At 41.5% G+C, this 72089-nt stretch overlaps 1 long non-coding RNA gene across 1 annotated transcript; it reads right to left on the reverse strand.

Moving 5' to 3' along the window:
• Positions 1-638: 638 nt before the first annotated feature.
• Positions 639-32977, reverse strand: LOC133485232 (uncharacterized). The gene is made up of 4 exons (XR_009790637.1): positions 32868-32977; positions 13894-13959; positions 12470-12703; positions 639-897 (listed from the first exon to the last, which is right to left on the reverse strand). It is a non-coding gene; the product is annotated as an uncharacterized LOC133485232 (long non-coding RNA).
• Between the last annotated feature and the right edge of the window lie 39112 nt (positions 32978-72089).

Below are 72089 nucleotides of genomic sequence, written 5' to 3' on the forward strand. Positions count from 1 at the left end.
TCCAGACTTTCTGTCACCAACTTTTGCAAGTCCCCTCAGTTTTTTCCCCGAGTTACTCACCGGAGCGGCGTCCGCGGTTTTCGGCGCATGTAGACGGAAGCGGCGCCACAGAGGGAAGCGTGGCGGCAATCAGGTGAAACTCCGCAAGAGAGGACACAGATTGGCGTTACCGTCGATCCACCTCGCGAATGTACGCTCCCTACCCAACAAAATGGACGAGCTTCATCTTCTGTTAAAGACCAGTAAAGACTTCGGACGTTCAGCGGCCATGTGCTTCACAGAGACCTGGCTTTGCGACGCTGGACCCGATGGCGCCGTCATGCTTCCCGGCTTCCACATTCATCGAGCGGACCGCGACATGGAATCATCGGGGAAAACAAAGGGCGCCGAGATATGCCTCTAAATCAACGAAAAATGGTGGACGGTCGTCACGGAGCTCAGCACACACTGCAGCCCGCATTTGGAGTCGCTGTTTTTGAACTTAAAGGAACCTGTGTTTTAAAATCTCCTAACTTCCGTGGTTCCAAGCGTGTTCGTTTTCGTGAAAGAACTTCGTTCACAACAATGTATCTGTTGGATTTATCTTACCCAACATTATAAAAAATAGACACAAAAGGAATGAAGACACTGGTTTATTTTTCTCATGAGGAGGGCGTATGAGAGATTGTTCAGATCACAGTCTCTCAACACGCTCTAAACAATCTCTCCCGTCGCTCCTGCATTTATTTGAAAATAGGGAGGTTTCTAAGTTTACAAGACATAACGTACTAAGCTACAAGACACAACACAAAACATTGGACCAACACCTGTCAAGTCCCCGACCACATCCGATCACGTCCTTGGTCCAGGTGCCCTTCCATCGGATGATGCTGAGTCATCTTTTTGAAGGCGAGACATCTAAAATCGTCCATAATACAAATGCAAGCTAAGCAAATAAATGATAACTTCTACAATTTATTTAACATTTCCCTCCTGTTTATCATGTATTTGCACAAATTCTCATATCATTTTACAGTCACTTCATTTCAATTTTTAACTGTAGAATCATTTTTATGAAATAAATACATTTACACTCAGAGACACTTGTCATACAAGAATGTTGTAGTTTAAACATCGTAATCATCTGCATCAGGAAACAAATCAGTTAAAGCAAAATCATCATTATCATCATTATCATCATACAGTAATGGATACATCAGCTCCATACGGTTCTTCATGTGGGTTATGGCTGTGGTGATTAATTTACTGATTAATGCCCGAATGCATGGGATACAACAACATCCACACGATGTCAGAATGGCTGCAAAAACAGCAATTGATATCAATATTGTTGAAATTAGGGTTTTATATTTACCAAAAACGTCCATTCAGCTGTCCCACAAGGAGTGTTGATTGAGGGTCCGTAGACCATCGATGGCTCTGGTCAAGCTGCCATCTGAAGCAGAATTGTTTGTTCTCATAACATACCGCAAACACCTCCCTCTCTTGCGAGGAGCATGTCGACAGCTATGCGGCCTTGGAACGTCCTTGAGCTGCTCGTGCACAGCTTCCAACCCACTCTGAGTCCAATTTCCTAATCTCTGTACATTGAAGTGGATATAGTTTATCCCATCAACATTTTATTAATCGTACACCACCAGCATATGAAGTATTCAAATCCTCCTGCAACTTGGTCAGCTAATTTGTATTGATTAGGAACCCCACGAGGAACACCTATGGCGTCGATGTATGTTGGATTATTTTGCCCCTGCCAGGACAAATCTCTTTTTTGTCTATGTTCTAGATTGGACAAAAACATTGGTGCCCTTTCCATTAAATCTTGAACAGGCATAGGGTATACTGACACATGCAATATCAAAGTGATAATAGCGCATAATCCAGATATATCTTTAAGTAATCTATCAAACAGTCTATCATCTCCGCACCACCACCAGATGTCGCTCCGTGACACTGGCACAAAATTTGGTCCGACTTTTAAGATTACTTTACACTGTGTGTCGTTCAGTGGTCCTAATTTTTTGCCTTTACTAATCATGTTTATACAAGTGAAATTATTTGGTGCTACAAAAGTAGAAAACATCGGTTTGTGTTTATCTGCTTCTGTTACGGGATATATAGGATCCCATGATTTACACCTCTTAGTTGGTACAGTAGCGTTCATTAATGGAATAATACAATCTTGTGATAATTGTGCCGGTACTATGCGCAACAAAGGCCTGGGACCCATGCAAACTACACAATCTTTTCTCGTTACATTTGCTGCTTGTTCCACCAATAGTAACCAATTGTTATTTTGTCCTGAAACTCCTGTGACAACAAGGAACCAATCATCAGTAGTTATGTTGTTAACCATTAAAATGTATCCACCTTTATTTGAAGTTTTTAATCGCATTTTTGGTTTAACACGGTTCCCATAACACAATGCTACTTGGAAGTGGGGATCTTTTCCGCCAGTATATGCCCACAAGCTCACCATCAAACACATTGGGTGACTTGATTCGTATTTCAATATTAAACTATGGGCCGTTTTGCTTAGGTTAAATTTCTTTCTATGTTCTTTTGCTGTTCTTTTTGACCAACTGGACCAATCATAACCTGTTTCACCAATGAGGTGTTCCCATCCAAAGCCTATAGTTGCATACTAGTCATATCCAAATCCCCAATTCTGCCCATTCTTTTGAGGATCATTGGTGAGAGCCGCATATGGAATTATGATTAAAGCAGCTTGATTTTGGGGGGCACAAAATATTAAACCGTTTTGCCGCATTTGGAGGCCATGCCCACAATTTTGATCATCAGCTGTATTCCTTTTGATACGAGTTAATGATTCAAAATATTTTTTATTATTGGGTTCGTCATATTGGTCCAGTTGGTAGGTGATTTTCTATCTAAAAAATGGGTTTTGTCATTGAGGGTGGGACGTCCCATGTACCACAAAAACAAAACCAACACCATAGTAGCCAAAGTTGCTACGTAACAACTTATCGAATCTCATAACCAACGTGGGTGTGCCTTTCTGCTGAGTTCTCACTAAACAGGTTGGTGTCTTTTTTCTTCACTGACCAGCAAGCGTTTTCAGAATCTACACATCTGCTCCCGCTCCGTTATCAGACTTTTGCTCACCTTCCCTATTTGAGTACCCAGCTGAAATGACTCTTTTACAGTGTGTTAAATGAACCCACGTGTTTATTTCTGCTATTTTTTAGGGCTGTAAAGTGTCAATCTATCTGTGCCACCATCCCTCCGGTCGAGACGTGACACAGCATGGCTCAATATAGCAGCCCATTTGAATAGGTTTTTTTTTTTTTTTTTTTTTTTTTCTCTGTGCTAATGTAAATTTCATTTTGTAGTTTTTCACTTTATTTTTCCCAATAATTACGTTCTTGTTGTGGAAAAATATTGGCTATCAGTATAGATTGTACCATCTTTATTTATCATTAGTTTGCATGCCTCGGTTAATGCTACTAATTCAGCAGCTTGTTCAGCCAATTCCTGTCAATCATGCTGCGTGCCTTCATCAAGTAAGGGTATTAGTGTGGCTGGATTTAAGGTTGTGCATCGCTCAACATTCAAATGTGGTTGTGACAGCAAGATGGCAATGCAAGATAAATGTCTTGCAGGTGATAAAAACGCCATATTGGTTTGCAATAGGAGAGCAGACACTGTATGTGGGACCTTAAGGATGAACTGCTCTCTACTGCCGTCAAGGCTGCCACATCTGCTCTGACACAATGTGGTAATGCACACGTTACGTTGTCCAATTTAGTTGAAAAATGAGCTATTGGTCTTAGCTTATCACCGTATTGTTGTGTAAGTATGGAGGTCATGCAATAGCTTTTACAATCTACCATTTGAATGAATGTTTTATCATTAAATTTGGAAGGCCTAGCGCAGCACTGGACACCAAATGTTGTTTAATGTCACAGAAGGCCTTTTCTGCCTCTGTACTCCATTAAACAGATGATGTCATTTTAAGGTTGTCTTCATACATTAATTTTGACAATGGTGCAACAATTTCTGCATAGTTTGTCCTGTAAATTGAAATCCACCTCCTCATTCTCTGTAATGTTTACACAAGAGGATTTGTTGAGTTGGGAAGCAGGCTGGCTTAGTCATGCGGTAGTTTGTCCGTATTCTCTTTTATTTTTTTTATTTTTTTTAGAGCAGTCACGTGCAATGTGGCCTTTGTTTCCACAGCACCAACAGATGGTATTATCATAATAATTTTGATTTCTACCATATTTTACTCTCCCACGGTCTCTGCCGCATCCTCTAAATTATCTCTCTCTCTGCCTTGATAGTATATTTCTGCTTCTTCGTCGAGGAAGACATCTATCTTCTCTTTTTTTTTTTTTGTCTTACACTCTTTCTGCGTGGAGGGCATGATTAACATATTCCTCCAGAGGGCCAGTTGCTAGGTTTATCCAATGTTTATCTACCCATCTGTTAATGTGTTCTTTCGAATTCGCATGTAAAGCATTTTTTAACTGTTGTTGATAAGGTGTGATGCCGGCTACGGCATTCCAGTCCCCAAGAAACCTGCAATCTTGGGTCTGAATGACTACAGGCCTGTCGCTTTGACATCTGTGGTCATGAAGTCCTTTGAACGTCTCGTGCTGGACCACCTCAAGAGTGTCACAGGTCCCCTGCTGGACCCCCTGCAGTTTTTCTACCAAGCGAACAGATCTGCTGATGATGCAGTCAACATGGGACTGCACTTCATCCTAGAACACCTCGACAGTGCAGGGACCTACGTGAGGATCCTGTTCGTGGACTTCAGCTCAGCGTTCAACACCATCATCCCTGAACTCCTTTCATCCAAGCTTCTACAGCTCAGCGGCTCACCTGCCATCTGCCAGTGAATTTACAGCTTTCTGACGGGCAAGACACAGCAGGTCAGGCTGGGGGAGGCCACCTCATCCACACGCAGCATCAGCACTGGGGCGCCCCAAGGTTGTGTCCTCTCTCCGCTGTTCTTCTTTCTCTACACGAACAACTGCACCTCAGCGAACCAGACTGTCAAACTCCTGAAGTTTGCAGATGACACCACTGTCATCGGCCTCATCAAGGACGTGACGAGTCTGCATATCGACAGGAAGCGGAGCAGCTGGAGCTGTGGTGCGGCTGACACAACCTGGAGCTGAACACACTCAAGACTGTAGAGATGATCGTGGACTTCAGGAGGCATCCTTTGCCACAGCTGCCCCTCACGTTGTCCAGCTGCCTTGTGTCAACCGTCGAGACCTTCAAGTTCCTGGGAATTACAGTCTCTCAGGACCTGAAGTGGACGACCAACATCAACTCCGTCCTCAAAAAGGCCCAGCAGAGGATGTACTTCCTGCGGGTTCTGAGAAAGCACGGCCTGCCACCGGAGCTGCTGAGACAGTTCTACACAGCAGTCATCGAATCAGTCCTGTTTTCTTCCATCACAGTCTGGTTTGGTGCTGCTACAAAAAAGGACAAACTCCGACCGCAACGGACAATCAAAACTGCTGAAAGGATTGTCGATACCCCCCTACCCACCATTGAGGACTTGCACGCTGCCAGAACTAAGACAAGGGCGTGCAAAATCCTCTCGGACCCTCCGCACCCCGGTCACCAGCTGTTCCAGCTCCTTCCCTGAGGTAGGCGCTACCGATCAATGCAAACTAGAACTAGTAGACATTCCAACAGCTTCTTCCCTCTTGCGATCAACTTCTTAAACACCTAACCTACAATTCCATTACAACATGCTGGCAATTTTTTGACTTGAGTTCGTTGTCACATTTCTGTGGGGCCAATTATGTATTACTCGTGCACTCACTGTAGTTGTCTCGCCATGCTGCACTATTTGCATATACTGGCCAGAGTAGCATCTGCTCCATTTGCACACTGATTGAGGACTATCTGTAACATTTGCACAACCAACTTTGTCCCAGATTATCGCACTACTTGTCACTTTAAACCGCATACACTCCTTGAAGTCTCAGCGCCCTTTGCACAATGGTCATTGCACCGGACTATTGCAATATTAGTCATTTGAACTGCTCTAAGTGCTAGAGGACTCTGCATCTTTTTGCACAATTGTCAAAAAAAAAAAAAAAAAAAAAAAAAAAAAAAAAAATGTACCGGCATTACCAGATAACTAGCAACCCTTTACTGCTCAGTGACTGTTTTTTTTTTTTTGTCAATGTCTTTCTGTCTCCAAAGTGTTCTGTAAATTGACTGTCTGTTGTCGTACTAGAGCGGCTCCAACTACCGGAGACAAATTACTTGTGTGTTTTTTGGACATACTTGGCAAATAAAGATGATTCTGATTCTGATTCTGATGCCATCTAATGCTGGGTAATTCATCCATGAATGTGTAGGAAGCAAGCTTTTAGTGAAGCATGAGTACTAATTACATATTCCATTGATTTTTGTTTCACTGAGTATACTTGGCACACATTTTGTTCAGTACACCCGCAACCCTAAACTACTTAAATACTTTGAACTTTTGTGATTCACAGTGTGCACTAATGAAAGCATACTGTACTTGCACACTTTGGCAGAATATATACAGTATGCAGTAGTTTATTGAATATCTTTGCCTTATATCTTTTAAAAGTAATTGCATCAGGGAACGTTTTAGGTGACGTTGTTTCAACCCTTTATCAAAACCACTCAGGTTTTGATATTTATTGAGAAAAGGTCTGAGACCTCAGATAAGCGGTAGAAAATGGATGGCTGGATGGATAGTCTGAGACCTTCTGCACTAACATTTTGTGCCTTAAATGAGACAAATGATGCATTTTGTTTAAACTTTAAAATTGCTCCCATATGTCTTTATAATGTACAGTAATCCCTTGAAAATAGCGAATCTGACCAAAAATAAGAGTGTACTTCATGCCCCCTAAATTAAAAATAAAAATTGTCTATATTAAACGCTTGAACCAGAAATATACCACAAAAGTATCACACGTCACGAGGACTTACACACAGTCACTGGTGTTATGCATAAATACGATTTAGGCCCAAATAAAATAAATCAGCCAGACCTTTCACAATTGATTAGGAGATTATAATTCTCCCCAGTGTACTGTGTAAATAAATGTATTACCTAGGTGTTGTTTGTTTCTATTTCTTTATACTTGTATGGTTCTGAAGCATAATTTTAAGATTCAGGAAAGTCTGTGAAAGAATGTGTCACAGTCTTAGCATCGTTGAGCAGGTTCAACAATACATATTCTGTGGTCCAGATCCACATCAGCTATTTGGTGCAGTTGACAGGGTACTATCAGAGTATTTTTCCTCTTAGCTTTTGTTCTGTTACAGAAACTGAGTCCATCTGCCTCACTTTCTCCTATTTTAAAAGGCTCATGTCAGTGATGATGTTTGAATGAATAACAAAGAAGAAAAAAGTCAACAAACAACAAGCCCTCTGTTTGCTGTTGATTAAATTTGATGCTATCACTGGAGAGCTCTTTTATTTTAACACTGCGACAAAAGGTGTTTGTGTGTATTGGGGGAGCACCTTTTAATAGGTACCGTATTTTTGTATACTTGGATCAAAACAACAAACTGAGTGTTCTATAAAAAAATCAGCAATTTATACAATTCAGCACTCTATATAATTTAGCACTCAATCAGTCTGAGCTTTATGTGTTATCTGTTTGTCCACCAACCCAACAAAAACTTTAATTGTATCACAAAACTGTCCTGTAAATACAATATTTAAGTGACTACAATATAAACCACATTTCATCCACCCATCCTTCCCTTGTCGTCCGCTTATCTGGTGTCTGCTCACGGGAAGCAGCAGGGAAGCCCAGACTTCCCTCTTCCCAGCCACTTTGTCCAATTTTACGGGGGTATCCCGAGGTGTTCCCAGGCCAGCTGGGAGACAGTCTGGCCACTGTCTTAACCTCATCATGGATGAGGTTATGGATTGTCCTTATGTTCAAGCGTAAGGGTGTCCACACTTGCACTTGACACCAGGACACCCTCGGTCGCAGTTCGATGATCGACTTTTTAGTCGTGTCATCGGAATTGCGGCCGTATGTCTTAGACTTTCGGGTGAAGAGAGGGGCGGAGCTGTTAACTGATCACCACCTGGTGGTGAGTTGGCTCTGATGGTGAGGGAAGATGCCGGTCCAACCTGGCAGGCCCAAACGTATTGTGAGGGTCTACTGGGAACGTTTGGCAGAATTCCCGGTCAGAAGTAGTTTCATCTCCCAGGGACATTGAGTCTGAATGGACCATGTTCCGCGGCTCAATTGCTGAAGCGACCGACTGGAGCTCTGGTCGTAAGGTGGTCGGTGCCTGTCATGGCGGCAATCCCCGAACACGTTGGCGGACACCAGTGAGGGATCCCGTCAAGCTGAAGAAGGAGTCCTAATGAGGTTTTCTGGCCTGTGGGACTCCTATGGCAGCTGATGGGTACCGGCTGGCTAAGTGGAATACAGCTTTGGTGGTCGCTGAAGCAAAAACTCGGCATGGGAGGAGTTCGGTGTTAAAATCTAAGAATCTACCAGCCAATCCAGCTGTCTGACTGGGAGACTTAAGGTTGTGCCAGGCTGTCCTGTGCGCCATTGCCTATGTTGTCGTTTTCAATAGACACCACGTGACTGAAATAACAGAACATAACAAATGTGTTCAGAGCAGGTGATTTGGCATGCGCCACACTAAGTGGATTCATCTGATTTTTGAAATTGTTATGTTATGGCTACCAAAGGTTTAAAATTTGTAAAAATCAGATACGCATTGTGTTGGTTACAGGATGATAATCAGTAAAGCTGTGTGTCTGCTTTAAAGCTCAGTCAGGTTGTTCTGGTGTTGTGGGGTCCAGTCAAGGATTTTGCCATCTGACAAATACACTTGTCAGGTTTACAGTGTTTGTGGTGGTGTGGTGTAAAATCATTTAAATTGTTGACACAAATGATGCCTTTTAACCTTTATCATGTGAAAATAGCGTCATAAATTATATGTATCCTTACTGTGTGATAATCAAAGAATCTACCAACCACTCCAGATGTCTGACTAGGAGAATTTATCCTGTGCCAGGCTGTCCTGTGCGCCATTGCCCAAGTGGTTTTCAATAGACACCACTTGACTTAAATAACAGTGAGAACAGAAAAAAATTGACCAGAGCAGGTGATTTGGCACGGGCCATACTAAGTGGATTGATCTGATTTATGAAATGGATGTTATGGCTGCCAAAGGTTTAAATTTTGTAAAAATCAGATAAATATTGTGTTGGTTAATCCAATAATTTAATTCTCAACTTGAATATCAGGATGGAGGCCAATCGACTGTGACTGAATCTTTTGAGGTTGAGCGCTCCAAGACCACCGTGCAGCCTCCAAGAGGATCTACAGACTCAGAGATGGAGGTACACATTCCATATGATCATCCTGTCTGGTTTTCAGGTGTTGAAGCTGCAGTTTCATAGACCTGTGCTGACTTGGTAGGTCGTATGATAGTCAGTTAAGATGTGTGTCTGCATTAAGGCTCAAACAGATTGCTCTGGTGTTATGGGGTCCAGTCAACTATTTTTCCATCTGACAAACACACTTTACAGTGTTTGTGGGAGCCCCGTAAAGTAATTTAAATTGTTAACAAAAATTATGGCTTATAACCTTTTTCCTCTTTTTCATGTGAAAATAGCATCCTAAATTGTATATGTCCTTACTGTGTGATGATCTAAGAATCTACCAGCCAATCCAGCTGTCTGACTGGGAGACTTAAGGCTGTGCCATGTCTGTCCTGTGCGCCATTGCCCATGTTATGGTTTTCAATAGACATCACGGGACTGAAATAGCAGTCACAACAGAACAAATGTTTTCAGAGGATACACAACGTGGATTCATCTGATTTATGAAATTGTTATTTTATCGGTGCCAAAGGTTTAAAATTTCTAAAAATCAGATACACATTGTGTTGGGTATCCATCCATCAATCCATTTTCTTTTACCGCTTATCCTCACTAGGGTCGCAGGCTGCTGGAGCCTATCCCAGCAATCTTCGGGTGGGAGGCGGGGTACACCTTGAACCGGTCGCCAGCCAATCGCAGGGCACATAGAAACAAACAACCATTCGCACTCACATTCACACCTACCGGCAATTTAGAGTCTTTAATCAACCTACCACGCATGTTTTTAGGATGTCGAAGGGAGCCGGAGTGCCTAGAGAAAACCCACCCAGGCATGGGCAGAACATGCAAACTCCACACAGGCGTGGCCGGGATTTGAACCCTGGTCCCCAGAACTACAGAGCTACAGACTCAGAGATGGCAATACGCATCTTATGAGACCACCCTGTCTGGTTTTAAGGTGATGAAGCTGCAGTTTCATAGACCTGTGCTGATTAGTCAGATCTTAAGAATATATCTTGTGTTACAGGATGTTAGTTAGTAAAGCTGTGTGTCTGCTTTAAGGCTCTATCAGGTTGTTCCTCGTGTTGGGGGGGTCCAGTAAAGTATTTTTGCATCTGACAAACACACTTATGAGGTTTACATTGTTTGTGGTGTCCCCGTGAAGTCATTTAAATTGTTGAAAAAAAATTATAGCTTATAACCTTTTTCCTATTTATCATTTGAAAATACCATTATAAGTTGTATATGTCCTTACTGTGTTATTATCTATCTAGCTGTCTGAATGGGAAACTTCAGGCTGTGCCAGGCTATCCTGTGCTCCCTTGCCCACGTGGTTTTCAGTAGACACCATGTGACTAAAGTAGCAGTCAGAACAGAACAAATGTGTCCAGAGCAAGTGATTTGGGCACGGGCTACACAAAGTGGATTCATCCTATTTATGAATCGGTGATGTTATGGCTGCCAAAGGTTTAAAATTTTTACAAATCAGATACATATTGTGTTGGTTAATCTAATAAATTAATTCTCAACTTGTATATCAGGACGTAGGAAAATTGACTGACTGAATCTTCTGAGGTTGAGACTTCCAGAACCACTGAGCAGCCTCCTCGGGGATCTAAAGATTCAGAAATGGATGTGCAAATCCCACGTGCTCATCCTTTACTGGTCTTGAGGTGTTGAAGGTGCAGTTTCATAGACCTGCCTATATTAGTCCAGTCTTTAGAATGTACTGTATCTGTTATTTCAATATGTCTGTCAGTAAAGGTGTGTGTCTGCTTTAAAGCTCAGTCAGGTTGTTATGGTGTTGTGGGGTCCAGTCAGGTATTCTATACTCTAAATTGCCCGTAGGTGTGAATGTGAGTGCGAATGGTTGTTTGTTTGTATGTGCCCTGCAATTGGCTGGCAACCAGTTCAGGGTGTACCCCGCCTCCTGCCCGATGATAGCTGGGATAGGCTCCAGCAGGCCCGCGACCCTTGTGAGGATAAGCGGCTCAGAAAATGGATGGATGGATGGGTGTCCAGTCAGGTTGTTATTTTGGCCATCTGACATATTACACATTTGTTAGACTTACCTTGTTTGTGGGATCCCTGTAAAATAAATTACTTTGTTGACATTAATGAGAGCTAATAACCTTTTCCCTGGTTATATGAAAACACCATCACGAGTGGTATACTGTATGTCCTTACTGAGTTATTCTAAGATTCTATTCATCACTACATCTGTCTGACTGGAAAACTTTAGGTTTTGCCAGTCTTTCCAGTCTTTTCTGTGATTCATTTCAGGTTCTCAAATCTGCAATACCCATTCTTTTTACTTTTGTCTGACTCGATTATCACTGTTTTTTATTGCATATTTTTATTTGTTTCTTTCCTCCCCTCAGCTAGCCAAGACAAATTATTATTTGGTATATTTGGTATTCAGAAGTGTATTTATATTGAGGTGTTTTTTTGGATATCTATACTTGGCAATTTTTACTACAAGTCAAACTCTCTCTGTTGTCACAGTACATTTTATCTGAAGTGAAGTGGCAACTCTGGTTAATTTTGAAATATATTTGAGTATAGGCTTTTTGTCTATGTGACATGTTTTAGTAATTCATGGGTTGTTTATATTCTCCGGGACTCTGATGCAAACCATCCTCTTCCCTCAGACAAAAAATATGGGCTGAATCTGCCTTTGGTTGACTACACAGATTCTGATGAACCCCAGGATCCATTGTCAAATCCTGTCCCTGACCTTTGCCTCTCAGACCCAGAGCACGTGACTATCCCAAGGCTCAGGAGGACGAAAGGTATGCAGGTAAACAACACACATAGATATCAGGGAATGTTTCATAAGTAAATTACAGATATTTCTTCGGTCTTCTGCCTTCTGTCCTTCATATTTTTGTTGTTGTTGTTGTTTAAAAAAAAAAAAATCAGATTCACTTTCATATAAATGCGCGTTTTTACTCCACCTCAGATGACAGTGGAGATGAATACATTCCGGCAACAAGTGAGGACTCTGATGGTTCAGAAATGAAGTTTTGGAAACTGTCGACCCTCTCTTTAAGTATAAGGATACCATAAGAGATTTTTCTTCCTTACCACGTATATCAAAAGCCTCCTCAAAGCATGTTGTGAATAAAGGGCGTTCACCTGTTAGGAGGAGAAGTAGCTCTGGTCCGGTGCGTAAAAGGTGATGTTTGACAAGTGTGCTTCATCATTCAACACAAGCCAGGCAAGGTGACTCATCTAACCAGGCTGCGGTAGGACACACTGCTTCCTCTTTCAAAACCTCAGTGCTAGATTTAGACCAGGACCAAAGTCTTCCTGATAGTTCCTCTTCCCTGCTTACAAATGAAGAAGATTCTGTTGGTCGACTTTCTATACCTGCTGTCAGCAAAAAAAAAAAAAAAAAGAAGAATGGGTCAAGACTTTACAACAAGAAACAGTAGTGTTTGTTCTGCAAGTTGGGTGTTGCAAATTGCAAGACATTTAGAGCAAAAACATGGGGATGAGTCAGAGATTGTACAGGCTTTGCTTTCAACAAAGGCTCCGATACGCATGGTAAGAAGTGTAGCTTATTCGCTTCCATGAAGGCAATGATCAGTGACTTACAATGTGTTGAAACCAGACCCAAAGACCACTTTCACCTCAGCAGCTTGGCAACCAGGGGGCGTAGTAAAATAGTGTGCAACAAGCAGCTGTTCAATGTGGACGTGTCAGTAATGTCAGACGCAGGATTTTTTCCCCAATATCGGGAACAATCAGTGTTATGGCTGTCATCCGTAACATTTGACAGCTCTATGGTTGAAGAAGGACCGCATATTTGCTTGTATTCGGACAGGTGTTGCCATCTTGTTTTCCAACTTGATAAATGTAATGCTGGTAACTCGGCAGTGATGTTATTCCCAGCTGTGACTTCCCACTTCCGAGGTAAATGGAACATACCATTACTGTACTGTATCTGGCTTGAAATCAGTTTAGGTATGAGTTGTATGTTTACAGCTTTGATGACATTTAAATGTGCCAGAAATATACAGTACTTTGAAATGTGCAGTCTAATAATGCAAAGGGAACATTCTCATTTCGCTTAAGATGCGTCGTAATATGATTGAAGAAGTCTCTTTCCGTAGATGAAGCCTCCACATCCACATGCATGACAAGAAAACACAGTAAATTATGTTCGTCTCTGATCTACTTGAGTGGAATGAACCATACTCTGGTGAATAATTAGAGCATTCCATGTTTTGAATTAGCATGGGCAGCTTTAATAAGTCCAGTGGTAATGGGTGGTTGTTTGAGTCTGTAGTAATGACTAAGAAGTTCACACCGACTTGAAGTTAATTCTGAACAAGCCTTACACTGCCACAGACCGCAAAAAAGAGAACAAGTGATATCACAATATTTACCAGAATGTGCCATTGTAAACAGTATGTGAGTTTCAAGTCACAGTGTGAATGTTTAGTGAAGTATTTTCAATTGATGGCAAATCAGTTAAGGGAAAAAGGGCAAGTGCAGTGCCGAATTTCAGGAACAAGTTGAGGCTATTCTACTGTGTATGTGTAGCAGCCACTCACCATTACTAGAGTCTTAGCGTAGCCTTGACCATTCAGACCAAAGCTAGTGGCAGGAAAGGGGTCAGGCTAGCACACAGGAAAGGCAGTAGTTATAAGAATTCACAGACTCAAATTAAATAATTCATTACTGAGTTTTGATTGACTCACGGATAAAGTTAATGAGCCTCATACATAAATAATTGCATAGAAATATTCTCACTACGTACAAAAGCTAGGCATATACGCATAATAACCAATTAATGCCTGGTAAACATGTAATATAATGATGTTTTTGCCAGTAGCACTGCTGTCAGTGTCAGCCGAGTATAAAGTGGAGAGCAGAGGTGGGACCAAGTCATTACTTTCCAAGTCACAAGTAAGTCTCAAGTCTTTGCCCTCAAGTCCTGAGTCAAGTCCCAAGTCGAGACGGGCAAGTCCTGAATCAAGTCGCATGTCCTACACCTTTTGAATCATTTTAAAAACAAAATAAAATATATTGGAATATATATATAGTATGATAGGCTCCAGCGTCCCGCGACCCTAACCAGGATAAGCGGTGTTGAAAATGGATGGATGGATATATAGTATGTATATATTTCATTAATATGTACATATTATATGAAATCAGTTTAGGTATGATTTGTATGTTTACAGCTTTTGTGTACTGCACTAACCGTGAGTTTCATTGACAATTTATGCATTTTTTGGGAGCGCAGACATCAAAGACCAACGCAAAACTCACTCTGTACTAGCCTAAATGCCCTGTTAGGTGTGACAGACAGGATGAAGGCTATTGTCAATATTGGAATCCAACGCACACCATGCCAAGATCTTCATCCCATCCCCCCTCGCCTGAAACCAACTTCCACTAAGATTCGAAGGGCCCCTCTTCAACCCATGAAGAATCTTATTTGCAAATCTGACAGATATCTGCGGGGTGTTTTCCAGAATAACTCAGACCCCTATGGAGATCAGGCATTTTTCATCCCTGTAATTACAAGGGACAGAAAGTTGGTCGAAGAAATATGGCACAAAAAAAGTAGAATGACAAATTTAGTGCGGATCAAATGTGCATCTATCAAACCATTGTCTCCATTTATCTAGCGAGACTAGCTCTTTTCAATTATTAATGACATCATTACAACCTATGATCTGGTCTTTTTGCTACTAAATGAAACATGGTTAACAGAAAGTAGCTGTAATACCATTTTAAATGAGGCAACACCAGAAATTTTTATATTATGAACAAGTGTCAAACGGAAAAAAGGCGGTGGTATTGCTATTATTTTAAAGTCATTATTTTTAGTCTATAGAAATTATACTGGGTGATTTTAGTTGTTCAGTTGACATTAAAGAAATGGCTATTTATGACCATTTTTGTGTGTTCTTTGAATTTCAGATTCTTCAAAAAGTTCAGACAACCTCGATGTCTACTAAGAAAAGGTACATAAATGGGAATACCGCCACTAAGTTTATGGAGACCATAGCTGTGACACAAACTTTTAATGTTGAGACAGTTGATGAACCTTTGGATAATTTCACCTGGAAAACCTCTAATGTCATGAATGCTGTCGCTCCTATTAAAACTGAGACAATCTTGTGGCAACCTATAACATAACACTGTGGAGGAGCACAATGATGGTGAAGACCTCTAAATCAAAGTGTAGGAAAATCAGGTTAAATATCAGCACAAATCAGCAAAATGATAAAATGATACATCTAAAGTCACCAGGAAAAGCTCTATCACCATGTTAGAATTTGATACAGTTGACCCAAAAAAAACTGGAGAGAAAACGGTTCAGCAGCTGAAACCATCAACGAGCTGTCTTGACTTAATACCCTCTGACTTTTTCAAAGCTATTGCGAAGTCTGTGCTTGCTGATTTGCAGCAATTAATCACTTGCTCACTTCAGTCAGGAGTGTTTCCTAAAGCTCTTAAAGTAGCTGCCATTAAGCCTCTGCTAAAAAAATAGAACGCTGGACGGTTCCATGTTAGTTAGCTATAGACCCATCTCAAATCTCCCTTTCAAAGCCAAGATTGTTGTTGTTGTTGAAGTTATTTTTAATCAACAATTACTTGAACTTAAATGGAAGTTTTGACAAATTTCAATCAGATTTCCGAACACATGACAGTACAGAATCTGCTCTTATAAAAGTGCTAAATGATATATATATAGGTTGAATACTGACTCGGCAAAGGTGTCAATTCTGGTCTTGTTGGATCTCAGTGCTGCTTTTGATAAGGTAGATCATAATATACTCCTGAACAGGTTGGAAACGTGGGTAGGACTAAATGGAACAGTCCTTAAATGGTTACCTGGAGGTAATTTTGTTATTTTGTAACCATTGGAAGTGTTCAATCTCATCAAATGACAATGACCTATGGGGTCCCTCAAGGGTCAGTTCTTGGACCCCTCCTGTTCAGCCTGTATTTGCTACCCTTGGGTCAAATTCTTCATAACTTTAATTTTGACTTTCATAGCTATGCAGAGGACACATATATTATTATTATATTACGTTATATCTAGCAGTGTCTCCAGATGACTGTAGTTCTATTGAGGTGTTGTGTCACTGTCTAAAACAGATAAATAACTGGATGAGCCAAAATTTGCTTCAATTAAACCACAACAAAACTGAGATAATTGTTTTTTGCAATGAAGAGGATTGCTGTTAGTAAATACTTGGAGTCACGCTCTTTAAAAACCAAAGACCAAGTCCGAAACCTTGGTGTACTGATAGATTCCGACCTGACTTTCAACAGTCATATGAAATCAATGACTAAAACTGCCTTCTACCATCTGAAGAACATATCCAGAGTGAAGGCTTGCATGTGCCAAGCAGACCAGGAGAAGCTCATCCATGCTTTTATCGCAAGTAGACTTGACTATGGTAATGGTATTCTGATTGGACTCACCCAAAAGAGCATTAAGCAGCTGCAGCTCATTCAGAATGCTGCAGTTCGGGGTCTGACCAGAACAAAGAGGTCAGAGCATATTACTCCAATTCTAAAGTTTTTACACTGGCTCCCAGTCAGCTTTAGAATAGATTGTAAATTTCTACTCCTGGTCTCTAAATTTCTAAATGGTTTAGGTCCTGAATACAAGAAAACATAATGGAACATAAACCCAGGAGGGCTCTGAGATCGACAGACTCAGGTCAAATAGTGGAGCACAGAGTCCAATGCAAACATGGTGAAGCAGCATTTAGCTATTATGCTGCACACAAATGGAATAAGTTGCAAACAGGGATGTCAGCTCCAAGTGTGAATGTTTTTAAGTCCAGGTTAAAAACTCTTCTTTTGTCTCATGCTTTTCAGAGCATTTCCACTTTTAAATTATATTTCTTGCACTGTATGCTGTTTTAATTGTACTTTTATTTTTTTTATCTTACTTTTAAATGTTTATACCCCTCCTTGACCCGTCACCTTATCATGGTGGAGGGGTTTGTGTTTCCCAATGATCCTAGGAGCTAAGTTGTCTGGGGCTTCACACCCCTGGTAGGGTCACCCATGGCAAACAGGTCCTAGGTGAGGGACCAGATAAAGCAAGGCTCAAAGACCCCTTATGAAGATGACAAATTATGGACTCAGGTTTCCCTTGCCCGGACGCGGGTCACCGGGGCCCCCTCTGGAGCCAGGCCTGGAGGTGGGGCTCGAAGGAGAGCGCCTGGTGGCCGGGCCTGCACCCATGGGGCCCGGCCGGGTATCTTGGGGTCTTGTTCAGGAGTGAGGGAAGAATGGAACGGGAGATCGACAGGCGGATCAGTGCAGCGTCTGCAGTGATGCGGCATTTTATCGATCCATTGTGGTAAAGAAGGAGCTAAGCCAGAAGGCGAAGCTCTCGATTTACCGGTCGATCTACGTTCCTACCCTCACCTATGGTCATGAGCTGTGGGGAGGATCTCAGAGTAGAGCCGTTGCTCCTCCACATCGACAGAAGCCAGATGAGGTGGCTGGGGCATCTGATTCGGATGCCTCCCGGACGCCTCCCTGGTGAGGTGTTCCGGGCACGTCCTAGCGGGAGGAGACCCCGGGGACGACCCAGGACACGCTGGAGAGACTACATCCTTCGGCTGGCCTGGGAACGACTCGGGATCCCCCCGGAAGTCTGGGCGTCCCTGCTAAAGCTACTGCCCCCGCGACCGGACCTCGGATAAGCGGTAGAAAATGGATGGATGGATAAATCTTTATAAGCGGTTATTTTTTTCGTTGTTTTCAAATGCTTTTAATCATGTAAAGCACATTGAGTTACCTTGTGTATGAAATGTGCTATATAAATAAACGTGCTTTGTTTTGCTTTGGAGCGTTTTCAGTACAATGAGTGCATATGTTTGTTTTTGAATAACCCATTTTATGCATAGTATATTGCGTAATGTGTGATATTGAGTACTCTGAGCTGGATTAGCTGTAAATTGTTGTTTTGTTTTGTTTTGTAATGGAAAATGTATTTCTGCAGATTTGCGCCCAGTAACCATTGTCAGTAGACACTGAGAGGTCTTTTTTCCCATTTTTCGATTGATAAGTGTATTGAATTAGTACTTGAGATTAATTTGTATACTTTTGAAAGGAGTTTTTTGTTTTGTGGGAGTAGTTCTACTATTTTCTGAACCAAAACGGGTAGTTCTAAAGTAATCACGTGTGTTGAGAATCTTTTTAGGATTGCTGTTCTTACTTTATAGTTTTGAAGGAATTTACCACCTCTAATTTGAAATTCTTGAAATAAACTTTCACATGACAAGAATGCATCATTTTTTTAATAAGTGATGTACGCGGTCAATACCACTTTGTTCCCATGTGCTGCAGCAAAGGGGTATTGTGTTAATCTCAAAATCGGGACTGCCAGATTGTGGTGGAATGATATGGGGCTGACTGAGATTGTATGGTTTCTAAACAGTTCCACCAAGTTGATTAAGTGGCTGCAATAATCGGATTCTTAAAACAGTTGTGGTGTTTGAGACTTGTGCTGATAAATGGGAGGTCAGAAAGTTCGGTGCTATTGTAGTCTGTTCTAGTTCCAGCCAAGATTGTTGTTCAACATTCGGCTGTAACCATTTCATGAGGTACTGTATTTGGCTAGTTAAGCAATAGTGTTTGAAGTTGGGTGTTTCAAGTCCCCATTCTGTTTTACCTTTCTGAAGAGTAGATAGGCTAATTGAATTTTTCTTAGTTTTAGTGTAAAAATTTTAAATGGCAGAGTCTAGGATTTGGAACCATTTTAATGTGGGTTTGAATAGGATCATTGAAAATAAATGGTTAATTTGAGGTAACGTTTTATTTTTTACTGTAGCTGTACGCCCTAAAAGAGAGATAGGAAGGCTGTTTAAAATCAACAATTTTTTTCCAGTAGAGGTACGTGATTTGCATTATTTAACTTTTTTGCTGACATATTAATGCCTAGATATTTGATATTCCCTGTCGGAATAGGAACGTTTGAATTTTGGTCCATAGGATCCCATGAGTTAGTCATTATAGGGAGTGTTGTTGATTTTGACAAATTGATAGCATATTCTGATGATTGCGAAAATGACTTCATGAGGTTAAAAACTGTTTGAAGAGATGACTTGGGTTCTTGTAAATAAAGAAGGATATTATCTGCGTAAAGATTGATTTTGTGTTCTGACACAGGAGTGCAGATACCTTTAATACTACTGTTCTGCCATATCACTATTACCGGTGGTTCGATAAATAGTGATGAGAGTGGGCATCCTTGTCTAGTTCCTGTTTGCAAAGTAAAACTGTGATGTGACCCCATTTGAGGTGACAGTTGCTTTGGGTGAGTTGTATAATGTTGCCAGCCAGTGAACATATGAATCACCAAAGCCAAACTTGTGAACGACTGCAAACAGAAAAAACAGTTAACTTTTTTTAAAAAGCTTTTTCTGTGTCTAGTGAAAGGCAGTTGTTTTTAGATTAATATGCTGAGATATACTTATTAGGTTTATCAGTTGCATAATATTGTTGGTGGATAAAACTTGTTTGGTCACAATGTATTATTGACGGGAGAATTTCGTTCTAGTCTATTGGCTAAAGCCTTGGAAAGGATTTTCGATAATTAGCTGGATGAGTTGAGTCTTTCCCTGGTTTCAGTAGTTGTTTTATTGCGGCTGTGTTCATATGGCTTATACTGTAATTAGGCCTTTATCTTTTATGTCTGTCACCATTCTGAAAAATAGCAGTTCGAGTATAGAAATTTTTATAAAACTCTGGAAAATCCATCATTGCCATAACCACTACCTGGTGGCATATCGTTTAAGGCCTTATGCAATTCTGCTAGGGTTACTTTCTGAAGTTAATTGAGTGGTGTTTAGGTTATTGATAAAAGTTTGAATGTCATTTTTATTTGGCTTATTGTGGGATGAATATAAGCTACTGTAGTAATTGTAGAATATATTATTAATATCCTTTGGCGATTAAGTAAGTTTTCCATTTGAATGTATGGTTGTAATTCGTGTTTTTTCTTTGTTGCATTGAAGTTGGTTTGCAAGAAAAGAAACTTGGTTCCTACAAAAACAAAGCGCCAAGACTGAAGAAACACTGCATAAATTGTTAAAATTCATAGTAAGGAATAAATATAACACAGCAAAGAGGCATTTTCAGTTCATGAAATTAGCATCAGAAGCGAAACAAAATATCTGAGCATGTGTGTGAATAGATAAATTTAGATCACATTTGCACATGCAGAATCACAGAAAAATAAATAAATCAGATTATTGCAGGGATTAGAAAGAAAACTGAAGCCTTGCTTGAAACTAGGAAATGCGAGCGGCTGATCGCACTTCCTGCTTGCTCAGTGATAACAGGAACACATACAGTAAATGCACAGGAATGATGGTAAAAGTGATGAGAAATGTCCTTTTCTTTGTTATTTAGGACAGTCATCCCATTAGCAAATTCCTGGTTTGCGGTATCTGTAAAGTTGTTATTATTGTTTTTATAAATGATTGTAGTTCCGATACATTGGGCATCTTGGGTAAAAGATGTGTGTTTCACAGTTTTCGAATGCTGACCCTACATTATTTGTGTGTACGCATGGCCTGAGGAGGTTCTAAATTTATTTGCAGAGTACAAACAAAAACAAGTACGAACGTATTAATGAATGACAGATTTGTGCATCAAGAATGCATACGCACAAGTTAAGCACAAATTTGTGTGTATACACGGTCAGTGAATGAAGCCCATTGTGTTTATACTGTTTTTGAAACCCCCAAAACACTCAATTTGACCCAAACCAGAGACGTTTTGATGGTGCCATTTTGCTGGGGGGAAAAACATGCTGAGTAAAACGTCAGCGTTTGTCTCTAGAATGTTTCTCAGATTTTTTTGGGGAGCTTTTTTAAGGAAAAACACATTTTCATGAAAATCTGAATTTTTCCGTCCCAGAACGATAGCTATAAATATGACTGTGACTACTTGAATACATTTCAGGTGTCAAATTGTTGGGAAGTAACATGTATCATGTCATCCTACTTGCGGCCGCATGTCTTGGACACTCGGGTTAGGAGAGGGGCGGAGCTGTCAATTGATCACCACTTGGTGGTGAGTTTGCTCCGATGGTGGGGGAAGATGCCGGTTCGACGTGGCAGGCCCAAACGTATTGTGAGGGTCTGCTGGGAACGTCTTGCAGAATCCCCTGTCAGAAGGAGTTTCAAATCCCACCTCCGACAGAACTTTGCTCACGTTCCGGGGGAGGTGGGGGACATCGAGTCCGAGTGGACCATGTTCCGCGCCTCCACTGCTGAGGCGGTCGACCGGAGGTGTGGCCTGTCGTGGCGGCAATCCCCGAACCCTTTGGTGGACACCAACGGTGAGGGATGCCGTCAAGCTGAAGAAGGAGTCCTTTCGGGCCTTTTTGGCCTGTGGGACTCCTGAGGCAGCTGATGGGTACCGGCTGGCAAAGCGGAATGCTGCTTTGGTGGTCGTTGAAGCAAAAACCCGGGTATGGAAGGAGTTCGGTGAGGCCATGGAGAAAGACTTCCGGACCGTTTCGAGGAAATTCTGATCCACCATCCGGCGTCTCGGGAGGGGGAAGCAGTGCACCACCAACACTGTGTATAGTGTGAATGGAGCGCTGCTGACCTCGACTCAGGACGTTGTGAGTCGGTGGGGAGAATAAAATTATATGTAAATCTGTAAAAATTGTAAAAAATCTCTGATTGTTTTAAATAAATCTAAAAATATTTTAGTGTGTAATAGTAACATAACCTACGCTGTCACAGGCATGCAAAGCCACCAGGTGGTGCTCAAGCATTTGCCCATTTGCCCTGGATAAATAAAGTGCCCTTTTTGCTGTAGCCCATTTTTTTCCCTCTTCATTCATCTATTTTTCTATTAAAAAAAAAAAAACACCTCTCTGTCATCAATTTTACGTATCTATATATATATATATAGATGGGTATTTGAGTCCTTTGGAAAACGGTACATATGCTCCCGCTTCGTCCCCAGCCTCCTCCTTCCAAAAATCTGTCATTTGAACAGGGGTGTGTTGACTTTTTATATCCACTGGAGCCTCAGTTCACCTCCTCTGTTAAAGTGGTATGATTGACTGTGTAGCATAAATTGGTTAAAAAAAAAAAAAAAGTAATTGATGTGTTAGGTCGGAGGATAATGTTTGGGTTCATTCGTTCTCCGCGCTCCGTTTCAAGTGAAACGGGAGGATGTGGCCACTAAGCAGGTTTAGTTAGCATGCAAATGGGGCACCACGTCGATTTAGCTAACACTAGGGCAAAATGACGAAAATCCTCGTGGATCAGCCTTTTTCTGAAAGGGTTGCCACGGTTATGAAAAATTAGTCCTCAATTGCAGAGGTTGATATCTTTCACTCAAGCACACACAGTACACAAGGAAATGCTTGACATGTGGAACATTTATTGTGAAACTACAGGGAAAATGGGGACAAATGCAACTCCGCACTCCACTTGCTATTCAAAACGGTTCCCAACTTTGTCTCAAGCAGAGATTAAATATAAAAATAAACTTGTTTCAGTCTGGGTTCTGGCAGATCAAATAATATGGTTCAACACAGCACTACTCCATTTGTTTGGCGTCACCTTACTTCATATATTCTATGATTGTAGCCCTATGGCACAGTTGTAATGAACATACCTATCTCAAAACTTGCAGAATCAACATATTAATGACACAGAAATCAAGGCGTATATTCAGGGTACTGATGCAGACTGGTACATGTTTGTATAGGGGTGGGATTTTCTCTCATTCTCGATATATATAATATAGAGTCACAAGGAGTCTATCTTGCAGTATTTGTGGTCACCACTGGGGGATGTCTGTGTTACGTTAATGAGGAGTGACCACTCGTTCTGAGGATATGTCTGGTTCTTATCAATTTCCTGAGAGAGCCTTTTGACTGCGGATCAAAAGACCAATGTTTTAGTTCAGGGAGTTTAGTCAGAACTCAGGTTTCGATTAAGAGCATTTAGAGCAACTGGTCTGGGAGAAGTACATGCAAATATATTAATGTATCAAACCTGAAAAGATTTGCAATGGCTGATTTTGCATCTTTAACTCTCCCAGAATTTCTATGGTGAAAACCATCAGTGCTACCTGAAGCGCAAAACCCTCTTTTGAATACGGCGGTTAACAGCACTTTTATACCATTTGCCAACAATGCACAATGATCTGTCAGAGTGAGTGAACAGAACACACAATTTAGCATCCGCTACTTGGGATCCTAGTAAAAGATTGCAATTCTTAGTAGATGACACCCAACACGCCCACCAACAGCGTAATCTGTTGGTACACATGGTATTTGTTATGGGAAACAGGAGCCATAACTCCCTCTACTGACTTGAGTGAAATCAACTGCTTTGTACATGACTCTTTTTCATTCCTATGGTCAAGGGGCTCTCAACAAATGTTAATCAAAGAGCCAAACCGTTCTGCAGTGTACTTCTGTTCAATATGTGGTATCACTGCTTCTCTACCTGTCTCTAGTTTATTAAGTAGTGGAAAATGACACTTTCCCTTCGGGAGGTTTGGGAAATGGTGCATATGTTGCACTTTCCTTTGGGATGGGTGAGATCGGAGTGTGTATCAAACAGCTGTCAACTTTCTGTTTCAAAGCTTTCATTCTCCAGATTCTCTGTGCTATTCTTCTCTTGGCATCTCTGTCCAACAACTGTCTTTGTTTATGCATGTGTGTTTGTTTGTACGGATCTAAATGTGTCTCAGGAATTGAAATGTCCTTGTCAACCCTTGAAGCAGCATCTGTCTTCCCAATGTTTTTTTTTCCCACTGAGAGTATATCACTGTGTGTCCTTTCCACAATTTCTGAAGAAAGGCTGAATGACCTGGGACTGACACCTTGCCTGTATCGCTATCTTGATATAATGATAAAAAAGCTGCAATTGAGCGTGTTCCTGACTGTTTCAGATTAATAGTAAAAGTAACTGCAGAAGTTATGGTATACTGGTACCTCCAATTACAAAAAAAATAAATAAGGATTTGCAGCGAACATGTTGGTGCCAAATACTATAGAAAACCACCCAGGGTCTTATCGGTGAAAGCTCCATGCCATGCTCCTTTTTGCTACTGGATTTCTCGGACATTGATTACATCTGTGATCTGAGGCAATTCACTGTCAAGGTTTTTGTGCACCACCATTAAACTAAGTCAGCAAGTGGACAAAACACAATTAAAATATTACCACTATTAGCAGTTAAAAAAAAAAATTTAAAAAAAAAGGTGTAAACATTCTCTCGTTGTTCTCCCAAATTGTAATACATCACCTTTGGTAATCCCTCAGCTCATATGGAACGACAACAAGGGTGGTATGAAGAATTGTACCTCATATCATTTACTATTGTCATGTTAATTGTTGCTTAAAGGAAATGAAAATCCATCCCATCACTTTTCCAGAAAAGATGCAGATGTGATACAAATAAACTGCACTGACTTCAAGGCTAATGGTTTTTGGTTGGAGGCTGCACTATTTACACTATTTATAATGCTTTTGTAGTGCACTCCACTGAAATTTCAAATGTGTGTACGTACAAAAAAAATAGATATTTCTCAAATCTGAGGGCACGTGTCGCACGCACACCAGTAAGCAATGTGCGTTGATAAATCCCACCTGTTCTAAACTGCCACAGTCACGCATGCTGAGCAACATTTGCATTGAGTAATGTCTCCAATTGACCATATATGGTAGTAACAGGCACGATGGGCGACTGGTTAGAGCGTCTGCCTCACAGTTCTGAGGACCGGGGTTTAACCCCCGGCCCCGCCTGTGTGGAGTTTGCATGTTCTCCCCGTGCCTGCGTGGGTTTTCTCTGGGAACTCCAGTTTCCTCCCACATCCCAAAAACATGCATGGTAGGTTAATTGAAGACTCTAAATTGCCCATAGGTGTGAATGTGAGTGCGAATGGTTGTTTCTTTATATGTGCCCTGTGATTGGCTAGCAACCAGTTCAGGGTGTGCCCCGCCTCCTGTCCTATGATAGCTGGGATAGAATCCAGCACTCCCGCGACCCTGGACAAGCGGCTCAGAAAATGGATGTATGGATAGATGGTAGTAACAATCCCTTGAAGAATCCGGGATTGACTTCACTCTCCAAAAAAAGGGTGGAAGAAATAAATATCTCTGCGAGACCAACATTGATTGAGGAACTTGTCAGAAAAGTGGAAATGTACCCCAGCTGTAACTTTATGGGTTACAGAAAGATTCAAAAAAATACTGTTTGGAACAATTAATGTAGGTGTGACCAACAATAGGAAAAAAATTACGTGAGACAGTGGCATAATTTCACTGCTACTGTTAATTCTATTGATCATAGAAAATACCAGTCTTTCAAATCAAAATAAATGGTTTGACGTCAAACTCAATGCCCAAAAACGTGTCACGGCCCACAGACAAGAATTATCTTTAATTAAATGGGTAAGACACACAAGTATGGATACCCGTATTGCAAGCAATATTGGGGACAGTCAGCCAATGTTTCATTCAAGAATGCCAGGTTTGGTTCGGGACATCCGGGAGAAAAGGTGGCTGAACACATGATATACTTTACAAGCCTTCATATGTCAGGGAGAAACACCGTATTTGGCAACTGATTCATTGCGGCTGCCACTCATGTTTACATTAAGTGAAGTCTGCACTTGAAAGGCAAGGACTGAGTTGATGTATCGTCCAAAAGACACCATGAGTTGGGAGCAAGTAAGAGGGAGGGAAAGGGCAAAACAAGAGGAAGCTCGTGCTTCACTTGAAGGTGGTTATGTTGTTGAAATCAAACTTTGTGGCAAACACCTGCTACTCATTAGATAGGAATCTCTATCTCCAGCATGACTAGAATGAAGATTACACCTCCGCAACAACAGCCTTAAGGACCATTTATTGAATATCTTGTTAACACCCTATGCATTAATCGAATGAAAAGGAGTGGTAAAATGACCAATTGGTGGTTTTATATACTTTGGGCAATCAACTCTGGCCTTATTTTGTGCGATTGTGATGTTTAATTTTACTCACTTTATTTTTTTCATGCAGTTGTGGTGTTTATCTTCAGTTTCTTAATACAGTGCTCTAAAAGGCACTTTGAACATGTAAACAGTGTAGTTTTGTTTAAATATATGATAATTGTTTTCAGGGGCTGTTTTTGAACAATAATTTTTTTTATTGTTAACTTCTATAAAATTGGGTCACGACTTTGCAATAATAGAATAATGTGGGTTCCGGGGTGACAAGTTGAGAACCAATGGTCTACATTACTTAACTTTGGCATTGTTTCTCAACTGTTACAACCCTGAGACCTGCATTTTTCTATTGTTGCTAAGTAGAGACTTGCAACTCACTATTACAGAAGTTAGAAACAATAAAGAAAGTGCATTGTTCAAAAATAGCCTTTGAAAACATTGACTATCATACAGTATATTTAAATATAACTACTCATGCTTAAATGGTTAAAGTGGCTTTCAGAGCACCTTATTAATAAACTGAGGATGAACATTACTGCACAAAATGTAATATCTTGGCACTGATCTCAAGGAAACTAACAGTTTTAACAGTCTAAATTATGCTATACATTTTTTTACTACCTGTCCCAAAATGTGGATGGGGAGAGTTGGGGCGGGGGGTTCTTCCAAATAAAATTTGGCTTAGGGCCAATTTGGTGAGGGGCGGCCCTGTTCCTGCCATTCTGTTGAATATTTGTACAACCCCGATTCCAATGAAGTTGGGACGTTGTGTTAAACATAAAAACAGAGTACAATGATTTGCAAATCATGTTCAACCTATATTTAATTGAATACACTACAAAGACAAGATATTTAATGTTCAAACAGATAAACCTTATTGTTTTAGCAAATAATCATTAACTTAGAAATTTATGGCTGCAGCACATTCCAAAAAAGCTGGGACAGGTGGCAAAAAAGACTGAAAAAGTTTAGGAATGCTCATCAAACACCTGTTTGGAACATCTCACAGCTGAACAGGCTAACTGGGAACATTTGGGTGCCATGATTGGGTATAAAAGGAGCTTCCCTGAATTGCTCAGTCATTCACAAGCAAAGATGGGGCGAGGTTCACCACTTTGTGAACAAGTGCGTGTGAAAACAGTCCAACAGTTTAAGGACAACGTTCCTCAATGTACAATTGGAAGGAATTTAGGGATTTCATCATCTACGGTCCATAATATCATCAAAAGGTTCAGAGAATCTGGAGGAATCACTGCATGTAAGGCCGAAAACCAACATTGAATGCCCGTGACCTTTGATCCCTCAGGCGGCACTGCATCAAAAACCAACATCAATGTGTAAAGGATATCACCACATGGGCTCAGGAACACTTCAGAAAACCAATGTCAGTAAATACAGTTTGGTGCTACATCCGTAAGTGCAACTTGAAACTCTACTATGCAGAGCAAAAGCCATTTATCAACAACACCCAGAAACGCTGCCGGCTTCTCTGAGCCCGAGTTCATCTAAGATGGACTGATGCAAAGTGGAAAAGTGTTCTGTGTTCCGACGAGTCCACATTTCAAATTGTTTTTGGAAATTGTGAACGTCTTGTCCTCCGGGCCAAAGAGGAAAAGAACCATCCGGACTGTTATGGACGCAAAGTTCAAAAGCCAGCATCTGTGATGGTATGGGGCTGTGTTAGTGCCAATGGCATGGGTAACTTACACATCTGTGAAGGCATCATTAACGCTGAAAGGTACATACAGGTTTTGGAGAAACATATGCTATCCAAGCAATGTCTTTTTCATGGACGCCCCTGCTTATTTCAGCAAGACAATGCCAAACCACATTCTGCACGTGTTACAACAGCGTGGCTTCGTAGTAAAAGAGTGTGGTTACTAGACTGGAGTCGAGACCTGTCTCCTGTTGAAAATGTGTGGTGCATTATGAAGCGTAAAATACGACAACGGAGACCTCGGACTGTTGATCAGCTGAAGCTGTACATCAAGCAAGTATGGGAAAGAATACCACCTTCAATGCTTCAACAATTAGTGTCTTTGTCTTTGTTGTGTATTCAATTAAATATAGGTCAAACATGATTTGCAAATCATTGTATTCTGTTTTTATTTATGTTTAACACAACGTGCCAACTTCATTGTAATTGAGGTTTTATTTGCACATTGAGGACTACGTCCTGTTTTTTTTAAATTCCTCATTTTGAAAAAAGACCATTCAAGCAACAGCTTTTTCCTCATGTTTTTGAGATTGTATGGTGAAAGCACCAGCTGGCTACTTGTGTGGACTAAATGGCTGACTACAATGGGGAAATGCCAATATTTGGAGGGTAATAGTCTGTCAGCAATAGGGGTGGGAATTGATCAAATTTGATCAATATCAATGCCATTGTTGATTCTGCTTATTGTTCTCATTATTTATGAATATTCTTAATGATTCCTGAGTAGTTTTATGAGGGGGAAAAGTAGGTCTACACCGGCTTCCAAACCAAAGGCAACCATTTTATTTTATTCAAAATTTCTGCACAAGACTGCACCTGTCTGTACATATTCAACTTCAATACACTGAACTGAAGATAAAAAATGTCAATAATATGTCAAAATGAAAATATCATTGCTCTAATTTATTTAAAGCTTAAAAAATGTCAGTAGTTAAAAACTCATCTTCTTAGAAAGGATATAAAATGTAAACAAATTAACAGTGGCAATAAATAAGTAGGCACGTATGCCTTAACATTTTGAAAACTTAAGCAGAGATGAATATTAAATTTTTTATGCAAGAATATGAGCATATCTGCTTTTTATTTTCTGCCCTCCACACTTACGGTATCTCCTGCTGTGGAGAATATTTTCTCTGATGGAGTGGAGGATACCAGAGCACACAAATATGTTTGTGCTAAATCATGAAGCAGTGGTAGTGTCCCTCTTCTCCCACCACCACACAACACGGTCAGACAAGATGGGAATGGCAGGCAAGAAGCAGAGTATAAACACAGTTGCGTAATGATGTAACACGGTGGTAAACATGACCCTGTCCCAGCTTTTTTGGAACGTGTTGCAGCGATAAAATTCTAAGATGATGGATGATGAATGATTATTTGCTAAAAACAATCAAGTTTATCAGTTTGAACATTAAATATCTTGTCTTTGTAGTGTATTCAATTAAATATAGGTCAAACATGATTTGCAATCATTTATTCTGTTTTTATTTATGTTTAACACAACATTACAACTTCATTGGAATTCGGGTTGTATAAAGAAACAACCATTCGCACTCACATTCATACCTACGGGCAATTTAGAGTCAAGTAACCTACCATGCATGTTTTTGGGATGTGGGAGGAAACAGAAGCACCCGGAGAAAGCCCACGCAGGCACGTGGAGAACATGCAAACCCCACACAGGGGAGGCCGGATTTAAACCCAGGTCCTTAAAATTATGAGGCAGATGTGCGAACCAGTCATCCAATGTGCCGCCTTGAACTGAACTAGTTAATTTTAAATGTTGTGAACTGTGTGCCCTGCGACTGACTGGCGACCAGTTCAGGGTGTAGTCCGCCTTTCGCCCGAAGTCAGCTGGGATAGGCTCCAGCGCCCCGTGACCCTAACCAGGATAAACGGTGTTGAAAATGGATGGATGGATGTTGTGAACTGAACTTTGAACTGGTTCACATCAAAAATTAACTTTCCCAACACTGTAGCCTGCCATCCTCAACCACAGCTCCCATGGAGGATGTGCATGCATCCACAGAACTATTTTGTATAATGAATGAAAGAATGAATCTTGTGTTCCGACAGGTGAGGTGGATCACAGATATGTGCATTGATTGAATGAAATCCTTTGCTGTTCATGGAGCTGATTTTTTATGTGATGATGCTTTAATAGAAATGTGGGTGCATTCTATGGCTCCAATTATATATTTTGGAAGATCCTCTTTTTATTTATTATTATTATTATTATTATTATTATTATTATTATTATTATTATTATTAGTATTATTATTATTATTATATATTAAGTATGTTTATTACAGGCGGCACGGTAGACGACTGGGTAGAGCATCTGCCTCACTGTTCTGAGGACCGGGGTTCAATCCCCAGCTCCGCCTGTGTGGAGTTTGCATGTTCTCCCTGTGCCTGCGTGGGTTTTCTCCGGGCACTCCGGTTTCCTCCCACATCCCAAAAACATGCATTAATTGGAGACTCTAAATTGCCCGTAGGTGTGACTTGTTTGTTTGTATGTGCCCTGCGATTGGCTGGCGACCAGTTCAGGGTGTACCCCGCCTCCTGCCCGATGATAGCTGGGATAGGCTCCAGCACACCCGCGACCCTAGTGAGGAGAAGCGGCTCAGAAAAAGGCTGGATGGATGGATGTTTATTAAATACATTTAGTATGTTTTGCTGAAAGCTTGCCAATCCCAGGTAAAAAAAAATAAATAAAAAAAATAGACTGGCAAAGGAGACATGCAACCTAAACACAAGAGCACATATAAACCATAAATAATGGCCAACCTTATGTACACTTATTGAGTATTTTCAGTATTTATTTTACTGCACGGTCACACGTTTTGCTGCATTTGTTTCAGGCTCTGTCTTGGAGTTAAAACTCCTGAAGAAGTACTGCTTCACCATGAAGCTATTGTAAAAGCTTTTGGAAAACAATAAGCATACCCAGGAAATGTTATTGCCATTAACTGCAGCAGAAACAGCAATTACTGCTTACCTATACCTGTCAAACTAAAGAATCAGTTCTCTGGTTCCTCCAGGGTTTTTTTCTGTGTGGGCAAAATAATTCAACAGAAATCCAAGTACAAGTAGCTGCCACTAAAATATAGTTTGAAAGAAATGTAAAAAGTCAAACTTGCTGTAATTGCTGCCTATTTGCGGTTCGATTTTTTGGGGGAACCGAGCCCGCGTTATTCACTGAAAAACTTATCAGTATTACTTTAGCGTAATCTTGTGAAATGTTGCTGTTAGGTTAAATTCATTGATGTTTTTTTTTTTTTTTGGTTTCCATTTGCAATTTCTTGTTTTGTTGGCGGTCGCTGAATGCACCTCGTGTACAGGTGCATGTTGTTGTTTTTGGCTCCCTCCTTATGAGCTACTAGTACCCTGTGTAGTCTACTTTGCTGTCACGATTCAACTGTATTCCCTAACATTAATTATTGTGTGTGAATGCCAAAAGATGAGTAATGCCAGGCGTTTAATAACATTTGACTTCAGTGCTAGTGCGCATTTTTGTTTCCCTGTGAGATGTCATGTCAGTGTGCTGTACTGTATTCAGTAGTTAATGTACCATGGGTTCCTGATTGTGTTACTGTTAAATGCATGGTGTTAAATATGATTCTCTCTGTATTAAGTGCTTTGCTGCCATCGTGTGGCATCTATAGTCAACTACACTTTGGGTGGGGAGGTATTGATCATTCACGGAGTTACACTACTCGTGCCAGGGCTCGGTCATGATCCCGAATTTTTTGGTTATTATTTTCTTTTAAAAATGTGGTTTAAATTGATTGGGATTGTTGTTCATTCATTCATTTTCCGTACCGCCTATCCTCACAAGGGTCGCGGGCATGCTGGAGCCTATCCCAGCTATCTTCGGGCGAGAGGCGGGATGCAACCCTGAACTCGTCGCCAGCCAATCGCAGGGCACATACAAACAAACAACCATTTGCACCCACATTCACGCGAACCCGGGTTCTCAGAACTGTGAGGCGGAAGTGCTAACCTTTTATCCGCCGTTCCGCCTGGGCTGTTGTTATCATGATTAATTAAACAATGTGTTAGCCTGAAATCTGCCAATCTCAAGCAACGAATACAGCATCAAATTAGATCACAGTGGAGTAAATAAGAATTCTTTCTCTTGCAAAGAAAAAAGATCAGCTGTCAAGTGGGCTCAGCAGAACTTAAAAAGATTAGAAATGTCCTACTGGGAAACTCATATGAGATTGATGAATGGTTGTCTGTCTCGATGTGTCAGCAATGTGAATGAGTCTCAGTCAATCTCCTTTGGAACACTGAGCCAAACAGTGTCGGCTGTAGCTTCCTTGTGACTCTGAACAGAATGTCTGTGATGAAAATGAGTGAACAGAAATATACTGGAACATCTTAGATTTTTTTTTAGCCACCCACGGTACATTGAGAACTCACACCATCACACAGTTTGTGATATGAATATTGCATGATTTTATTTTTTTCTATTTAACAGACATTTGGCCATTTAAATGTGTTGTAACTCATGTTGCTGCTGTCCAATGTGTTGCAGTCATATGCACTGCAACAAGACACATTTATTTACAGGCAGCATTCCAGTGCTAATTTGGTGTTAAAACCAATGTAGCACATAACAGCAATGCAGATAAGATGCTGAAAACATCAACTGCAAATGCACTCCATTAAATCAGGCTCATGGGTTGTTGACATTAAAAAGAAGATGTCAATAAATTATGCAGAAGATACATTAAGTCAAATTATGCTCTAGAATATTTTTTATACCAACAAGCTCTATATGGGAATTCGTACCCACTAATCATCAGGTGCTTTCCCACCACAGGAACCTTTGCAGGAACTTACCTCGCTACGCTGGTACCTTGAGTTTCCCCTGTGTCCCCACTGAAAAATAATACCAGGATACGGAGGTTTCCTAGATTATTTCGTTCCTCCTGGCGGGTAGGGTATTCTGAGCGCTACCAGGAACTCTTTGAGGGGGCGAGCTGTGATAACGAACGCTGATTGGTTGACAGGCCGCTGTAGGCGTAGCCGCCATTCCTGAATGCAGTGTTACACACGGCTAGAAATATCCATCCATCCATCCATCCATTTTCCGAGCTGCTTCTCCTCACTAGGGTCGCGGGCGTGCTGGAGCCTATCCCAGCTGTCATCGGGCAAGAGGCGGGGTACACCCTGAACTGAAAAGATTTGTTCACCGAATCATTCAGTTCTTTTTCACAGAATCATTCAAGTGCTTCCTAATTAAAATAAAATAACTTAAACTAAGTTATCACCTAGCTATCTCAGCAAGCTCTCGAACACTCGGCTTCGACTTGTGAACATTGGTGCAGCGAGCTCATCTACACACATATCCTTCCGCGTCCCCTCTACATACACAAGGGCTACTGCTGGCCGGTGAGACTTGTCAGCGTTCCACCGCGGTGGAAAGCGTTGACACCGGCACCCATGCTTCCTGCTCACCCACCTAACTGTTATTGTCATTTTACTGGTGTAAAGCATCTTTGAGTGCTATATAAGTCTGTATTATTATTATTATTATTATACAAAACGCTTTAATAATCACATAAGAGACACAGAGGAGATGTGTACATATATACATTTATGATTCATTTACAGTGCATTTATTTATATTTATTTTCATGCGCTTGACTGACTCAACATTAGCCATTAGCTTGGAAAAAAGGATTCTAGTCAAAGCGATTCCCAGGAGGATGAACAGTTAATTATATGTGGTTCCTTGCGTGAACAAATCACTAGATTGTAGTGAACAGGAAAGTTCACTGCATACGTAGAAGTACGTCTCTCCTTGGCGACTCGCAAACGAAGAAGTTCAACAAACGCATAACTCGTGGAAGACCGTAAATTTAGTTCATCAGTACATTCAGTTCACCTCAGTCCTTCCCCCACCTGCGTAGTGCTAACTGACGCTGGCTGCTTGTTGGTCATTTGCCGGAAATTCAGAATGAGTGACAGTATGCTGCAGTTCTCCTTTGGCGCAGCTGAGCTCAACTGAAAAAAATATTCCATGGTTGTGAATCACTTCTCTGTATATATATATATATATATATATATATACATACAATTAATGTATATACAATTAATATAATATGACGTCATTGGACCAGCTCTTCACCCTCGGCATGGTCCTCGAGTGTGCATGGGAGTTCGCCCCAACCAGTCTACATGTGTTTTGTGGACTTGGAGAAGGCGTTCGACCGTGTCCCTAGGGGTGTCCTGTGGGGGGTGCCAAAACCCCTGGTACGGGCTGTTCGGTCCCTGTACGACCAGTGTCAGAGTTTGGTCCGCATTCCTGGCAGTAAGTCGGACTCGTTTCAGGTGAGGGTTGGGCTCCGCGAAGGCCCTTTGTCACCAATTCTGGTCATGACTTTTATGGACAGAATTTCTAGGCGCAGTCGAGGCATAGAGGGGCTCCGGTTTGGTGGCCTCAGCATTGCATCTTTGCTTTTTGCAGATGATGTGCTTCTGTTGGCTTCATCAAGCGGTGAACTCCAACTCTCACTGGAGCGGTTCGCAGCCGAGTGTGAAGCGGCTGGGATGAAAATCAGCACCTCCAAATCTGAGACCATGGTGCTCAGTCAGAAAAGGGTGGAGTGGACCTCTACGGGTCGGGGATGAGATCCTGACCCAAGTGGAGGAGTTCCAGTAGCTTAGGGTCTTGTTCACAAGTGAGACAAGAATGGAACAGGAGATGGACAGGCGGATCGATGCAGCGTTTGCAGTGTTGCGGACTTTCTGGATGGAGCTAAGCCGAAAGGCGAAGCTCTCTATTTACCGGTCGATCTACGTTCCTACCCTCACCAATGGTCACGAGCTGTGGGTCGTGACCGAAAGAACAGGATCCCGGGTACAAGTGGCCGAAATGAATTTCCTCCTCAGGGTGTCCGGGCTCCTTAGAGATAGTTTGAGAACCTCAGTCATCCGCGAGGGGCTCAGCGTAAAGCCGCTGCTCCTCCGCATTGGGCATCTGATTAGGATGCCTCCTGGACGCCTCCCTGGTGAGGTGTTCTGGGAACGTCCCACCGGGAGCAGACCCCGGGGACGACCCAGGATATGCTGGATAGACTACGTCTCTTGGCTGGCCTGGGAACGCCTCGGGATCCCCTTGGAAAAGCTGGAGGAAGTGGCTGGGGAGAGGGAAGTCTAGGCTTCCCTGCTTAAGCTACTGCCCCCGTGACTCGACCTTGGATAAGTGGAAGAAAATGGATGGATGGATAATATGATAATATATATGTATGATCATATAATATTCCCTTGTCGGCCTGATTGACCTCGAACACGCATTTCTGTCAAATCAATAAAGTGCATGTGTAAATGTCTGGTTGTCAAATGAGTTTTGTTGCACTGAAATGCAAACAATAAGAAAACAACACTTGAAAAACAAGTTCTGATATAAAGGTATAATTTAATTGCAAATCAGTATTACAGTGATAACACTAAACAATACCAATTGCAAGAGAGAATAATTTGTGTAAATATATACTTGTTATTCTAAATTTCTTATTAATCTTTTAAAATAAATCTCCCCCCCTTAAACTCCTTGCTGCTGCCGCTTCAGCTTGCCTTGCACTGGTGAATCTAACTTGCATGTCTGTCTCCTGTCCTCTCATGACTTTGTGTAGTCTGTTAACTCATTCAGTGCCAGCCGTTTTCAGAAGACAACCCCAAGTGCCAGCCACTTTTGAGGATTTCGATCGACTTTTCAAAGCCAACAGAATATTGTGTTCTATGATTATAATTAAGGGATTAAGAGATGAACTCACTCCTTTCAGCAGGAAAAAAAGCTAAATCCTACCCTTTTCCGTTGTTTAGTTATGTGCAGGGTAACATTACGTTTTACGTTTTTTGGTCGCGTCTCAGAATATGGTAATAATTAGCTTTTTGTGAAAAGCAGCATTTATGCAGCAGTAACTTTGATGCTTATATTTTTTTTGCTTTTTGTCACATCTAAGACATTTGAAAGTGTTTTCATTGTATAATCCAACTAAAACATTTAGGAATGGCTTTTGATTCCAAAATAATCACGTATTCAGCTACTGTATATTATACGGTGTGACCTACGCAAACTCACCGGAAATCACATCAGTCATGACACTTCGTGTTGTGTCCTGGTTGTTGACAATAGTGACCGTGAGCTTCGTCATACAAGATCTGTTATAACATATTTCTGACACAAACACACAATTGTGCTAACTACCACAATACATATTCTGTGAATACTGTACATATACTTTGTTTCTTTGAGAGTAAAAATGCTTCAGTTCGTTTGACTTCCAGCCTGTCCGCGCCGCTATTTTTGACCGGCAAACTGTCAGGCTCTTGAGGGCTGTTTGCCAAATCTAAAATTGTGCATCGCTGCCCTCTGCTTGCGGTTGCACCACAATAAAATTATTCCCAAACTCTCTGTTCCCTGTGGAGCTGCAGCAGAGCCTCCTCTACCGCTTCCTGTGAAAAAACGCAAATTACGTATTAAAAAGTGTTTGGCACTCAACAGGTGGGTTTGAAACTACGTATTAATACGTGTTTGGCAATAAATAAGATTATGGAGACACCGTCCAAACAGCGCCCCGTGTATGTGCTTGTTTTCATGTGCTTGACTGATTCAAGCTGTGAGAAATGGATGCTGGTGAAAGTTATTCCCGTGAGGACAAACTGTTAAAATCACTCATGAGTACGTTCACTGTGGGTTGCAGTTTGTAGAGCTTCTTCGTTCACGAACGAATCACTCATCGTACTAGTTTGCAGTGAACTTTCGCATGAGTCACTCAAGGCGGAACAGTTCGCTGCATACGTACTAGTATGTTGCGCTTTAGCAAATCACGAACGAAGAAGCTCTACAAACTAATCACTTATGGCTAAGAGTACATTCAGTTCACTTTCAATTCAGTAGTACATTTAGTTCAGTAGTAAATTGAGTTCAGTAGTACATTCAGTTTGTCCCTCCGCTGCCTGCGCTGTGCTGCGTTATGCTGGCTGCTCATTGGTCATTATCGCAAATCACATGGCAATATGTTTAGTAAAGTCCCGCCCCCGCCTGCACGCTGTCTGCTCATTGGTTATTCGCCAAAGATTCAAAAGTGTGTGACAGAACGCTTACACCAGTTCTGTTTCCACTCCCAGCCGACTCGCTCACGGTGACCTGTCCAGGAAACAGATGTTGATCCCTTTTCGAGCACCACAATGCTGGTCATCTCCAGTGTTTACTGTACTTGCTTCTCTCGCCATGACTCACTCTTCCACCTAGAGTGAACATGAGGCTCTCCGTTGCAGGAAGCGCTGGGTGTTGCTTGCTTGTCCCTCCATAAATTTTCTGAGCCACTTCTCCTCACTAGGGTCGCAGGCGTGCCGGAGCCTATCCCAGCTATCATTGGACAGGAGGCGGGGTACACCCTGAACTGGTTGCCAGCCAATCGCATGGCACATACAAACAAACAAACAAACTAACAACCATTCGCACACACATTCCCACCTACGGGCAATTTAGAGTTGTCAATTAACCTACCATACATGTTTTTGGGATGTGGGAGGTAACCGGAGTGCCCAAAGAAAACCCACGCAGGCACAGGTAGAACATGTAAACTCCACACAGGCGGAGCCGGGGATTGAACCCCGGTCCTCAGAACTGTAAGGTAGACCCTCTAACCAGTCGTCCACCATGCCGCCTGCTCGCTTGTTATTTAGGAAGTTTAATGTAGCCTTAAACATATGTTCGCCCACTGCTGGCTGGCTGACCAGCTTGAGAAAGTGCTTTATATGCGGCAGTGCCCGCATTTCAAATATAAAAATCACAGAAGATCAGGCTAATTTAATCGTGGCAGCCAAAATTGTCATCACGATTAAAATTTTAATAATTGTCCAGCCCTAGAGGAGGGTGTATATTGATATATGCTGCAGGTTATTACCTTTATAGAATTAAGTCAGTCTTTATAGTCCTTTTTTATTTAGTAATTGTATGAACCTTGCAACAATAGTGTACAAAATCCATGTATTTTGGATTATAATCCATGACTGAAATATTTTACAAGCATATCTTGTGATTTGGCAGCACGGTGAACGACTGGTTCACATCTGCCTCACAGTTCTGAGGACTGGGGTTCAAATCCCGGCCCCGACTGTGTGGAGTTTGCATGTTCTCCCCGTGCCTGCGTGGGTTTTCTCCGGGCACTCCGGTTTCCTCCCACATCCCAAAAACATGCATTAATTGAAGACTCTAAATTTCCAGTAGGTGTGAATGTGAGTGTGAATGGTTGTTTGTTTCTATGTGCCCTGCTGGTGACCAGTTGAGGGTGTACCCCGCCGTTCGCCCGAAGATAGCTGGGATAGGCTCCAGCACGCCCGTGACCCCAGTGAGGGTAAGCGGAATGTAAGATGGATCTTGCGATTTGCACATCATGATTTTAGATTGTTCGGCCATAGAAGACAAATATTGCCCATACATTTCTTACAAAGGTTACAGAGACGTCTTGCAGGAAAAACAAATGGAACTGTATAACTGTCTGCAAACATACACCTCTTGCATCAGACAACACTGAGTGTAGTCACATGAGGGCCTGGAGCGTATCCCATTTGATTTAGGATGAGGTGGGGTACACCCTGGACTAATCACCAGTCAATCGAGGGGCTGACACAAAGACATGCAAGCATTTACGACATTTACACCTTCAGGCAATATCGATTTTCCATTTGACTGTGGGATGATTCCCAGAGAACTCGGAGAAAACACCTGCAAGGGCAGAAAAACTATAACTCTACACAAACAAGCAGTCAAACCCAGATTTAGATAACAGCCTGATTACTTTTGGATTTTGTTTACTATTTTTTACCTGTTTTCCCTGCCAAATTTCCTCGAGCACTTTTATCTCATCAGTAGCGCACACCCCACGCCACCCATTGATATGGATTAACAGGGTTCATGTGACTTTACAGATTGGCTCTTTCTCACATACAACATTAGTAGCGGCTGTCTCACATGAGGTGAAAGCAGCAGGTGGGTCAAACCCCCCGTGTGCACAGATGTAAGCGAAAAGTGTGGGAGGAAGGCAAAGAAGAGGAAGATCACAGGGATGCTGTGTGAGACTTTCAACCCTTTGCACAGGGATGGCACTATATATTTAGAATAGTTCAGTTCTCCCTTACTTTTTTATCTGGAATTTTGTTTTTACTTTCACAGCATAATTAAAGGACATGTCAGGAATATCATGGTCTGCATATTTGTCATTGGTACAAAATTGATTAGAACATGATACAAGACTGGGGGAAAAAGTAGGGTAATGTAATTATGGAAGATGAAATCACTTTCATTGTGTAACAACAGTAAACAGCACTTGACAGTACAGATCTCTATTAGGGCCCATTTCTTCGATTTAATCTTTTCTCAGCTTTGTCGTTAAATCTGGCGCATGCCCGCGACACTGGTGAGGATAAGGTGAATGGAAGATGAATGAATGAATGAAGTCTATCAGTTTGAACATTAAATATATTGTCTTTGTAGTGTATTCAATTAAATATAGGTTGAACATCATTTTCAAATCATTGTATCCTGTTTTTATTAATGTTTAACACAATGTCCCAACTTCATCGGAATTGGGGTTTAAAACCTGCGACTGCAGACGCAGAAAACTGCTCTTGAAAAGGCCAGCACCAATTGTCGAAGCGCGCTGAAATAACCCAGACCCACAGAAATGCATTTGAAAGGGGTTTTGTCATACGGTACATGATATGACATAACTCCTTCTTGTGACTTACTCCAAGTCAGCCCTTAGATCATACAGTTTCAAAATTGCATTGCTGAATTGACGATGTTGCAATAATTTTTGTTTCTAGCATTTAAAAAATATTTACATTATTTAAAAAGTTCTCACCACTCACTCTCATTTTGCCTGCGCTACGCTGGTATTGCTGTAAGTGCAGTTTTGTACCTGCCTTTTCAGATGCAGTATCTAAAGATGTAAAATCAGCCATCACAATTTGTCTAAATTTCGATGGATCACATTGTGCCTGTTAAATTAATGCATTTGTATAAATTATTCCCAGAAGGCGCAAAATGAAGTGTGCTGCAATTTGGCAGCTGCAATCCTTGGTGGGCCCGGTTAGAAGAACAGTTTCCACGTAGATGTGTTTGCGTGAGAAATCACATTTGTGCCCGTTTTTGTGTGCTCAAACCTTTAGTAAATTTATCCCATTGTGTTCTTCTGGAGTGAGGGTCGGAAGTTCAAGCTTGCAGCTGATATCAAGGCATTGTGTAATTATTAGGGTCTGGTGGTGAAATTGGTTAAATTAGCCAGTGTTGGCTTCTCACATGCACTGTTCCAGTGATTCTCAAACTTTTTATTGTATGTACCACCTCAAAAAAAAAGTTAATCTCTAACTACCACCATAACAACCAACATTAAAATACAGTCAAGTCAATGACGCACAGAAAGAGACAACCATTCGCTTTCGTTAACCTTTTTATCGAACATTTTCTGCCTTTTCCAAAATGATGATATTCCCAAAAATAGTGCACAATTTCAATTGCCACTCTGGCAATTGTGTCTAATCTGTGTGTTTATTGTGAATATGTTTTATACCTGGCTCATTTTAGTCTATGTTGCATCATTTGTTATCGTCGTTTGTAGCTCTCCTGTGTCGCTTTTGAGTGTCTATGATTGTCATTGAAATTGCATATTTTTTGTCTGCCCCTCCTGTGACATTTGCCTCCAGAGTTCCTCTGGTAAATATGGAGTACAGGGAACATGTCTCTCAACATCATTCACTGGCATGGGAACAAGATGACATCTATTTCTCCCCACAGTACTTTTGGGACCGTGTACCACATAAAGTATGACCGTGGTGTGGCATGAGCTGACACAACGGTGCCTTGGGTCTGTGATCCACACTGGCTGTCTCGGTGTGAGTTGACGGAGATCCTGTGCATGATGTTTCCTGTTGAACACTACTGTGTCTTTTACCTTACTCTTACATTTTCTGTACAACAATAGCATCATTCGGTAAGTGGGCAGAGTAGAGAAGGGTGTTAGGGGACCAGCATTCAAAGCCAAAACCATTATCCAATAGTGTAGCTCTATAGCAGGGGTGTCAAACACGGGCCACATCGCAGTTATGACTTCCCTCGGAGGGCGTATGACTGTGGAACCATATAAATGAAAGATTACCTCATATACTGTAATTACAGTATACACAACACATTGTAGAATAACCACTTGCAATCAGAAGCCGATAAAAACATGTTTTTCAACTATTACATTTCTTTTAAAAGGAAATGCTTGCAAATATCTCAATGGTATTACACCAGAACCAAATTAGCAATTTTGCTTTGCTTTCGCTGGCCAGATAAAATGATGTGGTGGGCCGGATCTGGCCCCGGGCCACCAGTTTGAAAGGAGTGCTCTATAGGCTAAGAGTGCAAGATATGAGTCACTACGTTTCTTTAGCATGCGTTCCACCATTGGAACATAACCCTATGCTTCACAAAGCAAATCTTGGGCTGCTATTTATGTGTTGAAACGCCTACTTTTTGAAAAAATCTGTAAATTGCTCATCTGCAAATTGTGGCCCATTATTGCTATAGAATAGTTCACGAATGTGGTGCCTTCAAAATATAGATTTTAAATGCAAAATCATATCCTAGATCTTGTACGCATTAATTTAGTTCAATCTCCATGTATCATGAGTAATAATTCACTACTAGTAGATAGAATAGTCAAATGTGAATAAATTTGCTACCACTTTTTGGCACGGATTCTCTGGAAGCTCTCTGGGTAACAGCGGCACAAATAGGACGACTCGTTATTTAATGCATGTTGTGCAATTTGTTACCATGCAAACCAATTTCTGTGCCCCTTTCTGAGGTGAAGGTCATAAAACACTCAATTTTCCCTGCCTGGTTTGGGTGGTGGTCCACCTCACATGCTCAGGGTCAGGTAGTGGGTGCTGGTGGGTGGGTGTGTGTGTGTTCACTGTTGATATTTTTCTCACTAAACACATCTGGGCACATTTTTCTCACTAAACACATCTGGGTTCCTGGGGGACTGGTATGGGATCGGGAGGGTGTGGGTGTCGGACCGGGTTTCAGCACGTCTGTGCTGTTTCCCGGTCCATGCGCCCTGCCCCTCCGCTCTGTCTGCACCCCTGGATTTTAAATGCATCACACACACTCCCCATGTTTTAATGCACCACATACACCTATCTCTGTGGGTCGTGGGTGTGTGTGTGGGGGGGGTTTGGCTGTTGGGCAGTAGTGCCTGGCAGCCCTCCCCCCACCCCCTCGGCTCACTGACCTCTCCAGATTTTAATGCACCACACCACTTGGGGGGACACTGATACACGGGGTAGGGCCAATGGCTGCCAGTCGGGGACCTGGCAGTCATAGTAACAGGGGGGAGGTGGGTCGCACTTATTTGCATGGCGGTGCTCCTGAGGCCAGGCCACCCGTGCTGGATGACTGCTTGGTGATGGGGCTGACCTCTAATGGCCCATGGCTGATCCTTGGTCCCCCCCCCCTTATCGCTCCCCTGTCGGGTGCCCCTATCCGCCCTTCTTTCCAATAAACAAGGGACACTCTCCCCCCCACGGGCTGGGCGGGGACCTGCTGCATTGCGTCTTGTTCTCTTGTGGGTGGGGGGGGGGGGGGGGGGGGGGGGTGATGGCGGGGCGTGTGGGGCGATGGGTGGGGGTGGGAGTTTGGCTGGGGGGGTGGCATTGGATCCCTGCGGCCCCCACTGGGTGGCTGGTTGTTGGGGCGCCTCGGTTGATTGGGTGGGATCTTCAGCCGCCGCGGTGCGGCCACAACAATTACAGGACACTTCTGTCAGTCTTTGTGCTTGTAAAACAGTACCAATTCACTTGCATGTATCCACGGACACACACCCCTAGGACTCTTTCACTGGGTGTGGGGTCACGCACCTACTGCGACAAATAACTCATGATTATACACGGTTGTGTATCCCCTCACTTATACTCTCGTCCTGTAGACTTTTATAATTCACATAATTAATGCGACCGCACTACAGTTGTCCAGTCGGGTTCACGACCCTTGTTCTGCATGCTTCTTCTTCTGTCCTTGTCCTGTTCCATCTTGTCCTGTCCTTCCCTCACAGGGTGTAGCACTACAGCCCCATGCAACACTCATATTTAATGTTTCATTGTTGTAGATAATGTAATGATTTTCTTCTCTCATCCTGTTTACAATTAGTACTTTGTCTTTTGTTTTTGTTTCTCTCTCCCTTGTTTTTGTTCTTTCTGTTTGTTCTGTTCGAGTGATCAATTCTGATTCTCAATAAAGCTCAATTATAATACCACAGCGGAAGGTTAAAAACTCCACTGTGACACAGTAAAACTGTTCCGGCGTGAAAGGGATACAGATTTTCCATTCTGCTTTACCTAACAGCCGAACAGGACAAAAAAAAAAATAATAATACACTCAATTTGTCCATGACTCCCATCATTTAGCTTTGCATAAAAATCCTAACATCTCTTACTGAGGTTGTAGCCTTTGCTTGTGGACACCAGACCTTTGTGCACCATTATTTGGTCCATTACTATTTCTTCTGGCACATGCCTCTGTGCAGACAGGAAGGCAGTTTTCTCATAGTCAGTTGTCTTCCTCACCCTACCAGTACCCAGAACAACTGTGGCTTGATATTTTTTTAAACTCTTCACTCTAGGATACACAGCCATTTCTGAACAAAACTCCTTAACGCGCACACTATCTGCATACTTTGCAGTAAAGTGTGGTATAGCTCTGTGGAGCAGAAAAAAATGTTCACAATGTGCTGAGCAACACCTTTTGTTCCATGAACAAGTTTCAATTGGCTCCATTCACATTCTCAAACACAAAAGCGGAATGTGCCCACAGCGGACCCCAATGTTTCACTGACTTAGCTAGGTGAGTTAGAAGATTCACATTAAATGTCATGGATGCTTGCCCATAGAGCATATGAAACCTAACCACAAACTAAAAGGAACTCATCGGCTTTTTTGACATCTTGGAAGGTGACATGGTCTTTTAGAAGCACAAATACTGCTGACACCAGAAGACTAGGGTGCTTTACATAGCATGTTGGGAGGACACCCTGTAAGACTGGCAAACTGTAAAATAGTAGCCATGGTCGCCATTCTAAGGGTTTCCAGTACTTGGATTATGCAAGTGGTCTCGGTATTCATGTCATAAGATGTGGTGGCTTTATGGTCTTCAATCTGTTTTCTAGAATTCTCATGGTGTTGGGATTTCCGATGTAGTATCCTTCATTGCCATTGCAAAAAGAAACTATGCAGCAAAGTTGGAATACAGTTTAGCGCAAACGACTCTAAATCAGTCTGGCATGCATTCCAATCGCTGACTAATTACAAGTGACGATCCCCCCAAGCTGAGAACAATAGCACACTAGCCAACGACTTGAATACCTTCTACTGCAGATTTGAAAAGGACAGTTTCACACCACACACCCACCCGGCCGCACCCGCGACCACAATCACACCTCTGACTTCTGCGTTAACCATTCATGAACAGGATGTGAGACGCATCTTCAACCAACAAAAGATTAACAAAGTGGCAGGCCCGGACCATGTGTCCCCATCCTGCCTCAAAGTCTGCGCAGACCAGCTCGCTCCAATCTTCACTCAGATCTTCAATAGATCTCTGGAACTGTGCGAAGTTCCATCCTGTTTCAAACGCTCCACCATCATTCCAGTCCCCAAGAAACCTGCAATCTCGGGTCTGAATGACTACAGCCCTGTCGCTTTGACATCTGTGGTCATGAAGTCCTTTGAACGTCTCGTGCTGGACCACCTCAAGAGTGTCACAGGTCCCCTGCTGGACCCCCTGCAGTTTGCCTACCAAGCGAACAGGTCTGCGGATGATGCAGTCAACATGGGACTGCACTTCATCCTAGAACACCTCGACAGTGCAGGGACCTACGCGAGGATCCTGTTCGTGGACTTCAGCTCAGCGTTCAACACTATCATCCCTGAACTCCTTTCATCCAAGCTTCTCCAGCTCAGCGTCTCACCTGCCATCTGCCAGTGGATTTACAGCTTTCTGACGGGCAGGACACAGCAGGTGAGGCTGGGGGAGACCATCTCATCCACACGCAGCATCAGCACTGGGGCGCCCCAAGGTTGTGTCCTCTCTCCGCTGCTCTTCTCTCTCTACACGAACGACTGCACCTCAGCGAACCCGACTGTCAAACTCCTGAAGTTTGCAGATGACACCACTGTCATCGGCCAATTATGTATTACTCGTGCACTCACTGTAGTTGTCTCGCCATGCTGCACTATTTGCATATACTGGCCACTCTTGCCAGAGTAGCATCTGTTCCATTGCACACTGTTTGAGGAGTATCTGTAACATTTGCACAACCAACATTGTCCCAGATTATCGCACTACTCGTCACTTTAAACCGCATACACTCCTTGAAGTCTCAGCGCCCCTTGCACAATGGTCATTGCACCGGTCTATTGCAATATTCGTCATTCGAACTGCTCTAAGTGCTAGAGGACTCTGCATCTTTTTGCACAATTGTTTTTTTGTCAATGTCTTTGTCTCCAAAGTGTTCTGTAAATTGACTGTCTGTTGTACTAGAGCGGCTCCAACTACCGGAGACAAATTCCTTGTGTGTTTTGGACATACTTGGCAAATAAAGATGATTCTGATTCTGATTCTGATTCTGATTCTGATTCTGATTCAGAAGAAGCTCTGTAAGCTGTCTAATAACTCCAAGCCAGACAGCATGCATGTAGTCTGAGACAAAGCCACAAACTATGTCAAAGTAGGGCATTTTAATTAAAGACAAAGGACCCTTGACTACTCTTACTGTTGTATTCCGTGCCAATGCAAGCTCCACATCAGCCAGCATTCCCTTAGCATCTGTGGCGGCATACATTGTGGCAGTCACAGTGTACTTCACTTCTCCGTCTACTGCAGTACCAGGGGGGGAAACAGAAGCCACATCCAAAATACCCATTAAACTGTTTGGTGTTCTTCATGTCTGGTCTAGCTTTAGAGTCTACACAACAACACATTCCTATTATTTTGCGTTTTACCTTGTTTCCATTTTTTATCCAAATTACACCTTCTGATGACAGAATTTTGGCTTGATCAATGAAAGTTTTGAAAGAAAATAGGCATCGTTGATTCATCAGGACCAAACCAAAGCCCTGTAAGCATCACATGATGGAATCTCATTTTGGGAGGGAGCTCATTTAAGTCTATGTGTATCGGACATATTCCAAATTTAGATGATTAGCACACAGGAGAACCATCCGAATTGAAATTAAATGAAAAGTTGTTTGGATCTGACAAAATCCCACCTGGTCTTGACAAACGTTGATACAGCTCTCCATCATATATGTCAGAGAACCTATTTACACTTTCTGACCTTTTGTATTTGTACCCAATGCTGTTTTGAATTTCATTGTTTTCCAGGAGTGCCTCAATTTGTGGTGCCACTGGTACATTGATGAAAAAGCTTCCTTTGTTCAATCTACTCACAACAGAGTGAGCACTGTGTGATTTTTTTTGTGTGTTTTATGTCTTCATGTGTGCCCATTTAGGATTTACAAGCTTTGCAATCAAAGTGAAATTCAACTAATCTCGCCTGCCATCTGCCAGTGGATTTATAGCTTCCTGACAGGCAGGACACAGCAGGTGAGGCTGGGGGACACCACCTCATCTACTCGACACACCAACAGCACCAGGGCGCCCCAAGGTTGTGTCCTCTCTCCGCTGCTCTTCTCTCACTACACAGACGACTGCACTTCAACGCACCCCACTGTCAAACTCCTGAAGTTTGCAGATGACACCACAGTCATCGGTCTCATCAAAGACGGTGACGAGTCTGGGTATCGACAGGAAGTGGAGCAGCTGGAGCTGTGGTGCGGCCGACACAACCTGAAAGACTGTAGAGATGATTGTGGACTCACGCTGTCCAACTGCCCTGTGTCAACCGTCAAGACCTTCAAGTTCCTGGGAATTACAGTCTCTCAGGACCTGAAGTGGGAGTCCAACATCAACTCCATCCTCAAAAAGGCCCAGCAGAGGATGTACTTCCTGCGGCTTCTGGGGAAGCACGGCCTGCCACAGGAATTGTTTAAGCAGTTCTACACAGCGGTCATCGAATCAGTCCTGTGTTCTTCCATCACAGTCTGGTTTGGTGCTGCTACAAAAAAGGACAAACTTCGACTGCAACAGACAATCAAAACTGCTGAAAAGATTGTCGGTACACATCTACCCACCCTTGAGGACTTGCATGCTGCATGCAAAATCCTCTTGGACCCTCCACATCCTGGTCACGAGCTCTTCCAGCTCCTTCCCTCAGGTAGGCAGTACCGAACAATGCAACCTAAAACTAGCAGACCTTCCAACAGCTTCTTCCTTCTTGCCATTAACTTCTTAAACAGTTAACATACAATTCCGTTGCAACATGCTGACAATTTTTTGGGTCTTGAGTTTTTTGTAACATTTCTGTCGTGCCAATTATACATTACTCGTGCACTCGCTGTAGTAGTCTCACCACGCTGGACTATTTGCATATCTGTTGTTGACCAATACTGGCCACTTTTGTGCCTGAGTAGCATCTGCGCCATTTGCACAATCAACTGAGTAGTATGTGCAACAATTGCATCATCGACATTGTCCCAGATTATCACACTACTAGTCACTTTAAACTGCATACATTTCTTGAAGTCTCGGCGCCCTTTGCACAATGGTCATTGCACCGGACTATTGCTCTATTAGTCATTCAAACTGCTCTCATTGCTAGAGCACTTTTTGACATACAAAATAAAGATGATTCTGATTCTTATTTACTTTTAAATACCTTATTGAACATATGTTTGGATGTAGGTAACACATCTTTTCCCAAACAGAGTATTTACGTATGAGCTTTCACAAATTATCTAGTTGTGTTGTATTATATCAGTTATATTATGCCTACCTGAATGGCTAATTATCATGAGCAGTGCTTCAGCCTTTGTGGTTACACCTACTGATGTTAGTACTGAATCCAAGTCTGTGTCAGTCCAAACCTGTCCAAATAAATCATATTCTGGCAGGGTTTCCCCCTCTCTTTCTACTCCAGAAGAACTATCTTCAGATGAGGAATCACAGCTCTCCAGTTCAACCATACCTTCTGATTCCTCTAACATCAGGCAAGAGTTGCCCGATGGAGACGCGACCTGAAATAAATGACACACGAGATGTTGCACAGTACTTTTTTCTCGTCTCATGCACAATACTAATGTAGCAGAAACGGTATCATGACTATTATCTGAGAGACTACATATCGTGGATCAGCAATTTATTTTCCAAAGGGGGCTGAGTCGGAATTTTGCCAACTGTGGGCATATGAAGCCCTTTTAGTCTTTTGTGATGAATAGCTATACAAAAGAATTGGACTTGACCTGGTGTTGGATTTATCTTACCCAACATTATAAAAAATAGACACAAAAGGAATGAAGACACTGGTTTCTTTTTCTCATGAGGAGGGCGTATGGGAGATTGTTCAGATCACAGCCTCTCAACACGCTCTAAACAATCCCCCCCCCCCCCCCCCCCCTCGCTCCTGTATTTATTTGAAATAGGAGGGATTTACAAATCATAATGTTCTAAGCAATAAGACACAACACAAAATATTTGATAATAAGAGGGTTTTTTCCAGACATAGTATTCTAAATAATAAGACACAACACATAATATTGAACCAACACCTGTCACGACCCGACCACATCCGATCACGTCCTTGGTCCAGGCGCCCTTCCATCGGATGATGCTGAGTCTTCTTTTTGAAGGCGAGACATCTAAAATTGTCCATTATACTAATGCAAGCTAAGCAAATAAATGATAACTTCTACAATTTATCTAACATTTCCCTCCTGTTTATCATGTATTTGCACAAATTCTCATATCATTTTACAGTCACTTCATTTCGATTTTTAACTGTAGAATCATTTTTATGAAACAAATACATTTACACTCAGAGTAAACTTGTCATATATGAATGTTGTAGTTTAAACATCGTAATCATCTGTATCAGGAAACAAATCAGTTAAAGCAAAATCATCATTATCATCATAATCATCATTATCATCATACAGTAATGGATACATCAGCTCCATACGATTTCTCCATGGGGGTTATGGCTGTGGTGATTAATGTACTGATTAATGCCCGAATGCATGGGATACAACAACATCCACATAATGTCAGAATGGCTGCAAAAACAGCAATTGATATCAATATTGGTGAAATTAGGGTTTTATATTTACCAAAAACGTCCATCCAGCTGTCCACAAAGAGTGTTGATTGAGGGTCCGTAGACCATCGATGGCTCTGGTCAAGATGCCATCTGAAGCAGTATTGTTTGTTCTCCAAACATACCGCAAACACCTCCCTCTCTTGCGAGGAGCATGTCGACAGCTATGCGGCCTTGGAACGTCCTTGAGCTGCTCGTGCACAGCTTCCAACCCACTCTGAGTCCAATTTCCTAATCTCTGTACATTGAAGTGGATGTAGTTTATCCCATCAACATTTTTATTAATCGTACACCAACAGCATATGAAAGACTCAAATCCTCCTGCAACTTGGTCAGCCAATTTGTATTGATTCGGCACCCCACGAGGAACACCTATGGCGTCGATGTATGTTGGATTATTTTGCCCCTGCCAGGACAAATCTCTTTTTTGTATATGTTCTAGATTGGACAAAAACATTGGTGCCCTTTCCATTAAATCTTGAACAGGCATAGGGTATACTGACACATGCAATATCAAAGTAATAATAGCGCATAATCCAGATATATCTTTAGGTAATCTATCAAACAGTCTATCATCTCCGCACCACCACCAGATGTCGCTCCGTGACACTGGCACAAAATTTGGTCCGACTTTTAAGATTACTTTACACTGTGTGTCGTTCAGTGGTCCTAATTTTTTCCCTTTACTAATCATGTTTATACAAGTGAAATTATTTGGTGCTACTAAAGTAGAAAACATCGGTTTGTGTTTATCTGCTTCTGTTACTATATATAGGATCCCATGATTTACACCTCTTAGTTGGTACAGTAGCGTTCATGAATGGAATAATACAATCTTGTGATAATTGTGCCGGAACTATCCAGGCGCCCTTCCATCGGATGATGCTGAGTCTTCTTTTTGAAGGCGAGACATCTAAAATTGTCCATTATACTAATGCAAGCTAAGCAAATAAATGATAACTTCTACAATTTATCTAACACCTGGCCACATGATAAACTGATGAAAAATGTTTGTATTTAACACATCACCATTTTTCTCAATTTCCAAAGGTGCTATTGACATAAAATTTTCAGCAGATGTTTGGAACAAGGCGGCACGGTGAACAACTGGTTAGCACATCTGCCTCACAGTTCTGAGGACCGGGGTTCAAATCCCGGCCCCGCCTGTGTGGAGTTTGCATGTTCTCCCTGTGTCTGCATGGGTTTTCTCCGGTAACTCCAGTTTCCTCCCACATCCCAAAAACACGCATGGTAGGTTGATTGAAGACTCTAAATTGCCCGTAGGTGTGAATGTGAGTGCAAATGGTTGTTTGTTTATATGTGCCCTGCGTTTGGCAACCATTTCAGGGTGTACCCCACCTCTCGCCTGAAGATAACTGGGATAGGCTCCACCATGCTTGCGACCCAATTGAGGATAATCGGTACAGAAAATGGATGGATGGATGTATGTTTGGAACAACCCAAGTAATCCATGCATACAAAAAAAGTAGAACAAATAAGCTAAAAAAATAAGTGTGTAATAATGTGAAATGACACAGGGAAAAAGTATTGAAAACATGAAGAAAGAGAGGTGCAAAAAGGCATGGAAAGCCAAGATATCAATATCTATCCATAATCAAACAGCAATCCAGCCCCTTGTCAGTGCAAATGAATATCAGCTGGTTCAGTTCTAATTGATGGCCTACAAAAAGGTCTCATTTCCAAGGTGTGAGTCGAGACACATCTCATGATGAATATGAGCAAAGAGCTGTCTCAAGACCATTGCTAACTAATTATTGCATAACGATGGCATTGGTTACAGGAACATATCTAAGCTTCTGAATGTTCCAGTGAGCACGATTGGGGCCATAATACGTAAGTAGAAAGCCAATCATACCACCATAAATTTGCCTCTATCAGGTCCTCCTCGCAAGATTTCTGACAGAGGAGTGCAAAGAATAATCAGAAGAGTTGTCCAAAAGCCAAAGACCACCTGTGGAGAGCTTCAAAAAGACCTGGAATTAACAGGTACTGTTGTCACAAGGAAAACAGTGAGTAATGCATTCTGCCGCCATGGCCTGTGTGGCACGCTCACCACGCAAGACCCCATTGCTGGAAAAGAAAAGCAAGTCAAAGCTTGTTTAAAGTTTGCTGAACAACATTTGGACAATTAAATACCGGGAGAATATAGTCTAGTCTGATGAGATGAAAAGAAAAGATGAAGAGAAAAGATGGTATTGTCGAGTCTTGTCACTGCACTTGCATGGCAGGCCTTTCTGAATGCTGCTCTCATGCTGCTGCAACCCTGTTTGCTGCGGAGACTGCTGTTAGAATGGCACAGGGGATGACATGCACTGATATGAGGTGTGAATGGAATCAAGCCACCGGTAGGAAGAAGCAGTTCTCTGAGGTGGCTGAAATTGACTTTCCAAGTCCCAAACAGAAGAAAAAGATGATTGAGAAAGAAAATGAAAAGGAGGTCAGAACATTTAAATAAGTCCCCATCCCTACAGATGCAGAGAAGGCCACCTTTTATCAAACATTATCAGAGTGAAGTCTAAGGTGTTCTGTGCTGAGTGTGTTGCGAGACTACTGAAAGAGCTTCACCCCACAGTCAGTTTCCAACAATCTACCTCCCCTTCTCACCAGTTTGCACCAACCTCAGGATATATGGTGCGTAGCAGATGAGGTTTTCAGAAATATGAAGATTTCAGAAGAACAGGTATAGTTGTGATGTGTATATACAGACCCTTTCAAAAAAAATTTAATATCATGGAAAAGTTTATTTATGTCCATAATTCCATTCAAAAAGTTAAACTTTCATAGATTTTAGATTCAGGGCCCACAATTTAAACAATTTCCAGTATTTATTAGTTTATTTTTACATAATTTGGGTTTCCAGCTCATAAAACCCGCGAAATCAGGAATTCAGAAAATTTGAATACTGTGAAGAAATCATCCCAAATATTGCAGGCCATAAATGTTTTAAACTGAGTGTCAAACACTAATGATCTACTAAACTTGAACCACCTGCACAGGTTTCCTCAGGTGTCGTTAAATTGGTTCAGTATGTTTCAATTGTCTCAGCTGGGTTCAATATGGGGAAGACTGCAAACTTGACAACTGGCCAGAAGACCAACATTGATACCCTTCATAGGATGGGGAAGCCACAAAAGTTCATAGCTAAGGAGGCTGGCTTTTCACAGTGCGGTGTCCAAGCATATCAATGGAAGGTCTAGTGAAAGGATAAATGTGGCAGGAGAAGATGCACCAGCAAAAGAGATGACTGTGGGCTTCAGCGGATTATCAGAATGGAATGAGGCAGAAGTCTGTTTCAAAAACCACCACATTCAGACGCATCCAGGAGATGGGCTACAACTGTCTGGTTCCTCGGGTCAAGCCACTTCTGAGCCTGAGCCAACGTAGGAAGCGTCTCAACTGGGCCAAGGAGAAGAAGGATTGGACTGTTGGCCAGTGGTTCAAGGTCCTCTTTTCCGATGAAAGTAAAGTGTGCCTTTCATTTGGGAATCAAGAGCCAAGTGTTTGGAGGAAGACAGGTGAAGAACAGAACCCAAGCTGCTTGAGGTCCAGTGTGAAATATCCACACTCAGTCATGATTTGGGGTGCAATGTCCAGTGGAGGTGTTGGTAAACTCTGCTTTCTTAAATCCAAGGTCACCGAAACAGTCTACCAGAATGTTTTAAAGGACTTCATGATTCCTTCTGCTGAGGATCTGTAAGGAGATGCAGATTTCATCTTCCAGCAGGACTTGGCCCCTGCCCATACCACCAGAAGCACCAAAACCTGGTTTGATGCCAGTGCCATCACAGTGCTTGACTGGCCAGCCAACTCGACGGATCTAAACACCACCAAGAATCTATAAGGTATTATCAAGAGGAAAAAAATGAGGGGCACCAGACCCAAAAACAAAGAAGAACTGACAACAAGCATGAAGGAAATCTGGGCTTCCATAACTCCCAGGCAATGTTACGGCGCATCGAGGCAGTGATTAAAGCAAAGGGATTCCCAACCAACTATTGAAGATTAACATCGTTTTGAAAGTACCATATTTTGATTGATTTCATGTGACCCTAATTTCTTTGGGTTTATTTTCCACATTAACTGAGCAGTAAATGGTGATTGATTCACAATATTAAAATTTTTAAATTCCTGATTTCGTGGGTTTTATGAGCAGGAAGCCCAAATTACTATGTAAAAATAAACAAATAAATACTTGAAATTGTTTAAATTGTGGACCCTGAAGCTATAATCTCTGAAAGTGTAACTTTTGGAATGAAATTATGGAAATTAATAAAATTTTCCATGATATAATATTTTTTGGGGGAAGGGTCTGTATATATATATATATATATATATATATATATATATATATATATATATATATATATATATATATATATATTTATTATTATTATTTTTATTTTTTTTGGTAAAAACTCAACTTGTCGTGTTTGGAGGAGAAATAATGCTGAGTTGCATCCAAAGAACACCATACCTACTCTGAAGCATGGGGGTGGAAACATCATGCTTTGGGGCTGCTTTTCTACAACGGGACCAGGACGACTGAACCGTGTAATGGAAAGAATCAATGGGGCCATGTATTGTGAGATTTTGAGTGAAAACCTCCTTCCATCAGCAAGGGCATTGAAGATGAAACAGAAAATGTTTGACCTCTGTCATTGCCAACAAAGGGTATATAACAAAGTATTGAGATTAACTTTTGTTATTGACCCAATACTTATTTTCCACCATAATTCTTTAAAAATCAGACAATGTGATTTTCTGGATTTTTTTTTTCTCATTTTGTCTCTCAAAAGGTGAGGTGATGAAAATTACAGGCTTCTCTCATCTTTTTAAGTTTCTATATATATATATATATATATATATATATATATATATATATATATATATATATATATATATATATATAAACTAAAAAGATGAGATAAAAAAGATATATATATATATATATATATATATATATATATATATATATATCTCCATCCATTTTCTGAGCCATTTCTCCTCACTAGGGTCACGGGCGTGCTGGAGCCTATCCCAGCTATCATCGGGCAGGAGGCAGTGTTCACCCTGAACTGGTTGCCAGCCAATCGCAGGGCACATATAAACAAACATTCGCACTCACATTCACACCTCCGGGCAATTTAGAGGTGTCAATTAACCTACCATATATATACATATATATATAAATTTTAAATCTGTATCTAAATATAAAACTTAAATTTAAAAGCAAATATTAAAACGAAATGTTAATATATATTTAAATGTTAAATATAAAACTAAATATAAAAATGTAATAAAAATGTTTAATGCTGAATCTAAATGTGCCACTGTCTCTAATCTGTGCATGCCTCCATCTTTCGAACTGTTCCTCCACCTGCTCCCTGCTTTCACTGCAGATCACAATGTCATCTGCAAACATCATGGTCCACGGGAATTCCAGTCTAACCTCATCTGTCAGCCTATCCATCACCACTGCAAACAGGAAGGGGCTCAGGGCTGATCCCTGATGCAGTCCCACCTCCACGTTAAATTCGTCTGTCACACCTACAGCACAACTCACCGCTGTTCTGCTGCCCTCGTACATGTCCTGTATTATTCTAACATACTTCTCTGCCACTCCAGACTTCTGCATGCAGTACCACAGTTCCTCTCTGGGTACTCTGTCATGGGGTTTCTCTAGCTCTACAAAGACACAATGTAGCTCCTTCTGACCTTCTCTGTACTTTTCCATCAACATCCTCAAGGCAAATAATGCATCTGTGGTACTCTTTCTAGGCATGAAACCATAATGTTGCTCGCAAACTAAAAAAAACTAGATCTCTAGATCTAGTTTTTTTTTAATTCAAACAGTTCTTCATATTCCAGAAAATTCAATGCAAGTAATCATTTAAGAGCTTTTACATATTTGTACGCTTTCCCAACCACTGGTGGATAATTCAGTGAAGAACATCGTAAACCATTTAGCAATAGACGACTCAACTGTGAGACAATTACTATAGTCCAGGCTGCTTCAGAGAGCAATGACATAATTAAATTTTGTGGCCAAGGTGGCTATCAACTGCTAAAAAAGAGAGCCGCATACGTATACAAAAACTTCAAAGTGGTTAAGCCAGTCCAGTATGTTCTTGATAGAGGAAGAAAAAATTCAGTGCTGTATATGTTCATTGAATGCAATCCCACAAGAAGCCTGTTGAACAGGACAGACATTTTAGACAAAGCTCTTTCAACACAAGAGCATGTCCCACAGGAGTACAGTACATACAAGGATGGTTCATTCTGTAAAGCAAATGCCCTCCTTAAAGGGCAGGAATTCAAAATCACAGTAGGGCTTTACACAGATGATTTTGAAGTATGCAATCATTTATGAACATCTAAAAAGTAACAAAATTAATGCTATATATTAAAACATAGGTCCACACTCCCCTCCATTCAGTTTGCTCTGAAGCCTCGGATGTAAAAGAATATATGAAGTTTATTCTGGTTCTTTAGTTGATGAGCTTGTTGGAAGGAGTCAATGATCAGGCCAAGAAAAGTTTAATTTTGTATTTAGCAGAGAGCAGTCATACAGCAAGTGGTACAGGGCACTGGAGATCTCTCAGTAAGTCTCTCACCAGAATGATTTGCCCTCTTCCACAATCTTTCTTCCTTTTTCTGTTTCTCTTTGCCCACAAAGTGTGGGGGATGAACATCTGTTATCTCGAGTGGATAACTTCCATTCAGGAGTTTCGTGGGTACCTTGCTCAACACATTTGCAACCCCTGATAGTATGACGAATGACAGTCAAGCGTGATAAAATATTGCTCAGGCCATGTTTAACGCAGATGTAAAGATATAATATCTAACATATGGCAATGCGAAAATTCTCCATCCTCTAATTGAAGATCTGATTTTTGGGTGAACAACATGGTTTATTCATTGCGAAGTTGAAAGCATGAGTCAAAGGCACAGCTTTGTATGTGGGGGCTGATAACTTCTGATAACTAAGGATTCTTTGAGAGCTTTAGAGTGGACCAGTTCTGCAGGTTCTGCATAGCAAAAAGGGATGACGTCCAGTAGAAGAAGGTGATTTTGGGTGCTTTTGAAGTTCAGATGAAAGACACCCACAAGATGTACAATACTGTGTATAGTGTAAAACGAGGATGTGCATTGACTGACAGCCTGGAGCATTTTCATGTTGTCCATGGTTATCCCATCCTGCATGACCTTTTGGAAGGCATTGTTCCAGTCAAGTTATCACTCTGCATTGCAGACCTGATATGAAAGAAACATTTCACTTTAGAAACACTGAACGATGCCATCAAAACATTTGTATAGTCTATCAGTGACAAAACTGACCAGCCTTAACTTTTTTAAGTAAGCAGCAGCAACAAAGCGCACTGTCAGTCAGCATGGCCTTGACCGCAAATTGTCAGAACACAGGGAACCACTGCAAACTACATTCCTAAATTTCAGGTTAGATCCGAAACATAACTTTATCGACCATTACCCTGAGATGATCAAGCCATTTGTTCCACTCACAGATGTGTGGACAATGCGGTTTGAGGGAAAGCACTAATTCTGCAAGCAGGTTATTCGTAAGGCTCAGAATTTAGGAAATGCGGCTCTTACACTGGCAGAAAAGCATCAGAAAATGATGGCTTACCATTTAGACACAAGTTCATTTTTCAGGGCCTCATTTGAAATGGATAAGCTTACAAAGGCTCACATCTTTCCCTGAGAATGTCCAACAATCTTTTTCACAGATAGTTCATCAGCATGCCAAAGTGCATGTTCTGTCTTCTGATTCATCCCTTAAATTTAAGCAGATCAAACAGATTTATTGCAATTAACACAGAGATTCTGTTTGCCTGCAAAGTGATGACTGCCTGGTCCCATGAACATTTTAGATCTTTTGAGCTCTGTGAAACCGCAAACCCTTCTATGTGTGTGGTGCATCTAAAAGAGCTCAATGACATATTCCCTTTGTCAGCATACAAAATTGTAAAATGGCTCCTGAGTCGAAATATAATCCTTAAAGTCAAAACATTTTTTTTTTTCCATAAATGGTCCAAAGAAATCTTGAACTGCACCATATACTGTAATCAGGTCTGTATTGTAGCTTTATAGTTACTTACCAATAATCTTTTTTTAATTGAATTAATGAACTGTACTTACAAAGTAGTTGTTTAGTCTATTGCTGTAAAAATATTTTCCTTTAATTCCATGATTGCCATTGCTGTTGAACATTTTATCCTAAACCCATACTGACCATTATTTAAAATGTTACATTTTTCAATGAATTCTTCCAACCTTTTCCATTATTTTTGAAAACTGTGGAAGCAATGACACGGTTTATACTTTGTGAAATTGTTCCTATCACCATTTTTATATAAAGGGACTACTTTCACCATTGTCATCGAGTTTGGTAAGACTCCTGTTAATTACAAATTGCATATACAGGACTGTATAGTGAATGGGTCAATAACAGATTCTACTTTGTTTTGACCAATCATATCTAGATCTTCATGGTCAGTTAATCTTATGTTCCCATTTTTTAAATGATATTTCGTACTTCATCTTTTTCTACTCTGTCAAGGAAAATTGTCATGTCTTTGTGTTAAGACATCCATATTTCATTAGTAAGTTCATATTTGCTAATAAATATCTTCATTTTGTAGTATATATGTAATTGTGTAAACCGTTGAGGCGTTTGGAGTGAGATTGTCAGAGTGAGACATCTTATCATTGAGGATTGTTTTGCCAGCAGTATAGGAGCATTCTCTGCTCGCAGAGGATCTTTGACGGATTCTTTCATCAGTAGAAGTCAAGCTAGTTGTCACGGTAAAAGTGAGTTCTGAACATAGCTCAGAACTGGCTATTTGGGCTCTAAACGTTTCAGCCTTGGGACATTTTCATCTTTGTAAGTATTTGTACAGTATGTTGAAAAGCACTAGTTTGAATACTGAAAATCTTGATTATTCCAGCTGATTATAACTGCTTGATGCATGTGTACTGCCAGCTACTTGTATTTTACACAAATGTACAGTGTAGTTAAATATAGATTTTTCTGTTTGTTCCAGTTACTATCCTTTCAGCCTGATATTTGTATCAGCACAACAGACCTCCATAAAAACAAGAACGCCTTGCGTACAGCGTTTTCTGTATTAGTTCGCTGGCTGTCTAGCTTCACATAGGTAACGTGTCATGAGGACAGCACAAAAATCCTATTGACATTGGTTACTGTTGTATTTAATTAATCATCTATAATCGGTTTATTACTTACTAAAGGTGTACTCGCATTTACAAATAAATCATTAAATTAACTAACAACCTCTTCGGCATCATATATAATTCTTTATTTTCCTCAACAAAGTATTTTGGAAATTATTATTTTGCACTGTTGCTTTTTTAATTACACTATAATTATGCATGTAGCAATTGTGTTATCTTTACTCTTACTGAATACTTCACTATTATAATATTTCTTGTTTTTATTGAATTAATTGTTACTAGGTTATGTCTATATGGCTTTCACTGACCTACAGTATCTCTTATAAAGTTTCCACCTCCTAAAAATATAAGTTACATGGGGACAGAGAGGCTGGATGTTGCTTTGAGCACTCACCCGCTTTCCCACTAGCGGGCCAAAAGACCTTGTCAGGAGTTTAGTAGAGCAACAAGTGAGTAAATGTTGACAACATAAGTAAATGGACCGCAGCCACCAAGATCCACTGGCTGAATAGCCGTGTTGCCTTCCCAAAAGAGGCTTGTTTAGAGGTGAAGGAATTTACGTTGACTCTGGTTCATATTCACAAGAGGATTTATTCATTTTGGATAACATTTACAAAGAAAACTGAGCTGTCAAAGTCATTCGGACTGCTGCTGACTTTGGCTATGGGGGAGCTAGCGTAGTGAGCTAGCCCAGAAGCCCGCAGCTAAATTGTAAGTAAACATTTCTCTATGACTATCCCGTCACAAGTCACTGCTTTACTTTATTTAAACACCATATTACCACTGCCTAGCCTATCACTGGGAATAAAAAATGGTTTTCCACAGTGTCGTCACGTATTGTCATGTATTATAATTATGAGTGTGTGTGTGTGTGTCCGTGTGTGTGTGCGCATGTGTGCATGTGTCATCCTTTGTTGTCTTTTTTCCTTTTGACCCGTTATAACAAACACTGAGTGTTAGGCTCATGTGGAAAGGTTTTAAAAACTTTATGACACTGTATACTATATATATTCTCACACTCTATCTAAATAAGCTGTTGCCTTCTGGGACAGTTCGAAATCACCTTTCCTCATGCAATTGTAATGAATATTGACTCTCCACACAAAGGCTACAAAAGACTGGCCTGCCCTGCTAAATCCACTCAGCCCCCCCCCCCCCTCAACATTCCTTGGGTAGGGCTCACAAGCCGACAGGATGTCTGTGTTGAATCAAATGGACACTTAACCAGATGAAACTCATTCTTTCGTCCTCTTAAAAGACTTCGCTGTGGAGATGACACAAAATGCCACAGAAGGTCTGGGGTGTCTCCTCATGAACCACAGTCCGGCTGGTGGAGGAAAATTATTAATGACTGTTGAACGGGACACAATCCCTCTCTTATCAGCCATCAAAATGCTCTCAGCAGACTGATAGACGCCAGACCCCCAACTCACAGGACGACTGGGCACCCCTCATTTTGACCAAAAACACTGCAAGATGGACCCCTTGTGACTCTGACATATTTGTCAACAATGAACAATGAAATGAAGGAAATACCACGTCTGTACGAACGTGTACAGGCCTGCATGAGTACCCTGAATGTGTGCCTTAATTTCTGTGTCATTAATGTGTTTATTCTGCAGATTTGGCGATGAGTATGTTCATGAAGACTGTACAACCGTGTTTTAAGCCACAAGTATGAAATGATGTGTGTTGAACAATAATATTTGACATGCCAGAGCTGGGACTGAAACAAGCTTGTTTAAGGCATATACACACGACCACTTGGCTGCTTGGACACAGAGAAAGACTCGGTCCGGTGCCAAGACTGCGGTGCTGCTTTTGTTTTTCCCAGCCTTTCTAATGTGTCAGGCAACTCGAGGAATCACGAGTATTCCCGCGTTACACTCTCAACCAAGCATAAAAGCATGGCCCGCCAACAAGTACAAATGGCAGGAAAAGTTACGATCGTTTTTTCCCGCATCTGCGTGACCACCAATTTTCCATTTTTGGTCTCTTCCTGCTTTTTCTTCATTTTGTCCATCTTTTTCCCCGACGTTTCAACTGCCTTATTCTCTTGAGACGAACGAGAAGAAGAACCTCCTACTCTACGACCATGTGATCCACGAGTAGTGACTAAACATGGCAGCAACTACCAGAATAAGTACAAATTGGTGCACAGGAGCTTGGGGTTAGTTTAACGATCTTATGAGTCACAACTTTCTTTCACAACACTTCATTCACGCTCATCTCACAAGTTCAGCCATTAACTCTATGGTCTGCTTTGTTATGTATTGTCTTTTATTATGGAGTTAAGGCCCTTTGCATTTGTCCCTAATTTCCCTGTAGTTCCACATTAAATGTTCCACATATCACACATGCTATTGTGTACTGTGTGTGTTTGAGTCAAAGATATTGACCTCTGCAATCGAGAACTAATTTTACATAACTGTGGCAACCCTTTCATAAAAAAGATTGATCCATGAGGTTTTTCGTCATTTTGCCCTGCTGTTAGCTAATCAATGACGTGGTGCGCCATTTTTATGATAACTAAACATCCTTAGTTCCAATATCTTTCCGTTTCACTTGAAACTGACCACAGGGAACGAAGGACAATGCAAAAGTTATTCTCCGACAAAGGCAATTGTAAGAGAAATGATTATGAAATCGATCAAATGAAAAAATTTATTCAAACCCATTTTTAGGAAAATCAACAATGCAAAAAATATTTGTGACTCTTAATCAAAGCTCATTGAGTCACATTAAACAGCGCAGAGGAATCCCTGTACTTTTTCCACCCTGAATTAGACTAAACATAAAATACTGTGTGTTTAGATAAATGATTTCTACATCACACACTTGCAATCCTGTGAAACCATTTATTTTAAACCTTAACGATCGTTTCACTGTGACGGTGACTTTTCTCACTGGCGAAGATATCATTGCACAAAATGTAGACCGACGTCAGCACATATCCACCCTGTTGACTGAGTATAAAAAACAATAGTTTTTGATCAGAAATTTGTTTGGGAATATGTTAGATTTATCTTACCCAACATTATAAAAAATAGACACAAAAGGAATGAAGACGCTGGTTTGTTTTTCTCATGAGAGCGTATGGGAGATTGTTCAGATCACAGTCTCTCAACACGCGCTAAACAATCTCCCCCCTCGCTCCTGCATTTATTTGAAATAGGAGGGATTTACAAATCATAATGTTCTAAGCAATAAGACACAACACAAAATATTTGATAATAAGAGGGTTTTTCCCAGACATAGTATTCTAAGCAATAAGACACAACACATAATATTTGATAATAAGAGGGTTTTTCCCAGACATAGTATTCTAAGCAATAAGACACAACACATAATATTGGACCAACACCTGTCACGACCCGACCACATCCGATCACGTCCTTGGTCCAGGCGCCCTTCCATCGGATGATGATGAGTCTTCTTTTTGAAGGCGAGACATCTAAAATCGTCCATTATACTAATGCAAGCTAAGCAAATAAATGATAACTTCTATAATATATTTAACATTTCCCTCCTGTTTATCATGTATTTGCACAAATTCTCATATCATCTTACAGTCACTTCATTTCGATTTTTAACTGTGGAATCATTTTTATGAAACAAATACATTTACACTCAGAGTAAACTTGTCATATATGAATGTTGTAGTTTAAACATCGTAATCATCTGTATCAGGAAACAAATCAGTTAAAGCAAAATCACCAGCGTGTCATTTTTTTTATTGAGTTGTGCCTCAGTATTTCAGGTGGGAGGAGAAACTCAGGATTTAGCAGACCTAATCTGCTAGCGTTCAAGTTAGGTTCACGGAGTCTGTTACTGCGGTTACTGACTCAGAATTCCTCTTCCCCAGCTATTTGGAGCAGAATGATCAGGCTTTGCCTCATCTTAGGGTCAAGGCCAAAATGAAAAGTTTAGCATATTTGATTATTTTTTTTTATATCTTCCGTTTAGTGGGACCTATCAGCAAAAACTCTCCGACAGCGCACCTTGACATCGTCCAATAGGATTGCATATTGTGACCGGCGCATTGTCTCCCGTACTTGCTGTTGTCAACGTACTTGGTCGCCGTTGTCAACATTAACACGCACAAACCAATGTTTACCAAAGTTTTGGAGCATGATTCAACAGAGCGGCGGCATGTTTACATACAACCGTTAGTGCTAGCACTAGCTTGCTAGGCTGCGAAATGTATTAAAAGTCTGTGAACTTACCTCAAGCAATCCTTGAATGAATGTCCTCTCCCGAGCACCGGTGACGACCACCACACGTTTTTCCTCATTTTCTTTTTTTCTACGCACAATACATTGCCGCGATCCATTGTTGTTTCATGTCAGGGAAAAAAAAATTGACCCCATGAGGCGATAAAAAGGTGTGTCTGTGTCTGTGTGTGTCCTGCCACCCCTTTGCCACCCAAGGTAAAACCTAGAACTCCCTTTTCTTTGAAGCCTCTCCAACCGGTTGGTATGCTGTCGCCTCTTTCCAGGGGCAACTTCATGGGTGTTCAGGTCCTCTCTGTCAGCTAATAATCTGATGTCTGTCATTGTGTTTGGTGTCTTTACAATCTGGTAAATATGACTCTGTGTGGCTGAAAAAAAAAGTGCAGCGCACCTGTTTGCCAAGATGCCAAATCTGTACTCCACAATATGCCTGAACCTGGACAGCCTGTAGTTGAATATTCTCTCTGTATGAGTCATCTGGCGCTTGGAGTAGGGCTTCATCATCCACGTCCTAATGGAGAATGCATCATCACTAACAGTGAAGTAGGGGAGACCTTGAACCCCACTGGGAAGTGGTTTAGGAGGTGGTATCTTGGCTTGATCTTTATCTAGCACCTTGTACAAACTGCAATTACTGAAGATCCTGGCATCTGAGTAAGACACAGGAGTCCCCACATTGAAGTAAATAAATTTTATAATCAGCATGATGATGGAAAAAGTAACTTTGGAGTTGTAGTAAATACTGCCTGACCGTGGAGTTGCAATAATTTTTACATGCTTCCCACAGACATGATGGAAATTAAATTTCTCAGAAAACTCCCTGGCCACTTCCTTCCACTCTTCTGGTGTAGATGGACACTTGATAAAATCCCCATGATACTCGTCATAGATGGCGTGGCACACCTGTGGGACAAAACTGACAATGGAATTTGGAGCCACACGGAAGCCATAGGCTCTTGTAGGAGTTTCTTGTAGCAAGGAACCTCAGAGTGATGGCAATCTTCAAACCCAGGGACAGGGCCTTCCCGTAGTTAGTGTCTTGCTTCTTGACCCTGGGAGTAAAGTGAGGCACCAGCAGGCTGAACATTTTTGGATCCACCCTCAGGAACTTCTTGAAAAACTTCTTATTTTGTTTCAGGCACGGTGTTACCATTGTAGGAGACACTCACGAACCCACATTGTCTTGTCCTTCATGGCACCCTTTCTGGCCCTTTTCGTAGCCCTGGCCTATGCCTCATACACAGCCAGAGCTATCAACGACAGGGCCAAGGCCTCCTTCTGCTCATCCACCAGGAAGGGATCCTGCTCCAGCAGCAAAAAAGCTTTATTGTGGTTGTCCATGGTGAGAATTCTTGATGAATGATAAGCAAATGATATATATATAATAGTGACCCAGTTGCCAAACCCCCCCACCAACAACTTGATAAACTGCATTCCTCCCTGCAGACCTGCTGTGTGAGATGACCACAAAAGGACGCCTGCTGGACCTTAACCTAAGTAGCAGCTTCCCGCCAAATCTTTATTCCCGTCTTCAAAAGACTCCTTTCCTTCTTTTGAAGATAGCGACCAAAATGTTGGGGTATCCTCTCTCCAATAATACCAAGCTGGGACAGATCGACAACGGAACACAAATACAGCAATGGACTATTTGCTTAATATTAAAACATGCACGCAAGGCGGTGCCAAACGCCCACTGGGAACAATTGCTGTGTCCCAGGCGACACCCACTGGTGTTTGAGAGTTACTGCAACCCGTGGATTTCTTTAACTGAAGATAAATGTCTGTTTTGATATTTTTTTACGAACCCTCCAGAAATATTCCAAATGTATGCCTTGATGTCTGTGTCAATTTCAGCATTACAGGTCCAGCTGTGAGATTTTGAGAGCTGTTTGTCTTGATTTGAAGCCAAACAGCATGAAATGTGATTGAACAATAAGCAATTGATCTGCCAAGACGAAAGTTTAAATAATCATTCTATGTGCTTGATCTAGGAGTATAAGAGTACAACTTTGGGAGTGTTTTAGATAAATATAGGATTTTTAAACCAATTTTATGGGTCAAAATTGTAGACTAAATTCAAAATGATGGGTGTGGTCTTCTCCACTTCCTGTGCCTTAGACATGCCCCCTGGGTATTGATCCCTTAACTTCCCCTTTTCTCTCCCTGTCATCTCTGGCTTCTTGGCTTCTGTCCTGTTGTGCCTGGCTCCCTGTTGTCTTGCGCTGGGTGACCCCTGGGCACCCCTCCCATTTGTTCAAACACACAGCTCGGCCAGCGCGAGCCCTGGAGATGGAGACTCGGCTTCCTAGCCTCTGTGGATCACCGCTGCTAAGCATCCAGAACAGTTGCTGCTGAGGTACCAGATACGCTCCCAGCCAAATGTAAGTTCTCTGAAATTGTTAGCGCATCCCAAAAACAGGCAGGAAGAGAAATGGTTATATTCTCACATGAAGCTTGAGGAAAAACCGGAGTACCCAGAGGAAACCCACGCAGGTACGGGAGAACATGCAAACTCCACACAGGATTTGAACCCGAGTCCTCAGAACTGTGAGGCAGATGTGCTAACCAGTCGTCCACCGTGCCGCATATAAGACCATATCAAGTGTTGTACCTGAACGTGTTCCATGAACGAAGTGGGAAATTAACCCACGCTGCCTGCACTGAAGTCAGGTGAATGTACCACTACACCATCAATGACTTGTTTTAATTAAGTAAAATCACCTTTAAAATACTAATCTAGATTTTCCCTGGAAATACGTTCCAGCTGTATAAGACGCTATGTTGCTATGTAATAAAACATATGTGAGCCTAACTTTAACAAAAAATAGGCTCATTGACCATTGCTCATATTTAATAAATAACGATGATGTATCCCCAGTTGCTAGCTTTTCAGTGTTTCTTTTAATGGAAGATATGCTTCAATGAAAATAAATACTTGGTAAGTACTTGTTTAAATGTAACTTAATATATTCAACATAAGTAAATCAATCAATGAATACATACAAATTCATTATTGTAAAATGTTAAATCAAACAAAATAAATAAAAATAAACTATAAAATACAGTCACTTATTTGGGTTGGGAACGATAAACCGATGTATAACAAGCGCCTCACGCTGTGCTCGACAGGTAATGTTCTGTTTATAACCAAACATTGCAGTGGTGGATACTAACGACACGACTACTTTAACTACATTTCTCCGTAGCGTCACTATTTCAATATCAAATAGCTTTTCAGCAGTTAAACTACTTTCGTGGCCACAGCAATAACAAGGTAACGTTCCCTCAGGATTTGTAAACATTGAATGTAACGTCACATTACCGTACCTTATCTCTCCGTCGTTGACACAGGGACCGGCAGCGAAATCTGCGCCACACATTGTGAACATGCAGACAATATAGCAAAGGTAGGTTCATCTCGGCAATTTCCTTGGCTTATGTGAGCAGTGGCAAGCTTGAATGGCACGGTGTGAAAAAAATCTTCAAAATTAATTGTTTTATTGTTGTGGTCCATTTAAATAATTAATTTGATATTTTAAGAAAGAGAGTATATATGTATATATATCCATCCATCCATTTTCTGAGCCGCTTCTCCTCACTAGGGTCGCGGGGGTGCTGGAGCCTATCCCAGCTGTCATCGGGCAGGGTACACCCTGAACTGGTTGCCAGCCAATCGCAGGGCACATAGGAACAAACAACCATTCGCACTCACGCCTACGGGCAATTTAGAGTCTCCAATTCATGCATGTTTTTGGGATGTGGGAGGAAACCGGAGTGCCCGGAGAAAACCCACGCAGGCACCGGAGAAAACCCACGCAGGCACGGGGAGAACATGCAAACTCCACACAGGCGGGGACGGGGATTGAACCCCGCACCTCAGAACTGTGAGGCTGACGCTCTAACCAGTCGGCCACCGTGCCGCCCTATATATATATATATATATATATATATATATATATATATATATATATATATATATATATATATATATATATATATATATATATATATATATATATATATATATATATATATATATATATATATATATATATATATATATATATATATATATATATATATAGCTTCTTTTTTTTTTTACATTGCCATTGCCATAAGGCAAGAATGGTCTGGGTTAAGTGGTCGTTTACATGTTTGAAAATAGCGTAGACAATTGTCACTTTATAGAATTGGGTTTAGTCAAGGTTCTTTATGATTAGCACATGTACAAATGTTAACTATCACATTTTTTTCTGCTCCAAATCGAATCAAGAATCGTATTGCTCCCATACTGAATTGAATCGTATCGAATCGTTCCGCCCATAAAGATATAGTTTTTGAAACAAATCGCTACCTGTGTATCTAGATATGTATAGAATTGGCCTCATGCCAGAGATTCCCAACTCTATCACCTGCTTAAATGAATTAAAATAAAAAATAAATAAGGCATGCAGCTTAATTAAATTAGCATTTATTAATTGAAAAAGATAATTGTGAAAACTTCACCAATTTAAAAAAAATGAAAGATTGTTTCGCTCCTCGAAATGATGCTCTTACATTATTCATTGTCGATAAGTCCCTTTCGCAATTCTCACTCAATTTGGGGATGAACAAAGCAATGCCTGCAAGGCGACTGAGGCAGGGGTAGATTTTACCCCACTCATCAAACTCACTTGGCAACTGAATCATGATTTCAACCTGGTTTTTGTCTTTCAAAAAAAAAACTGTGTGAGTTAAGAACCCTAATTGTAATGACAAATCAGTTTAATTCACCCACTTTGAATGCCCAAGTAAGAACATGATTTTTAAATGAAAACCATTTCTGAAGTATTTCATTTTCCAGAGTCGTCTTCCAACACCAACACCGGAAAGAATGTACCGGTCCGCCAGCCTTCCATGACACCACTAGCAGCTAATGACACGGCCATCCAACCCTGTCAGCTCACGGTCCGCGCGCTGGCTCACCAACGACAATTCCAACAAGTCCAGACAAACTATCCTGTCAACAGACCTAAAGACAGTGCATTTTACCCATCACCACGGGCACAGAGCTTACCCGAGAGAGGTTAAAAAGTGCGTCTAAATTTTCTGCCTGCCTGAAGATTATATTATAAAAACATAATATTATATCTTTGCATATTTTAGCTTCGTGTAGCCCGTGTCCAAGCCCGCAGCGACTGCCGCCGGGCAGCCCCGTGAGTCTGGCTTACGCGGGCTGGCCGCCGTTCCTCTAGACAAGACGATCCACCGAATTTAAGCATATTATAACACTCTTTAGTGGTGTAGTGAGTTTTTCACTGAAGTCCAAGGTGGTGGGTAAAAGAACATCGCACAGAGAGGGAATAGCTCCGTAGGAAACAACCATAATGATCTCAACTCCCCGTTAAACTTGGCCTCATCACAACATATCCCTCCGCCAATACATTAAATTTTTCTAGCCCTAAACATAAAATAATAAAATAGGTCTAGTCCATACAAATACAGACATCAAAGCAAAAATAAATAATCTGACATACTTCCCTTTTTTCAAATGAAATATCCACATTTCAAATTAAAACATACAGTATTACAGAGGCTGCTCAGACAACTAAATCATCTTACAATATCACTAAATGGAGTAAAAGAAACTAACCGGAATTCCCATGATTATTTTATTCATTGTTACCTGGTTGTGTCCATACATGCATTGCCGTTAAGAGTGTTCCTGTGTTCCTTGACTTGAATTGTTAGTATAGTATAGATAAAAAAATTAATAAGAATAATATGTCTGGAGACATAAAAAATTTAATGACACATTTAATTATATATTTATTGACTTAATTTTGGTGTTCATGGTCCTCCAGAGTGTTGGGCTGGTGCCAAGGGTTTTGTCAGAGGGGTAACAGTTTTAAACACATACACAAAAACACACACACACACTCACACACACCTAACCACCCTATTATCTACATTGCTACACACACACACCCACACGCACGTGCATGCGTCCACACACACCATATTGTCTACATTGCTTCAATGTATTTATTTATTCATGGTACAATGGAACCTATGTAAAACAGACCCTGATATAACGGAGATCAGCTAAAACGGACTATCAGGACTGAACAACGTGTAGTTTCCATTTGTCACCTAATAATGGCGTTGACAAAGTGTGTTAATTTCAGAATAGGTCGGTGTTGGCCCGGTGCAATGCAGGCAGAGAATGGGACTGAGGTAACGATATACGATATGACTAGATCCAATTCCAAAAGAGGTGCCTCCTGTGCCTCCATGGCGGCCATGTTGAATGTGGGGCAGTGACGTGGCGGCCATGTGATGATGATTCTGTCAATTGTCTATTGTGCGTAGAGCGCAACACAGTGAGAGAGCGGCATGGCTCTGGTGTTCACTCAGAGGAATACAAAACAAGGCTCTGGAGTCTGGAACATGCTATTTTTGGTACAGTAACAGTGTATTTATTTATTTATTTATTATTTTTTGTCAAGCTGTTTGCCTTTGGCAACTGATTTTGAACTTGGAAGCACACTAATTTCTTGCGGCCCATGAAAGTGACTTGCCTGTGATGAGGACTGTTCGTCAACAATGTCACCATGACCAAGTACACCGCCGTGGTAAGTTTGGATGAAATATTAAACATTTTCAAGCTTTTTTTTCTTTTTTAATATTTATTTACAAAGGCGGCACGGTGGACGACTGGTTATATCCCGCCTGTGTGGAGTTTCCATGTTTGTATGTGCCCTGCGATTGGCTGGCAACCAGTTCAGGGTGTACCCCGCCTCCTACCCGATGATAGCTGGGATAGGCTCCAGCACGCCCGCGACCCTCCTGAGGAGAAGCGGCTCAGAAAATGGATGGATGGATGATAAAAAGAAGGAAAATAGGCGTACGGGAAGGGAAATAGAATCGTGTGTTGGACTAAAGTTGGAAACGTGAGCGTTTACTGCATCCAGTGCGGATGGGAGAGAGAGAGAGGACAAAGTTGAGATTTTGTCTGAAGCTCGTAATTTCCCCGAAATTATTATTGTACAGGCTGGCAAATGCTTGCCGTGTCTACTCACGACCGTACTCAGCTGGCCTCTGGGTGTGGTCTCTCTCAGGATGCATCTCAGAAAGCACGGAGGCAGATTTGGTTGAAGAAGGAAAAAAAATGTAGAAAAATAAAGCAAAACAAAATAGGCGGCAGATGAAAAGTGGTTGTTCGTCACGCTTCCTTGGAAGAATATGATCATCTCTCTTCGTGTCTTTTTTTGTGGCTCGATGGCAATTTCAGAGCGATCACGCTTGGCTGGAAGTGTACCTGGTACCTTAGTAGCAGCTGCGCTGATCACCTAGCGGTGACCCACGGATAAGCTGGGAAGCTAAGTCTGTTCTCATCCCGGCCTTCGCGGTTAACGAGCCGTGTGCCCGAACAAAAGAAAAGGGCGGGGTGGCCCATGGCCGCTCCGTGGCTGGGGAGCGAAGAGGCCAGCCAAAAACACAAGAGAGGAGGAAAAAACACAAGAGTGACGGAAGGCGGGAGTTAAGTGTTAAATACCCCAGAGGCGGGGCGTGGGCAAGAGGGATTGATGACCCAGAGAAGACCACACCCACCATCTTGAATCTTGTCTACAAATTTGATAACATGGGTTTAAAATCATATATTAATATAAAATAGCCTCAACTTGGTACTTGGTAGGTCAAGCACATTGAAAGTTTATACTTTAGTTTTGGCAAATCAACTGCTTATGATTCAAATCATATTTCATGCTGCTTGGAGTCACATGAAGACGAACAATTCTCAAAATCTCACAATTGCTCTTGTAAAGTTGACACACTGACACAGACATCAAGGCATACATTTGTAATATTTCTGCTGAGTACATGAAATATTAAAACAGACATTTATTCTTGGTTAAACATCAAGGGAGAGTTCACGGGTTGCAGTACATTCAAACGCCAGGGGGCGCCTTGCATGCACGTTGGGACATTAAGCAAATAGTTTGTTGCTATATTTGCATCCCATCATCGATCACTCCCTTTGGGGCTGTTGTGAGTTCAAACGAAGAAAGGACTCTTTGATGATTGTAAACCAAGATTTCGAGGGTAGATGTTAATTCGTTTAGAGTCCACGAGGTGTCTTGTTGGGAGAGTCTCACAGCAGGGTGGCTTTGAAGGATGCAGTTTATCCAGGTTGGGGGAAGGTTCTGGCAACTGGGTCAGAGTCACTACAGCGGACTAAACCCTGAACTGGTCGCCAGTCAGTAGCAGGACACATATAGTAACAGACAAACATTCGCACACACATTCACACCATCACTGAGTGGGAACTGAACCCACGCTGCCTGCACCAAAGTCAGGCCAGTGTAACACGACACCATCAGTGACCGTACTGGATTCACAAAAAAAAAACAAAAAAAAAAACTAGAGAATAATTTCCCTTCAAGGTGGATTTCAATCAAACTCAAATTAACAGCTGCAATTGCCAGCGACTTGGTGGGTGGAAACATTAATGAATGCCGTCTGTATTTTCATGACATTGGTGTCCTCCATACATGTGTAACCCCTGTAAAAAGTACAGCTCTGGGTTTATTTACCATTGTCTCCAGATTAGTATCTTCTTCTTTGCCTTTCAGCTTGTCCCTTTAGGGGTCGCCACAGCGTGTCATCCTTTTCCATGAAAGCCTATCTCCTGCATCCTCCTCTCGAAAACCAACTGCCCTCATGTCTTCCCTCACGACATCCTTCAACCTTCTCTTTGGTCTTCCTCTCGCTCTCTTGCCTGGAAGCTCTATCCTCATCATCCTTCTACCAATATACTCACTATTTCTCCTCTGGACGTGTCCAAACCATCGAAGTCTGCTCTCTCTAACTTTGTCTCCAAAACATCGAACCTTGGCTGTCCTTCTGATGAGCTCATTTCTAATTTTATCCAACCTGGTCAATCCAAGAGCGAACCTCAACACCTTCATTTCCGACACCTCCAGCTCTGCTTCCTGTTGTCTCTTCAGTGCCACTGTCTCTAATCCGTACATCATGGCTGGCCTCTCCACTGTTTTATAAACTTTGCCCTTCATCCTAGCAGAGACTCTTCTGTCACATAACACACCTAACACCTTCTTCCACCCGTTCCAACCTGCTTGGACCCATTTCTTCACTTCATGACCACACTCACCATTGCTCTGGACGGTTGACCCCAAGTATTTAAAGTCCTCCACCCTTGCTATCTCTTCTCCCTATAGCCTCACTCTTCCCCCACCACCCCTCTCATTCATGCACATATATTCTGTCTTACTTGGGCTAATCTTCATCTCTGCTTTCCAGTGCATGCCTCCATCTTTTCGAACAGC

This window comes from Phyllopteryx taeniolatus, chromosome 10 (assembly GCF_024500385.1).
Source record: "Phyllopteryx taeniolatus isolate TA_2022b chromosome 10, UOR_Ptae_1.2, whole genome shotgun sequence".
Lineage (NCBI taxonomy): Eukaryota > Metazoa > Chordata > Actinopteri > Syngnathiformes > Syngnathidae > Phyllopteryx > Phyllopteryx taeniolatus.